The following is a 71,848-nucleotide window of genomic DNA, read 5'->3' as shown; positions in this document are numbered from 1 at the left end:
TATATATATAGTTAGAATATCGTAATTCAATCTCAATGAATATTGCTCATCATGTTTAAGCCATGCATGGCAGATATATGGAAGACCGGGGCCTTGCTATCCCCCACCAAACATGAACTAGTACTTGTCCCATCACCCAATTCAAGTTCAATATTATTACGTTTTAGATCATTAATCGAGCATGGAAACATGGTAAATTTTATCTCAATATTAAAGGCAAACATGACCTAATTCCATGCCATATATTGGTCATTGTTGCGTGCTCTGCAATATGATGTTATATTTCTATAAATAAATAGATAAAGGATTTTGGATTTCTTAGAATTTTTACTCAAACGCTAAGATCAATAACGAATTGACTGCCGGTAGCTATATATATAAAGGAGACATAGTGGAAGTTTATACGGTTATAGACAAGTAGGGCTACCTAGCCTACCTAATTTGTAATATATCATGATATGATCTAAGCAAAGGAGATATCTCCTGATCCTGTTTGGGCTTTTGTGCTTGGAACTTATATACAAGTACGTACAATGCATGATACCATTAAAGCCCTAACTTTAAAAGGGGAAAATGTTTATCATGTATTTATTGTTTGCGGATGGGAATCTTTTCCCATCAATTGGGTCGATCTTTGATTTTTCTGAAGCACATTTTTATGCATTCTCTGGACCTTTGGTTAAATCTCAGCCACAAACGACACCGTATCATGTGCCCCAACTATAGGCGCGCGTTCAGGTCTCTGGATATGCCATGCACAATATTAATGCACCTTGTCATCCATTTTGACCTAATGACTAAGCAGTTGCGCCATCTGCATCTGGCTCTACATTTCGTGTCCCAAAATTAGTAGTGTTCTAATATATATATGGTTTGCAGAGCATGAGTTTTTTAATATTACATATATTATAATCATTGAGCCCCAAGAAGAGACTAATGATCCTACCAACTCTCGAACTCCACAAGGTCACATTTTCAAAACTTAGTTTCCTTTTTAAGTTACCAACATATATCAGACATTCCATATCTCATTCTCAGACATTGATCGGGATTTTCAATGTAGATCCCAAATCGATCACTTAAAATTGGTCTCTAATCACGTGGAAACTGAACCTTAAAATATATGGTACACTTAAAGAGAGATTAGCTTGTTACCAAAGCCTGCAACAGAAATGCTAACTCCTATGAAAGAAATTCAAACCCTAGTCTCGGGTAACAGAAAAATGGATTGCAATCGGCAGACAGTACCCCCAATGCATATATAGTGGGGCCTTGGGATGTCAGTGAGAAATTCCCTCTGCGGCCTGTATCGTAATCTTTCACCCTTTTGTAAGTTGTTGAGAGCCAATCCAATAGGAATCAACCCACATGCAGAGCATTATCCACAGACAATAATAATATTATCTATGCGCGCTAGTCCTGAAGGAAGGATCTTGTCCATGTCATAGCTTTTGTCAGGAATAATATTGAACCCCTCCATTGGATTTCCCAAGAGGCCGAGGGAGGGGCCCTCACGAGAGGAATGCATGTTACTTGTTAGAATATAGGTAGCTAAGAATCATCCATGGCTCTCCTTACAAGTAATCTCCTCCTGATCTTTAACTCTATATTTTGCTTGCCAAATATATACAAAATGTCCTTTTGCTTCATCAATGGCGCCTTTAAAGAGAGAGAGAGTACTATATGTGCATGCATTCATATACCGTATAGATGAATTAAAAGTTTCACTTACTGTACGTACAAAGTTACAGGGAGCAAAATAATAATAATAATAATAATAATAATAATAATAATTTGGAATGATTAAAAGGGTCAATATTTTCATGTGTTTGAAAGACTGATTTGAAGTGATGAACAGAACCAGCTGCAAGGGTCTAAGGGTACAGATGCTGATTGCTGACAATCATGTTGTCGTGCAATTCATTTTTTCCCCTTCCTTGAAGTATGCGGGTCAAGATAGGTCACCATATATATTACGTGCATATATAGTTTTCCTGGTATATATTGTCCGGTTCTAGCTATATAAATATAAATATATTCCAGCTCTAAGATTAATGTTTGTTGCAGGGAAATAGGCTTTTCTATTGGCTTTTTAAGTCAGTTTAAGAGGCAAAAACAATTGTCTGGTCTCGCTTGACACCAACCCATAAAAGAAATTAAGACAAATAATTGATCCAAGCAAATGAAAATTAAGCACTTGTAATTGTTGTTATCTTTGATATAATTAATAAATAAAATTAGAGTTAATTTATCAACAAATACAAGTCCCAGTATATTTTTTTGGAACCTTTAAATTAAAATGATCATATTGTTATAAATTTTCATCATGTGCTTAATTAAATCATGGCAAAACTACTCTTCCATAGAAGAACCCATATTTATCTACAATTATGATGATCGATCACCATCATCTTCGTCAGAAGAAAACTATAAATAGAAGAAACTTGTATCGAATTAACTGGATGTGTAGTACCAGACGATGAGGATACCCAGCTAGCTTGTAGTTCTTTCTAATATCAACATTATTTATGCTTGCTTGTTTCTTTTTGTTTTGGTATGATTCTATTCTATTATTTACACTTCATGAGAGAAAGATCAAACAGCTCTCTTTAATTTCTAGTTACGAACAGTTTGATAAAAACCTGAATGGCGACGGGAAAAAACTGATATATTTTGGAAAGGATCAGACAGTTCATGAAGTAGCCAGATATATAGTTACATGGAAAATGACTTCTACCTATCTAGTTAGGATGTTCACAACCAGTACTACCCAAATTATTAGAATGAATTATTGAAAATATTTTAGTAGTAAAAAAAGGAACAAGCTACCTATATATCCAACTTAAAAATCATTAAAAAAATAAAATAAAAGAGGGCCATGCAGAAGGTGAGGAGCCCTAGAAAATCTGTTCTGCCGCATAAGTGGAGACAATAGGAGGGGTCCATAAAGAATATGGGATGCTATCACATCCCCATCTCATGCGCGCATTGTTGTCAATTCACTGTTGAAGGCTGGAAACTACATTGCTGATCAAGAAGCTAATATTAATAGGGTGCCATCGCCCCTGTCCCTGTCCTGTCCTTCTAGGCAGTGTTCGGTAAGGGAAAACTACTCAACCATTATTCAAAGCTATTGACAAAAAGTTCACTGCTATGGATAAATTATTCACTATTTTTTAATTACTATTTATTTATAGATTATATGATATCACTCCAACATTTAAATATAGTCAGATTAATCACTCCCCTATCCCTTTATACAGGCTTGTTGAAATACATGCCAGTACTCCGATCCTTTGTTTTGGGGTGTAATTTCATGCATGTATAGATTATTAATATTGTTCCATCTTGGTTTATAATCTGTAACCCTTTAATTAATTATGTGGATAATTAATACTGCATCTAAGATTTTAGAGGATAAAGTTTTGTTTGTAAAGCTTTTAGTAAGATAATTTCAGAATCACATGCATAGATCTAGCTAGCTAGCATTTTGGTGACTGATATTGTTTACAATTTAAATGTATTTTTAATCCTGAATTTCTTTCATCATTATAGTCTGTTGACACCTTTCACCATACTTAGTAAGTGAAAACTCGGGGATTATATATTCGTGAGGAGGGTACTTTTAAAATGAAAAGGAAAGGTATTATTTTAATTTTTTATGTAAAAAGATCAATTTAGAAATTATCGGACCATATACAGTGAATCACAGAACTTAATTTTAAATATGAAAACATATTTAAAAATTAATTTCATCTAATAATTTACTTAATTTTTTTGTAAAAAATTATAAAACTTCAAATAACCTTAAAAAAAAAAAACATATTCACAACTATTTTTTAAAAAAGTACTTTTTTAAATATGTCTACACCCTTTCATAAAATTGAATATAAAACACATTTGATCAACAAAATTTATAAAAACGACATTTTATTTTACCTACTAATATTTACCATAAAACTCAATACAAATAGGCGTTTAGATTGAGAAAATATCTTATTTATTTGATTTTATCAATACACAATTTTAACTTTTCATATAAAATATAATAAACAATTCAAATTTTTTGAATATCAATTCAACTTTTCCACATCTAAAATTAATAATATGAAAAAATAATATTTTAACAATATTATATTTAAATTTCATTTAAAACTATCTTATCTCGTCTTATTATCGATATAACTCTAAAATATATCTCAATTTTTTTTAACAAATCTAAAAATTAGTAAGAAACATCTTCACTTCCCAAAATTTATGGATTAATGTTACCAACATATATGGAAAATACCTAGCTAGGGTACCGATAGTAATTTTTTTTACATGGAAAAAAGAACACTATTAATTAATGATTAGATGCAACGGTACAATAGCACCTCCAACATATATATCATGCAAGCGTGTCAGGAATTTACCAAGCATACCTAACATATTAACATGCAAGGAGTTTATGGATTTTTATCATAAGAACAATAGAAAAAAGAAAAAAGAAAAAGAAAAGACAGATTTATTACTGAAAAGGCAAAAAAAAAAAAAAAAAGTTGTAAAAGAAAGGAACTCTTTAACTGCATGAACAAAAAATTTTAGAGCTGACATAAACTTGTTTAAAACGGAACGACGAAAGGAAGTATGGGGGAGAGGATCAGAGGATGCAGTAAAGGGTTGGATAAATTTCAGAGAGACTCGGCGCGAATCGAATCTCTTTGTGGGATCCTATAAAAGAGAGAGCAGATGATAGTGACTGATCGCAGAGAGAGAAAGAGAGAGAGAGAGCCCGAGGATCGAGGGGAACCACTGACCTAGCTCCCTACAGACACCTTTGACGGCGACTAGATTATTGTCTGACCACTGTATCTCCTGCCCTATCTGCCCGCGATTTGTATCGGACGTATCATAAGCTCGCGTCGTTTTCTGCTGCCCGTCCCATACTACCAACCACATAAAGTCGGACGGGCAGCTAGAGTTGTTGTTGTCGGTCTTCCCACCCCCACCAGGGTCCTCGCGCTCCGGACGGCACGCGCGGTCAGGTTCCTGTATGGTAGTCAGTCTGTACCATCTCAAGACCGATCCAACATCCCCCCAATAATTCAAAGCAAAGAAAGAGAGAAAAAAGCAGACCCCCAATCAACGTGTTCAAATTTAGACTCCATTTTTGCAAGCTCACAAAACACGGTTTTTGACCATTTTTTTTTAAAAAAAATTCCTGTGGTGCGTTCTTGCTTTTCCTTTTGCATTCATATTTCATTTTCTTTTGGGACTTAAAATGACAGTTTATGTCGGGCTCTCCAAAGATAATGCTGCTCACGAGCTTTCAGTGTAGACAGAAACCTGAGTCTTCTGCAAATTGCAACAATGTTTGCCTAGCTTTTGTCTGAACAGGACTGTACCTAATAGAAACATCCACAAGCTCTTACTCAACTTTGATGGGTTTGCTTCGAAAGAAAAGAACATAATAAGCTAGTTTCCAACGTCTTTAATGACTTGCATCGTGATTCATGCGTCTAGCTAAGCTCTAAGCTCCTTATTAGCTTTCCTTGTTCACACTCAAATCGATCGCGATTTGGTTCGCTCACGTGTCGTCCAATTAAGTTGAGTTTCCTTTGGCTCACTTTTATCTGTTGCATCTTGCCATGGCATGCATGCATATATAGTCTACCTTCTCATGTTAAAAACATTATATGGGGATGTTTTCAGGAAATTAACCAGATTGTTGGGATCGAATTTATCTGGAGCGTTAGAGGATATTAAATTTTATGACTTGAAAGAAATGTGGACTCAACTCCAAGTTGAAGTTCATTACAATCAAGCAAGGGGGGTATATTTTGAAAGCAGCCTTTACTCAATTAGTATTAAAACACTAATTGATGAGGCCCACAAGGCTTATATATAATAGTTTTACAATAATTATACGTTGGTAGCGGTAGATTATCTTGTGACTTAGTGATAAGATTTTCCCCTAATTCTTCGATCATAATCAATAATCTGATCATGAGATCTATCAAGATATTCATTGACGAAAGGTACCACTAATCTGAGACATGTAGACCCCTCCAATCCTGATCTCGCAATCGCCGCTACGTACGTACCCCCATCTATTCTGTACGCGTCATGACTAATTCTAATCATCTTTGTGCATGAATTGATAATCTGCCCTTCTCATTTTCTTTCTTATTTCATACACAAGAAGGTTGAATTTCTTTCAAACTCCAAATACACAGAAGGAATAATTAATTATTTGGTCAAGATTAATACAAATATGCTTAATTATACAGTGGTCTTAGATCAACTAGCTAGAAAATTGATTATCGCTAGGGTTACATCGATCTTATCATTTACGTAAGATTTGTCTTATGTTTCCTTTTTTTAGGTAGAACAGTTATAAATGCTTAGTGACGTGCTACGTCCACGTTGAGAGCTACCTTTAATAGAAAAGTGTGTTTTTTTATTTTTATTTTTTTATTTGTATTTTTTAATATATTTTTTTAAAAAAATTCACAATATCATTTAAAAATATTTTTTTAAATTTATTTTAATTATAAATTAAAATAAAGAGCGGTAGCTCCCAGCCGACGGGCCGGGGCTTTAATTAGCATTTTCCAAATGGTAAATGCCAGACCGAAGCAAGAACACATGAAGAACTTTTTCAGAGTTAAGTCAATGGTCAGAGTCTTCTCCGCGTATGAATCGATTGAGCTTTTTAAATATTAAGGAATAATATTAACTGTTATTAAATGAACTGATCATCGCCGATAATATAACCAGTCAAGTCAATTAGATCAGTACTACGTGTTTTAATATTCTCTCAAATTCCTTCGTGGAGAATACGCTTATTGCACCGAAATCGAATTAATTGGCCGTGATCTCAGTGATTAGATCATCATCTTGTCAATCGATCATATCATTTGCTTAGCAATAGTTATTAGGTACCTACGTGCTTGAAGATCGAAGCAGACTATAGATAATATATGCATGCATACGTGGAATTAATAAATTCACTAACTCTACGTACACTAAACGCCACATCTGATTGGCTTATTGAACTAATATTTTATAAATACTTTAAAAAATAAATATTTATAACGAGTTATTTGCTAAGATATGTAATGAATATTAATTATGATGGGAATAAATTCATTTTAACAAAAAATAATATAAAAAATAATTAACCACAAATAACTAATAATTTTCTTATAATGAATTAAAACAACCATGGAGTATGGTAGCTCAGTGATTCATGAGTTTGACAGTAGGCACTAGATCTTGAGATTGAATCATGAAACAGGAAAGATTCAAGATTATTAGTGACCCATTAATATCATAGACTATTGATGTTGATGTTTTCGTGGAATTAGAGTCAGGCTATGACTTAAGTCCGATATAAGGAAAGTGCATACAATTCTTGCCATCTAGACTTCTCTTATCTGACTCTTCAGCAAGTTGGATGCTAATATAATCCCGTCTTAATGAGGAAGTCATTGCGGTCGCCCCTCCAACATTTTTAATTAAGCCAAAAAAAAAAAAATTAATCAACTAAGATCACGAGGCTGGATATGGATGATGATACGAGTATAACTAGTTTTGTGGCTAAGATGATCACACGCGTAAGTAGTACCGATTGTAATCAATTAATCCATGTGTGGTAGTACGCGTACGTACGTACACGAAGGTATTTGTAGGTTTGGTTATTTGGTCCAAAAATCAAGCAATAAGTTTCGGGCGCGCAGTGGCTTTGGTTGGTGTAGGGACATATTAGCTTTTACACGTACTTCCACGTGATTAGTCCTGTCCTTTGTACCCGTAATGATGGTTCTTGAACAGCATCTTTCAGCAAGGGAATTGAACACATGAGAGCTTCCCCACAACAAAGATTATTCTTTTAGAAAACTCTTGATTACCATTATCATTATATATATTCCCTGCCCTACTTCCCCACTTGCAGCAAACATCCCCTGACAACACCCAAGGGATAATAATACAACTGATCATTAGGGAGTACCTTAATTGTTTTATGAAGCATGCATTATTAATCTCCCACACATCAGATTAATATAGTTTCCTTTGCTTTCATTTGGATACTTCTATATATATATTAGAAAAGAAAAAAAAAAAAAAATAGTTTGTGGAGATGACATTGACACCATGAAGAATGAATAGAAGAATGGGTTTGTACCAGACTTTTTCATTTTTAATTATATGTTATGATAATATGAGAATATTATGTATTAATATATTTATAAGCCAAGTACTGGTACGTACTAAAAAATACATTATATTAATTATTCAGACGAGAAAATAACAAAAGAGTACTTCTACGCACACAAATAATTCGATCCGTTATTATACTTGTGGCAATAATTTTGGGTTGGGGAGACCAACATTATATAGGATATGAAAGAAAAGATGCAAGGCACACCTCTTAACTACGTACCAATTCGTTAACGTTTCTTGTAATTCCGACTGTTATCGGAATCATTAAGGTAATAATGGGGTCTTGTCGAATTAGATTTTCATAGGAGTGGCTCATGTATGATTAGAAGGGTAGTGTGGGAATGGACAAAAGACCACTTCCCTCCAAAACCCACTGACAAGCAATTTCCAAAATCCAGAAAAGCAACTTGTTGATTAAAATAGTCTAAAGTTTTGTGCTTTCTTTCACATTGCATATTATATGTTTCTTCTGTATATGTGTGTGTATATATATATATATTAATGCTTTCCCATCTCAATCCCCTACTATTCTTTTACACCCACAAAAGACTACTGGCCAACAACAAAGCCATATAACTGATCAATTTACAAAGGCAAGTTATGTAGTTCCATATGATCCATTCCCCCCCTCCTTCTCTCTCTTATACATATTACATATAGATGATCATATACATGCACTCTTATACACAACAAAACCTACTTTCTTAATTAGCTTTTCCACTCACTCAAAAAGACTAACCCTTCTATATTCTGCTTTTCTAGCTTGTTTTTGGATTGTTGTAGATCTACAAGGAAGAGATTAAAGATGATCCAAGAACTGTTGGGAGGTGCAAGCCTTATAGCAGGAGAGAGGAAAATCTCAACTAATGGGGGAGTTTTACAAGCCATACCTACTTCTTCATCTCCTGCAGTAATACCGTCTTCTTCTTCCTCCTCAACAACGAGCACTACTACTGTTACGACCACTACAACAACCTCGAATTCAGATAACCAAAACTTGAGGTGTCCACGATGTGATTCATCCAACACAAAGTTCTGTTACTATAACAACTACAACCTCACTCAGCCTCGCCACTTTTGCAAGACATGTCGCCGGTATTGGACAAAAGGAGGTGCACTCAGGAATGTTCCAATTGGAGGTGGATGCCGAAAGAGCAAGTCCCCTACTATCTCAACATCTGTTGGAAAATCAAGCTCTGGCAGGATGAAGAGCATATCTTCTGAGATTGGAAGGCCAGGCCTGGGATGTGGGTTTGATCCTGAGCTCTCAACGGGCCCAATTCTGTGGGGTTCGCCTCAGAATTCTCATCTCTTGGCCTTACTGAGATCTACTCAAAACCCTAACCCTAGTCCCTTTTTTAGTTCTGTTAATGTGAAGGAGGAGGCCGGAAATATGATTGGATCACACATGATGACTGAACCAGCAGTCACAGCAGGTGGATTAAATGCTCGAACCTTGGGCGTGGATCATCTTGGCCAGGTCCCTTCTCTTGGTCTATGTGGCTCTTTCTGGAGAAATAATCAACATCAAGCTCAACAGCAAAATGGCGTAGTGATTGGTGACGTTCAAAACAGTGGGATCCAAGAACTGTATCAGAGGCTCAGATCATCAACTAATTACTATGCTGATCACTCATCAGTAGTCCTGGGCAACGTGGCTTCTTCATCTAATTCATCTTCCTCATCCATTTTGGAGTCAGCTTCGCTTGCTGGGGGTGAATTGGGGTACTGGAATCCTGCCTTTTCTTGGTCTGATCTCCCAACAACAAATGGTGCATATCCTTGAAAATCTTTCCTAGCTTTTTCTCTCTTTTTTACTTCTTCTTCTTCTTCTTCTTCTTCTTTTCTTTTTTTTCCCCTTCATATGCTAGGACTGGCTGTTGCCTCTGGTGCACCTGTGCTTGTTTGGATTGTGGAATATTAAAGTACGTGACTGTAGCATCAATCTTTATCTTTATCAGTTTTTTTTTTTTCGTGTGTGTGCTTTTAGTTGTGTTTAACTTATGAGACTGTACCAATGACCAAGAAGATCAATATGGAAAATATTAGGTGTTTCGCAATACTTGATCTTGATGTTGCAAATACAATATATATATATATATATATATAGAAAAATTAATGTCACATGAAATATCATGATTTTTTCTTGAATTAGTGCCTAATGCAAAGGGCTTGCGCTTTAAAGTTTAATGATCGATCTAGTACTATATATAAGTTTTGGTATTGTGGGTTAATCTTATAAGGCAGATGAATAAAGAATTGTAAGGAATTAGTTAAAATACCTTACGAGTCAGTATATGGATGTGTATTTGTGTGGAAGAACAAACAATAATCGTAGAAAAGATGCATGAGAGGTTTTCTTCTGATATATATATCAAGTGTGGGTAGTACTGCTAGTGAGATGCATGGGTGCCATACGAAGATCATCCTTTTATTGTTTTGTTACGAGAAAGTGATGCTAAAGTAACCATGCATATTCATATCTGGGGAAGAGTTTCCTTTGACTGCAATTTGATCTTACTGTCGGTAAGGAATTCCATTTGCAGCTTTATTTGTCCCTGCCCAGCTTTCCTCCTCTAATATCGGCTTAATTCCTTCCAGCACTGAATAGTCTCTCTCTCTCTCTCTCTCTCTCTCTCTCTCTCTCTCTCTCTCTCTCTCTCTCTCTCTCTCTCACACACACACACGCACATTTTGGCAGCTTATTTACTACAGTAGCTAATTTTCCTAAATGTTACTAGGCCGCTGGAGTTTCATTTAATCGATCGGTAGTTTCCAATGATTAGATAGTACAAGCATCAAGAAATCTAGAGTCCACAAGGTTAATAATTAATTAGGTTCTTGGAAGATACAATCAAATCAATATTCGTACTCATTAAGTAGCTAGCTAGGAGTCGAGAAGGCCGTCCATCGCAATGGTTTGTGATCTCTCGGTTACCAACATACACTACTACTGTAATGGAGCTAATTCCAAGAAACCATGAGGACTTGGACTAGGTTGTCATAATGTCGCTCATAATTGAATGCTTACATCAAATTTTGGGAAAGTAATTAATTCACATAGAATTATTAGTAAACGGGGAATTGATCAGGTTCTCCACATGCATGCATGCATGAGTTCATATCATGTGGAGGAGACCGATCACATATCAGCCCTTTTTTTTAGTGTAAGATCAAATAGCTTTGAACAAATTCTATTCGAATATATAGAAAAATGATAATTTCATAACTATTTTGTAACTTATTTTTACAACCAACAGTGTATTAATATTGTCACTTCATTATTAAAAGTATTAAAAATTATTCTTAAATAATGATATGCATACACAATATGAATAGGAAGTTATAATCTAAGATACAGAGAATTGAAAACTTCTCCTAATCGACAGTCACACCCTCGTAACTGAAATTTAAAACTAAAAGAATAAAGTTCGAAAAAAGATCGATGTTTTAGAAAATAATCTTCCTATTAGTGCTTGTGCTTAGCGAGGCCACAAAGCAATGCATTCGCAGGGATGCCTGTCTCAGTGAACAGACTCTGTTCGTTGCTCCAAACTCTAACGTACAATTGCTGTCCTAAATATCTCCTCGACCAAATTGCAGACCTCAAGTTCCACATACCTTTGTTGTCCAAAGACACCATAACTGCACTCCAGGATGTCGGATATACCTATCATTTGCATCCCAATGTGTATGAATCAGCATTGGAAATACACAGATCATCACATCTAAGGAATGATATTAACGTTGAAATCTTCATGCAGTTCTTTAATTGAGAGTCTTCCACTTACCTGAACAGTGTGTCTGGGAATGCCATCGACCAAATTGTATCGTTTTCTCATGTCAGGTGTCCATGAACCAGAACCATATCTGAAAATTAGCAGTATATACAAAAGAAAATCAATATCATATTAATGAGCATGGAGATTTCTCTATTATTAACTAATGATATATAGGTTATTGGAAATTTTCCAGGCAAGCACGTTAAATGTTGTATTTTTAGTTGGCACTTAATGATCATAAAAGATTGGAAATTAACTTTTACGATAAACGTCTAGAGGCCTACCCGACAACGTAGAAGCTGTATCCGTCCAAATGCCAAGATTGTATCTTAGTTTCAGTGTTTTGGAAAACGATTTCAATAAAGTCATGGAAGGTGGTTCCAATGACAGGGGTGCCAAGGGTTGGGAGGCCAGAAGTTTGCCCGTACTTGATTGTGTTCAAGCTGAAGACCCCAGAAATGTTAAACCAGTCCGCAAGCTTCAAAGGGGTGGCTGGATCGAGGTAGGAGATTCCGTTAACGGCATATCGTAGCTTGCCATTTATCTTGGCTTGTGTATTAACTAAAACAATCGACCTTGAAATTTTTATGGTCCCATAATGGAATGACCCTTGTGGGTTGGGCCTGGCTGCATTGGCTGTCAAGTTCAACCTTCCCGCACAAAAAATGGAACGGTGTACATGAGCAACAAAGAATAGCACTAAAAATTGGGGGAAAAAAAAAAAAATCAAAACTTGGTTGGTAAAAAGTGTCATATAGTATTTGACGTCGCTCAGATATATTTACCTGATGGTCCTGGCTTGCTTCATAGACCAGTGAATGTGATAAGTTGGGCCGGTAGGTAAGGGCCCTGAGGCTTGGGCTGTGGAACCAGCATAGCGAAGATATGCGGTTGTTGTAAGAATAGGCTTTGTGAAACGGGTTGAAGCAACAATGAAATAGTCCTTGGATGGTCCATTATTTAGGGTAACCAAAACAGCCACAGATTGACCCACATGAACGTCAAGGGACTGATATGTGTCCTGCAGAGTATGAGATCCCTCTACTTCAATAAGCTTTAATGCATGCCCTTGAATCCTAAAGTTGATTGAAGTTTCTATCCCCACATTTGTCACCCTGAATTTGTAGCTTTTCCCTGAAAGAACCCAACCCAACCAAACCTCACTTTATACATATTTGACCACTTTCCATGAATGGAAAATTTTAGTTCATTAAGATGACACACTAATGAGGGAATCAAATGCCAAAAGATCATATATCCAATTGGTAATGATAATAGCGTACCTGGTTCACCGGTGAAGACAGAGCCGTTAGAAATCCCATTTATGAGGAGACCATCGGGTAAAGGAAGAGAAGTATTACCGAGGTCCAACATTCGCCGCAAGACCTGTAAATATGAGTTGATCATGTATTAGACCAATCTTTCCATCTCAGATACAAGCTACAACTTTATAATCTAAACATGATATTATATATATGCCACCTAAACAGGACATCTACAAGCATTTTGGATGAAGTAATTTAAGGTTTCAATCATTAATTACTTAGATTCGCGGAAGATAGACGCAGATCGAAGTTATTATATTTTACGGAACCTTGTGGTCAGTCTTGTACCAATCGCCAACAAGCAATGTAAATTCTCCATCAGGTTTAGGATATGGGATTGATATGACGGATCTCTGTGCAATATTGAAACCTCCAAAACCCCCAGCAGCTCTGTGCAATTTAGTTGAAGGGAAGTAGGAGAAAGTTCCAATCTGATCCTTGGCTTGAAACTTGTATGTCCAGTTTGTGTTTGGAGGGATGGGACAATTGGTTCCAAGCAAACCATCTTGCCATGATGTTCTCCTCTGTTTTATTCCATTCCTGGTTTCCCACCAAAACAAAACAAAGAAAGAAACCATTTGGGTTTTAGATTTTCGCTATCTGACATATCAGCAGGTGGAAAGACTGTTATATAATTGAACAGTGAAAGCTCAGAAAAGGGAAGAAAATACAAACCATGTGATGAGGAAAGGTTCATCCAGCTTATTAATGACATTAACGACTATGTTTTCGTTAGTCACACATTCAATTGTAGGGCCCGGGAATTGCCCATTGATAAGAATTCCCTACAAAATTATGCAGCAAATGAGCATGCAAAAACAGAAATAGATAAGCCTGTGAAATTAAGCAAATTAACATGCTAGCTAGCTACAAATGGCAACACCTATGCATGCATGATGTAGAGGCAGCGAGAAACCAACCTGTTGAGGAACACCAAGAGGATAAATTGTTCCATTTGTAACTGTCCATGTATAATATCTATATGCATCTTCTGCTTTCACCGAGAAAACGCTCAAGCAAATTATAACCAATATCGTTCCAAGAAAAAATTGCCGGTCAGAACCGGCTGCCTCGGTCTGCCTCATCGTTTCAGATATATTCCTTCAAATTTCAAATATCTGTCCGATCGAAAGAAACAGACAACCAAAATCAGTTGCTATACATGGATCTTTCACTCAACTTAAATCTGTTTAAAAATTCTAAAAGTTTTTGGTAAACCACAATTAATGATCAAGTACGTACTTTAGCTATGATCAGTTCATGTATATATATTAATTTGCTTTTAAATTTAGCTATGATCAAGTACTCCATTTAGAAAAATGCAGGGCCATCTGGCATCAAGTTATCAGCCTCTTGGCACCAACAAAGGTAATTAAGTTGCTTTTAAAAAGTAAAAAAAAATATATATATGACGTAAATGATCAAAACAGACACAATTTAGTCACATAAGTGAGACAATAGTATTTAGTTGCATATGAACCAATTAACAGAGCGCAGAAGCTTTACCTTATCTCAAATTTCCCGAACGGATTATGTTGAGGGAACAGATGGAAGTAGTGGAATTACTTGGAGTAGTGCAGCTACATAACATGAATTACCACTTGTATATATACAATAAGAGAGGTGCGCATGAAGAATGAGCTGAAAATCGTGACGGTGCCTGCAGCGTTGACCGGTCTATCAAACACTCGTGATCATGGGACTCCCATGCATGGCTCATTTAATTTGCGGCGCAATTCAAGCTAGCTTAACCTACGTAACACCAACACCTAATAAATGATATATATATATACACACACACACACTCTTTCACAACTCATTACAGCTCAAAATTAATTAATATTAAAGCCCGGCCAGTTGCAGTTGCAGTTGCAGTTTTGACCGGAGTTTGTATATTGGCTATCTTCAAATATATATAACTTTATCTGCATTCTTCTTCGTTTCTCGTTTCCTTGCTAGGTTTCTTTAAGGTGAAAATATGAAGCTGGCATATTAATTTTGGAATTTAATTAGAACTTGGACGTGGATAAGTCGGTGGGAAAGAAGAAAGAAAGAAAGAAAAGAAGGAAGGATCTTAGAAAGCTAGCGCCACCGTGAGTAGCGCAGCCTGGAACGGATCGTAGATATTAATATAGAATAAATTGATCAGAAAACGCGTTAATTAGGAGTTGAAAGTGACGGCCAATTGATTACGGTAACATGATGCATGGAGCATTCAGTGGCTAGGCACTTGGAGGAGGAATATGCTTGCATGCATGGCCTGGATCTGACGGCCTAGCTGTCTTCCATTTTTTATGGATTTCTAGCTAGCCGATCGAGGAGCCTGCATTACAACGTTGTCACATAAGTCGTGTTGTCCTGATCATGATGATCATATATATAAGTATGTAACTCTGTTTTGACTTTTTGAATTTGTTTTGTGCTCTCACTGCTCTGAACAAAAACAAAAACAAAAAACTGGACATATATATATATATATATTATATGCAATATATATAATAGTAATTATCGGTCTTCTGGCAGCTTGTTTCTTCTTCTAGTACTCGTTCCTTTTCTTAAGGGTGTCAAATCGTGCTAACGGATCGTGTTTGTGTCGTGTCAAAGCATGTATATTATATTATATAGATAAACCCTAACCCAACCCGTTAAGCTTATCGTATCAAAATCTCAAACCCTAACCCAACCCGTTAACATAACGTGTCGTGTCGTGTCAACCCGTTTTGATCTATTAGTGAATATTACTAAATAAGTTGACATGAAACAATATGACCTGTTTTAAACTGTTTATGTAAATGGATTGAATATGCCTGAAATTAACCATTTTGACTTGATTAAATTTAACATAATTTTCTATAAATGTTAAAATCACAATATCTATAAAAATTATAAAACTAACTACAAGTCCAAAATTACAATCTAAATAATAAAAATATCGAAATTAAAATTCTAACAATTTTACTTTTGGGTAGAAGGGTATAATTGTAATTTTAACTTTCTTAACGTGTCATAACGGGTTATAACATGTCAAAATGGGTTGACCCGTTATCAACCTGTTAAGTAATCGTGTCATAACGGGTCAACCCGTTTTGACTCAAACCCGTTAAGACTAAACCCTAACCCACTATTATCGTGTCGTGTTTATGTTGGGTTAACGGGTCGTGTAACATATTGTCACCCCTACTTTTCTTCCTTCGCTAGGCTCCAGGCCTTCCACCAATATTAACATTGTAATATCGCAAATTTATCTGAGTGAGTATATATTTTGGACGTTTCACGAAAGTTGTAGCTAGAATATGGATTAAGTACGTACGTGCTAGTATTTTGCTACGATCGAGATTTATTTATTTATTTATTTTGCAACGATCGAATTAATTTTTATCATCAAAGCTTTTAATTTTAATCATCGAATTATTATTACTATTATTATTATTATTGTTATCATCATCATCATCATCATCATCATCATCAAAGCTTTTGATCATTTTTGGGGATATTAGTGTTATCAGAATTAATTTTGTCACGTTAAATATTAATCAAGATCTTTTTTTATTAATGTAACACTTGTATTATATATATATATAATGTTTATCGGGACTACTTTTTATTAATATATTGAAAATTAACACACCTAGCTTGTCACGTAACCAGAAAGAGTACCGTTAAGAAATAATTTGGTGGATTAATTCTTACTTGTATTTCATTGATCTTGTATACAAATATATAACCATGAGGTCTGGTTTATACATGGAATGATAGACAAATTAGCTATACAAATATGGTGTAACTGTTAAATGACTAAATTGATGGGATTGCTGAAATTAGGGGATTTTGTTGCTGTAATACTCCCTTCAAGTTGGCGCATGAAGATCCATAATGCCCAACTTGCGAAGTAAATGATGGAAGAGATCTGAACCCAAGGATTTGGTAAAGATATCAACGATCTGCTCGAAAGATGGAAGATGAACGATGGTGAAGAGACCAGAACAAAGTTTATCATGGACAATGTGGCAGTCTTTTGCCAACGGATTCATAGTGGTCTCGTTTTCTATTGTCGAAGTATGGTAGAGGGCAACATGTGTCTCAGTTGGAGGCGGGCAAGACAAGCTCTAGAATTTGGAAATCCATTGTGTCCATTGTTCTTGATGTTTGTGCGACATAAAAAGCGAGAGTGAAGGAAGGTTTGGCATCCTTTTGGTTTTGATTGATGGTTTTCGAATGGACCTTTGTCTCACATGGTCGATGTGGTTATGACACCGTCTTTGATAGTCAAGGATGTGTGGGCTGGTGATAGTTGGAACTGTGAGATGCTGGAACAGTTACTTGGTGCTGAATTAATAAAGGAAGTGATTAGAAAGGTTTGTGCTAGCAGGTCTGGGCAAGATGTGTTAGTGTGGAAACCAGCTTAAGACAATAGTTTCACTACAGCATCTACCTGGGAGTTTATTCGAGTGAGAGGAGACCATTTTACGTGGATGGACTGGATCTGGAACAACCTTTTGCCGAAGAAGATATTAGTTTGCATGTGGCATGCTCGGTTTAACTGCTTATCTGTTGATGACAAGGTACAATTTCGTGGAATTGAGATGGCTTCCAAATGTGGTTGTTGCTCTTCAACAAAAAAGGAAACGTTGGATCATGTGCTTATAACAAGTCAGATTGCAAAGCAAGTATGGCATCTTGCATCTTTGGCGCTAGGAGGTTCTTGCGTGCATTCTAGTAGTTGGTGGCACCGAGTGGAGGTTTGGCTGAATTGTGCAAAGGAAGGCACCAAATGACATCTGTTGATTGGTATTCTACCTAGCATTCTAACATGGTGTTTGTGGAAACGATGCTGAAAAAGCTCGGATGGAAGAAGTTTAGGAAACTTCAATAAGTGTTTGGAGGTCCATTCAGTTTTGGCTAGGCAACCTGGTAAATGACATGGATGATATAAAGCTGTCTCAGTTTGATTACCAAGTTTTGAGTGCATTGGATATTCGGACTCATATTCGTTTAGTGCAAAAATTTCAAAAGGTTACTTGGTTGAAACCTCCTTGTGGCTGGTGGAAACTAAATGTGGATGGTAGTTTTCATGAGAACCCAGACAACTATGGTGGGGGTGGAGTGTTACTTGATCATAGGGGCCACATCAAGACAGGTTTTTCTGCGCAATACGGCTTTAGAACCAACAATAAGGCAAAGTTACGAGCGTTGTTGCAAGGGGTTAGATTGTGTAAATCTATGACCTGTACACACGTTAGACTAGAATGTGACTCTAAGATCGTGGTGGATTGGTTGAACAAGAGATGATGTAGTTTATGGCATCTTTAGGACTACAGGGATGATCTTATTCAGGAGTTGGATGGATTGCAATATCAAGTGGTTCATCAGTTCAGAGAAGGTAATCAAGCAACTAACTACTTAGCACGACGAGGTGAAGAGGGGACTACTTGGAGTTTTGGCCAGGATGTTTGTCTCCCAAGAGAGTTGAGGGGTATTATTAGACTAGATGCATTGGGTTTCCCATCCATTAGAAGGTACGCAGGTTGATAGCAGGAGCTTGTGCAAGCTGGGGAGCTATTTTTTAGGTTTTTAATGTTTTCATGTGAAGAGATTGAAGGACACTTATGGCGTTTTCCGGGGGGTTGCAGCTTTTCATTTTTTTGATTGTATTTGGATCACTTATGGCGTACGTTGTTTACACAAAAAGTTGTGGTTTACTTGGTTTTGGTTTATAAATAGGCATGTTTAGATTGGTTTTTTATTGATTTATTTATTGAGTTTAATGTATAGGTTGTTTTATTTTACTGGTTTGTCTGATGCCTAGGTTGGTTTTTCTTGAATATTTGTAAATCCCATGTGTCTTGCTTGTTACTACGGTATTCCACTGCCATAAGTGAGGGTAATCAATAAAATTGGAGTACTGTTTTTTTTTTTTTAAATGTAGCGCGCAATCTCAATATGTTTGGTGTGCTCATGAAAAAATTAGATTTTTGAGCAATGTAGAGGGCAAACTGATTGTCACAATAGAGGGTCATGGGAGCTTTGTGTGAGATGTCGAGGTCATGAAGGAGCTATTGTAACCAAACTAGTTCACATGTAGTGACAGTCATGTCGCGGTATTCAGCTTCATTAGAGGAACGTGCGACTATGGTCTGCTTTTTAGTGCTCCAGGAGATAGGGTTAAAACCAAGAGTGATGAAAAAACTAGTAATAAAGTGCCGAGTAGTGGGACAACTGGCCCAATCAAAATCAGTGTAAGCACAAACATGAAGGTCATTTGAGGAAGGAAAAAAATGCCTTAACCTGGAGTGCCTTTAATGTAGCAAAGAACACGTGTGGCAGAGGTAAGGTGAGGAGTTTGGGGAGCATGCATGAATTGGCTAATGATATTTACTGCAAAAATAATATTAGGTTTGGTGATGGTGAGATAAATGAGAACGCCCAACTAATCGTTGGTAAGGGTTGACATCAGGAAGAAGGTCACCATTAACGTCATTGAGCTTTAGGTTATGTTCCGTAGAAAAGGGAGTAAGGCGAGAGCCAAGTTGGCCGCTATCGACAAGGATATCTAGGGCATATTTTCGCTGATTGAGAAAAATGCTTGAAGGGGATCGAGCAACTTTAAGTCCAAGGAAATATTTGAGGGGTCCAAGATCCCTGATTTTGAAATGAGTGGAAATAACAGACTTGAAGTAGGTGACCTAAGAAAGATCATTGCTGACAACCAAGATGTCTTCAACATAAACAAGAACAATGATGAGACTGGTAGCAGTGATCAAGGTAAATAGAGAATGATCGGCCTGAGATTGAACAAAACCTTACAGTAAGAAGAATATATGTTAGTTTAAAGATAAATACTCTAGCTACAAAGGGATTACACAAAAATAATTTCACAAACTGATGTGGCTTAATGTGGGTCGTCAGATTGTAAAGTTACTTTTATTGTAAAGCAGATTTAACAGATTAGATGAAGCCACATCAGTTTATAAGATTATTTTTGTGTGATTCTTTTGTGGATGTAGCAATACTCTAGTTTAAAATACCAATTCTAAGAGGTCTGCTAGAGGCCGTAGAGTGATTTCCGCAGGCAGCAAACACGTGTCTCCCCCTTAAGACAATAATGGGGTGGGGGTTTCATGTAAAATTTCTCATCAAGTTTGCTATGCAAGAATGCATTATACACATCCATTTGGTGAATAATCCAATGTTTTGTGGCAGCAATAGCTAGAACACAGCAGATTGTGTTCATTTTTGCGACTAACGCAAAAGTTTCATGATAGTTTATCACTTCAACTTGAGTGTAACCTTTTGCCATGAGCCGGGCCTTGTGGCACTCAACAGTATCATTTGCTCGGAGTTTGGTCTTGAAGAGCCACTTGCAACCGATGAGTTTCTTACCAGGAGGAAGAGGTTCTAGTGTCCAAGTGGAGTTTTCCTCAAGAGCACGGAGTTCAGAAGTCATAGCTTCACGCCAATGAGAGTGTCTAATGGCTTCTGAGTAACAAGTAGAATCAACAGAGGCAATAAGGGTAGTTAAGAATAAATAATGAGTAGGAAAAAAATGAGAGTATGAGAGAAAAGTAGATAAGGGATGAGAAGTACCTAAAGATTGTGCAGCGATTGAAGAAGCAATGGAGTCCATGGGTATGGTAGGACAAATATAATCAAGAAAATATGTCTTACGAGTAATGTTGTGGCAGGGATGAGAAGTGAGTGTAGGATCGGGAGGTATGGTCAGGGATGGGGTGGTAGAAGGAGTAGAGTTTTCTAGAATAAGTAAAGGAAGAATGATGGAATTGGGTGTTTGTAGAGGCACGGGATGTTGGAAAGGAAATGGATTTTCATGAATGGTGACATCACGCAAGTAGAAAATGGTGTCTCTGTCAAGTTTATATAAGTTATAAGCTTTTCGGTTGCTAAGGTAACCGAAAAGGACACAACGAGATGCTCTAGGTGAAAATCTATTGCGATGAGCTATAAGAGTCTGAGCATAGCAAAGGCAACCAAACACCCAAAGATGAGTATAGGCAGGTGGAGTGTTGAGAAGAAGTTGAAAATGAGTTTGATTTTGAAGAGAGCGACTAGGAGTCCTATTGATGAGGTATGCAACAGTAAGAATACAGTCGCCCCAAAATTTAAGGGGTAAATTGGCCTGAAAGCGAAGACTGCGAGCAACGTTTAGAAGGTGAATGTTTACGCTCTGTAACACCATTTTGTTAAGAAATTTCAACACAAGTACACTCATAAATGATGTCGTGATCATGAAAATAGGTTTGGAGATTATGAGAAAGAAATTATTGGCCATTGTTGGTGCGAATAATTTTAACCGTTGAATTAAATTAATTTTGAACAAGGGCGAAGAAATGCATTAAATGACTAAATGTTTCTAATTTAAAATATATTAAATAAATCCTGGTGGTGCATGAAAAATCATCAATAATAGTCAAAAAATAATGTGCACCATAAAGAGAGGCGGTAGGATATCCACCCCAAATATCACAATAAAGGTGATTAAAAGGAATTGTACTTTTATTAGCATAAATTTGAAAAGGTAAGCAAGTGTGCTTAGAATGAGCACAAATATCACAATGAGAAAGAGTACATGGACTATAAAAAATATTAGGAATAGTAAAGTTGGAAGGATGACCTAGACGTTGATGCCAAAAGGTCTTATTATCAAGATTGTGGACTGAGAAAGCAGCGAACTTTTGGGGCAGAAAGATATAAAGCCCATTGCAAGCTTCACCTACTCCAATCAGTCTCTTCAACTGAAGGTCCTGGAAAAAACAAGTAGAAGATGAGAAAATGGCTGCACAAGATAAATTACTAGTGAGTTGAGGGATAGAAAGGAGATTATAGCATAAGGGAGGGACATAAAGGACATTTGAGAGGGTGAGGGTTTCGGATAATTGAATGGAACCGATGCCTTCAACAGGAACAAGTTCTCTCGTGGGTAGTTGAATGGTGCGAGCCAAGGGTGGCTGTCGGAGGCTCAAAGAAGATGATTGGCAATGGCTCATGTGGTCACTAGTACCACTGTCAATTATCCAATCCGTCTGTGAGTCAAAAAAAGAGGAGATTGTTGAGGAGTTACCAACAAAGTTAGCTGCCGGAGAAGAGGGCTACAGGAGGTTCATAAGTTGCTGATAGCTTTCTGGCAAAAGATCTGGGATAGGGCTTGAAGTGGATCTAGCGAGATGGGCTGCTGCAATAGGAGGTTTCTTGAGCAATGATGGTTTTCGGTGGTTGCGGGGTTCACTCCCAGGTGGTATCCAATAATGAACCAACATCGATTCCATAGGTGTCCATCTTTCCCACATTTTGTGCACTCGAGTAGTGGGCATTTGTTGTGCAAACTGCGAGCAGCGAGTGTGAGATTATCCGATGGTATGCATGGAACTTGGAGAAGCCGTTGCTATTCCTCTTGAAAGAGAATTGAAAAAAATTTGTTCAAAGGTAGAAGAGGGTTGGTGGCGAGGATTTGGGTCTGAAGGGCAGCAAAGGAATCGTTGAGTCCCAATAGAAACTGGAACACGTGTTTGTCCTCGGCTCTCTTCTCCAAAGTGCTAGCATCGGTGAGAGGTTGGAGATTGCCCAATTCATCCCAGAGTTTTTGGATGCTATTATAGTAGTTAGGTGTGGATAGTTGGTTTTGATAAAGGTTGGAAATTTCTTGTTTGAGATGGAAGAGTCGGGTGTTGTTGCCATGACAAAAACGAGACTCATGGTCAAGCCATACATCTCGGTGGTCATCATGGTAGTCTAGAGAATTAGCTAGGCAAGGGGTTATGGTGTTAAGGATCCAAGTGAGAACCATATCCTTGGTCCTACTTCACTAGGCATAATTTGGTGAAGTAGTGTTTGGGGCTTTGAGTGTGCCATTTACAAAACAGAGTTTATTCTTGGCATTGAGGGCTCGACGAAGTGCACGTTGCCATTTGGAAAAATTATCTCCGGTGAGATGGTTGGAGATAAGGACAAGGTTGGGAGAATCAGAAGGATGGAGAAGATATGGAGAGGAAGGCCGAGAAGAGGAAGCCATGAGAAGAGACGAAGGTATGTTAGGAATGAGTTTTGGCTTATACCATGTTAAGAAATAATTTAGTGGAATAATTCTTACTTGTATTTCATTGATCTTGTATACAAATATGTAAACATGAGGTTTGGTTTATACATGGAAAGATAGACAAATTAGCTATACAATTATTGTGTAACTATTAAATGACTAAATTGGTGGGATTGCTCAAATTAGGGGATTTTGTTGATGTAATAAGCACTGCTACATCCACAAAGGAATTCTATAATCTCATGCAAGCTGATATGGTTTCATTTAATCTATTAGATCTACTTTATAATTAAAGTAACTTTATAATCTGACGAATCATATCAAATCACTTCAGTTTGTAGAATTATTTTTGTGTAATCTCTTTGTGGATAGAGTATTTTCCAATTAGAAAAGAGAATGAACATCAGACTATTTTTATTTGTATGCACACAGTGCAATATATAATTTAGGAAGAAGATCAGAGTTACATCATTCACTACTATGCACGTACGTACGACATGTTATGAAATGAAATGAAAAATCATTAATTATATATAATCAAGTTAGTTTCAAGTTATTATTAATTAAGTTAGTAATCTTTTAGTTTTCCTAAAGCGTGTATTTTTTTAGTTTATGATCAACACATCCATGCATTTTTTTTTAATTATTTCGTAATTACCAGTATTCATAAATGTTAATGAATTTAATATTATAAGGAAGTCAAAGGGTTATTTGGACTCATAAATAATGTTGGCTTGTCTTTCCATTCAAACAACTAATACTACGACAATTAATTGAAGAGAGGCTCCATTTATTTATTGGTTGGAAAGTCAACTAGTCCGCATAAATAAAATTGCAAATGCATGCTACAAAACCGGTAGAACATGCAACAACTACACATGTGAAATTAATTAATTCTTATCATCTACGTGTTTATAAGGAAAAAAGAAAAAGAAAGCAAACTCAATTATACGACATACAATATTTATGTAATTCAGCAACATATTTAGAACTGCAGAAGATCATTTTATTCATATGATAATCAAATACAATACGACAATCGAAAAAAATATAAAATAATATATGGTAAACTCGATACATAGAGGCCCAACAGTACTAGCCTATATATATTGTAAACTCGATACATAGATGTTGCCTCTGAGAGGTAAATCTCGTCCTCTCGTATCTTTACAACTTGATGATGAGCTTAAAAGAAAAAGAAACAAAAGGTAGAAAATCATATCACTTATATAAATATATATATATATAGCTGCTTCTAAGATCGTTTATTAGAGATAAGCAGCCATCCTATTATCATCAGCCACGTCAGAAAAAATACAAAAAAGGGAATAGGTACAACCACACTAGATAGAAAGCTAGGTCGCCCTTGCCATTCTAATCACACCCCGTGCCTTTCGAAACACATCTAACTAAGAATGTTTTCAGAGTTACTCAAAAACTTTATCGGCGTAATGAGAATGTTTATGATCCTAACATAGTCTCAATCGGTCCCTCACCGTGGCACTAAAAGACTAGCTCCCATGGAGAAAATAAAAATGTGATTGCCAATTTGCTAACCTATCCGAGGTCTCTCCGGCGCTTGCTCTCACTAGGTAACTTTCCTACAAAACTGATGTGTCTCTGGGTATTACCAAAGACAAAAACACGCACACAATTGCCCCAAGCCAAATCACCAGACGTCAAATTCGATTATGCAAATATCCAACTCCGACTCTTCAATCCCAGGACAAATTCAAAGAGCACTAATGGTACATTATAGAGTAATATCATTGGATGTGCATATAAGCAAGGGAAAGAATAATCCAGAATTAAGCTCTGATCTGGGGAAGGGGTAGGGGCATTTTGTATAATGGGACAATAAAGAAAATTAGATTCTGAATATAAAACAAATAAAAGCCATAATTTTTTTATTTTTGTGAAATTGCAGAGATAGAAAAAGAGATTTTGAATGTAAAACTAAATCATGTATTTCACAAAGAGGGGGACGATGATGGACACAAGGATTGATTTTGATGGAGAACCCAATTCCCTGGTTTGTTCTCCATCGTATATTTGAACTAACAACATCTACTAGCGAAAAAGAACCCGATTTTCTAGTCAAACTCGTTCTCAAGTTCTTCGAGACAATGACGTTGATGACAATGCCAGCCGAATACAGATCAAATGGCCTCAGTCAAGCATATTCTTGACTTTTTGCACAATTGATTGCTTTCCACATCCGGGGGTAGAATTCCTTAAAACACAAACTTGAAGCTATTTCTAACGAGAAACGGTGCAACCGAAACTCTGGCAGCCGAATGTATTTTTGTGACAAAGTGGGCCGAGAGGGGTGGGGCCCAAGGTTTAGGTTTCTCTCGTGGGCGGGGAGGGGGTGAAGTGCAGTGCCGAAGTTTAGGTTTCATGCGAGAGGGATTGTATTCAGTGCAGTCACACATGAATTATACTATGAAGCGTACGTGACAATTTATTATTGGAGGGCTGTTTATTAGAGATAATAAGTCCAACCAGTCCAAAGGTTTTCTCATATATATATATATATTATATCCATAAAATGCGGAATCAAGTGAAGATAGAGAGAAAAGAGTTCAAAGATTAATGGCAAGAATTAAACATGAGCAGAGTATATTTGGAGTCTCAGACTTCCAATGCATGCTATGCTAAAATATGAAATAAGAAAATATTGAACCAAAACTTTCAAATATTATTAATTGAAAATAAATATTAAACAAAACTTACAAGCTTGAAATAAAGAAAAAGAAGTGAAGGAAAGTGAATTTGGGCTTGCAAGTAAGCTGGGAAATATAGAAGCAGTTCTTGCTGAAGGTGAGTTCGGCTAGAAAAGTTTTGCTTAATAAATGAAATGAAGCGTCCTTTTATAAATGAAGGAAGCGCTTTTACAAACAGTGAATCCCATGAATTACGGGATGAATAGTGAACAGTGAACAGTGAAAGTGAAATATTCACTTTTCAGAAGCATGCATTCGTTGAAACTAGTTTTGTTTTCTTTCACTGAAAGTGAAATATTCTTTCTGCACAAAAAGCACTAGAAGCAACTCTGTCTTCTTGTGCCGAAAGTAAACTGTAATGAGTAAACCATCTTTCCGCCCCTAAAAAGTTGAGACTCCAGGGATGAAAAGAGGGCAAATGGTCGGGCATGATTCAATCTCCCAGTCGAGTGGGATAGTCTTCTGAGTCATGACCGAAAATATTGTAAGGATCGGAGTCTGATGAAGCCCCCGATTCTTTAGCTGACCCTTCCTTCACTGTCAGAGTTATCCTTGATGGATTTCTTTAACAGTTCGAGTAAATCTTTCTTCTTCAACTTGTCAAAAGGAGATTTTTTCTTTGAAGAAGATGTTGAATCTTGAGAATCTGTAGAACCCTTCTTCTTGGCTGAAGATTTTTTCTTCTGCTTGGACGAAGAACCCTTTGATTATGAAACTGAAGCTTGATCACTTAAACCTGGGATGGTTGGATATGTAATCAAGGCTTGCTTTGAAACAGGGGAAGGAAACTCCTCTTTGTTCTTTAGATTAGGAACTGCAAGAGGAAAATCTGTTGAAACACGAGAAATAATGTCATCTATGTGAGAAAACTTATCCCACCATTTGACGAAATATTGGCAAACTAAGATGTCTTCATTTTTGGTGTATTGCCATCTACAAATCCAAGGGGTTTTGTATTTGGCACAGAAATGGAGTAAGGGAGGAGGTTGGTCTCTCTTCCTTTCATCTTAGGTGCATTTGAAATAGTATAGTGTTTGATAGCTTTCTGAAGACTATCAGGAAACAAATCAGTAATGGGGCCAAAGAAATGCCACCATTTCTGAAACCACAGAGGGAATAAGTGTTTGCACTTCTTGTCAAAATTGAAGAACCAAGAGTGCTGCATATTTGGGGTTTGAAATAAAGGAAACCTTAACCAAGCTTCAATATAATCGTAATAATTATACTGAGTTTTAGTTCCCTTAATGGTTTTGAAAGTAGAATGGTGGGTTTCCCATTCTTCTTCCGTTATAACAGAAATAATGAAACAATTATGAAAGATGATCTTTGAGGGATCAACTTTACAATGAATTGGTTTAATAAAGATGGAACCGGTGTTAACCAAGATCCCAAGGTAAAAGGAGAGGTTTTTATTTAGATCTTCAGGGATCCAATGAAAACCTCGGGGAAAATAATCTGAAGCAATTTGGAAAGGATCTGTTTTTACCGATTTCTCAATGTAAAACAGATTTTGAAACAAAGCTTTTTTGAAATATTCTGCCTTGTTGGCAGAGGAAAATTTAGGTGCCACCGAAGTCAAGGGGTTTGCATACAGATCGTATGGCATGGCCAAGGTGGAAGCAAATGAACTTGGGGGAATAGGTCTAGGAACTTGTCCTAGACTGGTAAATCTGTTGGCCATCTCCAGTGGGGAGGAGGCCAAAGTAGATGCAGATGCTGAAGGCATAAGCATTGGGTAAACAGATGTAGGTAGTAGTGAAGTAACCGGTAGAACAGGTTTCTTCTTCTTACTCATGTTTTCTGCAAGAATTCACGGGTAAGAAAATCAGGAATAGAATTATCAGAACCTTTGATAAATTCAATATCATAATCAAAAACACTTAAAATAGCTTGCCATCGTGCAAAAATCTGTTTTGATGCAATTTTTTTAACATCTTGTTCTAAAACAGTTTTAGTAGTTTTGCAATCAATGCGTAAAAGAAAATGTTGGTTAAGCAAATCACTTTGAAATTTAGAAATGTATAGTACTATAGATAAAATCTCTTTTTTAATAGTACTATAATTATGCTGTACATGATTCCAGGTTTCGGAGTGGAAACGAACAATTTGTTCAGAGGAACCAGGCGAAATAACTTGTTTCAGGATGCCGCCATAGCCTACGTCTGAGGCGTCAGTTTCAACAATCTTGAAGCTGTTTGAAGTAGGAATGTCAAGACACAGAAGAGTTTTGACATGTGTCTTGATTTGTTTAACAATATTAGTGTAAACATCAGTCCACGGAGAAGGATTGAAACGCAATCTCGCAAAGAGAGGGCGACATTGTTTTCTCATATCCTTGTAGAAATTTGAAATATAATTCAAAGAACCAAGAAATATTTGAAGCTAATTTTTGTCAAGGATGACATCAGGAAATTTGTTAGCAAATTCAATAGCTCGTTGAATGGGCCTGATTTTGCCTTCAAAGATGTCATAACCAAGGAATCTGATCTTGGTTTGAAATAGTTTAATCTTCTTTGCAGAAATAGCATGTCCATTTCTTTTGATGATCTCAAGAAACATTTTAAGATGTTTCCAGTGTTCATCAATAGATTTGGAGCATACAAGAACATCATCTATGTAGACGATGGTGAAATCAGTGAATGATAGGAAGATATCATTCATAATATTTTGAAATTCACTAGGAGCGTTCTTCAGCCCAAATGGCATGATGTTCCACTCATAGTGACCAAATGGAGTAGTGAAAGCAGTCTTGTACCTGTCTGACTCTCTAATTTGGATCTGCCAAAATCCAGACTTAAGGTCAAACTTGGAGAAAATAACTGCATCACTCAACCTATGAACCAAGTCATTCTTGTTAGGGATGAGATACCGAATCCACTTTAACATCTTGTTCAATGGTTTGTAATTAATGACTAAACGGGGTGTACCTCGCTCAATCTCAGCATTTTTTTGAACATAAAAAGCAGCACAAGACCAGGGTGACCTACTATGCCTGATAATATTCTTAGCAAGAAGATCCTGGATCTCATTTTTGCAAAACTCAAAAGTTTCTCTATTCATTTGAATAGGTCTTGCTTTGGTTGGAATTAAGTTTTCAGAAAAATCTTTAACATAAGGTAAAGAAACAACATGTTTCTTCCTATGCCAGAAAGCATTAGGAAGTTCCAAGCAGACTTCATAAATCAAAATTTTTTGGAAATCTTCAATTTTTTATCTAACCAAGGAATCATGTAAATTATCAAAAACACGTTTGAACTTGATTTCTTGTTTAAGAAAATCTAAATGTTTTCTTTTTGCAGAAAGTAAAAACATAGATCTTCTAGCAGTATCGCGTTCAAACTTAGAAGCAAACTTAAACTTAACTTTTTGCCCAAAGGGGTCAGTAGTGATCCCATCGGCCTCAGAAAGGAATGGATAAATCATGTTAAGAAAAGGCATGCCAAAAATAACATCATGGGTCAAATTCTTAACAAGCACAGAAGGAATTTTAAAACAAACATTGTCCTAGCAAACATGAGCTGTGTTCAACTCATAACGAATCTTCATGTTAGATCTGTTTGCTGAGAATAAATTCTTTTCGGATTTTTTGAAATAGGAGGTAGGAACTAAGCCTTCTCGGATACAATTAAGATCCGCTCCTGAATCGATCAAAGCAATAGTAGAGAATTTGTATTCATGATTAACAATAATCTCTACCAAACAAAACCATTTCTGTGGAACAGAACGGTGAATCAGGCAAATATCCTTAATTGGACTAGAGGGTTCAGCATGGTCTAACTGGTTTGAATCTTCACCAGAAGGACTATCATGATCAAATTCTTTATTCAACTTTAAACATGCTAAATCTTGTTTAAAAGAAGCATTCTCAGATTTGAGAGTCTTGATCTCTTCTCTAAGTTCAGTAATCTCTTTTTTAACAAGAGATACTTTATGTTGTAAATCTTTTAATGAAATATCTTTGGGTTTTTGTTTTTGAAAGCGTCTCAAAGTTTCCTCAAAAGAAATCTTCCCTTTAGAGGACGATGGCTCTTTATGAGTCACTGTCTCCTTGAGCTTCTTGAGATATTTCTCTTTTAGCTCAGGATCTTAAATTTGTGAGATGATAGAGAGGAGCATGTTTTCATGTTCTTGCTCTTTACTCAAAACAGGTTCTTGTTTTCTTTCACAGTTTAAAACATTGACTGTTTTGACTTTAGAAATACAACAAGAATCATTACAACCAAGCTTAATATTTGGTGAGTTAGAATGATCAGAGTCCGAGTGGTAATCAGAGCTACTGGAACTATATTCATCCTCATCCGAAGATGTAGGAGATCTATGTTCGAGTAAACGAAACAGATCTTCTTGATCTACGGCATTGATATTTGACTCATTAAACTTTTTCTTAAAACCTTGTGACTTCTTTGTACACTTATTCGCATAGTGTCCAGGTTGGCCACAATTAAAACATGTTCCCTTTGCAGGGGGTTTTGAAACCTTTTTCTGAAATGGTTTTTTTCTTGAAACCGATTTTGAATCAGGTTTTTTGTAAAACTCATCATGGGATCTGTTATAGTTCCTGCAAGGTTTTGAAATCTTTTTAAAACTCTTTTTATGCTGCACGGATGGAGCAATAGGAGGAAGGCCAAATTGTTCGCAAAAGTTTCCCATCTCGTATTTGGCTTTCTTTCTATCCTTCATCTGTTGAGCAATCATCTTTTGATCATTGCATATACTAATACCAAGTTTCTGAATAATACTTACAATGTCACCATAAATATAATTATCATAATTCAGATAACCCGAGATATCAGTAAGTGAGTCCTTTACCTTAATGGCGAACAAACGAGGCAATCCATCAATGAATTTCTCTTTCCAGTAAGGTTTTTGGGAATCATCTCTAAGCATAACACGGGATATAAAAACATCTTTATACCAACAATAATCAGACATTTTATTGCATCTCAAATTATTCAGATAATCAGAAATTCTATTTGTGATGTTGGAAGGGGTTCCAACAAAATGTTTAACTATGATATAAATCAGGGTATTGACACCATCAGGGGACCCGTGGGTTCCTTCCCTTCAGTTCCCTTCAGCATCTAAAACGGGTAAACCTTCTTCATCCCTTTTGATGGCTGAACGAATGGTTTCCCTTGCTTCTGTAGTGAGATGTTTATCCCACCAAGCACGAAGCATCCCTGAAAATCCACTAGTCAGGATATCAACAATATCAGTCTGGCTGAGTGTGTTGTTGTGATAAGCAGTAGCAACCATAGACATACGATTTAGAGAATTGAGGATTTCTTGCTCAGAGAATCCATCAATATTCCATTCATACATTTGGTCAGCAGATACGGAGAATTGAGATTGAAAACCTCTTTCTTCGTACTGTAAATCAAGGGGAGTGGGTCTAGAATACCAGTTTTTCGTGAGACCTATTGGTTTAATGTCTCTCGAATATATCCTGGCAAGTTCTGGTTTTTCAACTTGAAGACCCTGAAATTCTTTTTCAAGTAAATCAATTTTCTGAATTAAGGAATTATCAGACAAAGAAACATCATCATCAGAATCATTCCAAGTACGCATAGAAAAAGAATCATCGAAATTAACCCTTGGGCTGTTTCTGTCTATAGTTGAAACAGAGGGTTTTTCTTGCTTAACTTCAGCAAGCATTTGATCAATTTTAGCCATAATACTGGTCTCTCCAAAATGGATCTTTGACCTGTTTTCTGGTAAAATAATCAAAGGTTTTTCAACCGTTTTCAAACTTTTTGAAGCAGGTTTTTCAACTTTATCCTCTATACGGTCGAGTTGTTGACCTATTGTATGGAGGGTCTGGTTGACAAAATTGTTTTGTTCAATAATCTTTTTTGTTTCAGCTAAAACATTTTCATTCGGACCTGGATCCGTGATTTTTAAAGGTGAAGCTTTCACTTCTTTTCCTTTGACTGAAACAAGGATGGTTTCTAAAGGAGGGTGGCTGGTTTTTATAACACTCCTGCCTTCTTCTTTAGTAAAACTTGATTTTAAAACATTTAAATACTGTTTTGAATCATCCTTCTTTGAAGCATAATGATTTTCAAGAAAATCAAAGAATAAGATGTGCTTGTTATCCTTGTACATCTTTTTCTTCCATTCTTTTCGAATCTTCTATTTCTCAGGAACTGAGTAAATCCTATGATAAGTTTTTCTCTTATCATGGTTTTCTTTAGACATAAAGTCTGCATGTAAATTAATCATATCAATGACAAATAGTTCAGAATCTAAATCATTAGATGCTTTATCCAATACCATTAGACTGGAATGGATAGGAGCAACCATATCATAAGCTGTAGGAGATGTTGACTCGGCATCATCTTCTACTTGTATTTCTTCCTTTACGGATTTACCTTTGGATTTAAGATCATCTTTGATTGAGTAATAAGCAGAAGTAACCTGGAACTTAGTTGAAATTCCTTCCAACTTTATGTCTTGGTCTGAGAGTCATTCTTTTGAGTGAAGTTCCCTAATTATGATTGGATGAACAGGATTATCACAATCCTTTAAGTATCTTTCGAGATTTTTATCTCGTAGATCTTGGTCCGAGCTAAATGACGACCTAGAACCAGCAAAAAAATTTCTTCTTTCTTTGATCAAAGGTTGGTCAAAAGCAATTTTTACAGTACCATCAAGATACTGGTGAATATACTTAAGGTTTGAGTCTTGGGCTGGAACTTTCATGGGAGGAAGTTCCTGCTTGAGTACCCATTCATCCGGAAGACTTACATCTTTCCAGAATAGCATCTTGGGTGTTGTGATGTTAGAGTTCGAAGTTGAACTGTACATTAGAACGGTCTCATTTTTTGGAGATAAGTCTTAGCCTTTGGCTCAAGGCTAGTGCTTAAGACTCTGTAATAGATGCGGTAAACTAAAGACATTGGTCTGCTTCCTTCAACCATATCAAAACCAGAGGTTTGGACATTCAAATTTAAAGTAGACAAAACATTTTTATCAAATAAATCAACAGTTAAATCAGGATAGCAGTTAAAATGAACATGTCCATCAATCAGAGAAGTTTGAACTAACCCTAGAACACTCATTAAATTGCTTAAATCTGCTATCGCGTAAACATAGAAGAACACAAGTATTAATACCTTTTCTGACTAAAGGTACAATAGCTACTTGAACAGAAGCAATATGCATAAATTTAAAACCTTTTTCTTGAAAAGATTTTATCATTTTCTTTTGAAATAGAACACATTGTTCTTGTGTTCTGGAAATAGGAAAAGTTTGTTCTATGGTTTTTACCTGAAACAAGCTTTTCATTTTTGATTGAATCCAAGTGCGATTATAAAGAGAATCAATTTTGATCTTTGGCATGTGCCATTGATCAGAAGTATTTGAATCATTTTCTGAAATCTCACAATCTTCTTTATTAATAATATCAGGAGGCAAACCTGACCTGGAACTAACAGATGAGCTAGATCTAAACATCTTGTTCACCTTGGTAACTACTGAAACAAAATTCTTTGGTACATCCTAGACCTAGGTCTTTTCCCTTTCCTAGTTGCAAGACTCACACATACCAGAGGGCCACAATATCAAAGCATCAGCTCTATATCCCTTCAACGTCCTTCACACGCCTACCCGGCTAACACGGACAACACAGGACTCCGGAGACTTACGAATGATGTATTCGACTGTGGTGGTGTATAACAGGAAAACCGAGAAAATAGCTAGGAAACTTTCAAGGAGAACCAGAATGTTTACAGAAGTTATCAAGACATGGAAGTAGTCAAGATAAAGAAAAGCTGTTAGCAACCAGAACCAGAAGATGGCTCTGATACCATCTTCAATATATATAACAAGTAGAAATGCCATTTTCAATGGTCACTAAAAGATGTATCGATATATATATCTCAAAAAGTTAAGGATTTTGTCAAAGTGCACCATAACTGATTCATGTAGAAAGTCATAGCTATGAGCTAGCCAAAGCCACCCACGGAATTAAAACTCTCCGTAGCTCTTTAATATTTGAAAAAAAATGCTTATACACTTTGCATCTCCAGCAAGCCCATCGATAGACCCCGAAAGCTCTTTGCTTTACAGCACTTGCAGATCGTCCCGGCGACGAGAAATGGATCATGATAGCCAAGATATTTGAGTGAAACAGCTAAGTTAATTGACATTTTTATTTTCAGGATCATAAATATATAGAACTACAAACTTCCACTAAAAAATGGATCCAAATTAAGATGAACAATCGACACAATCATTCAAGCAAATTAAAGGGAAATTCAACTAAGAAGATCATTGTGAGAGATACATATAACGAAGCTCCCGAATGTATAACTACACCCTCTTTGCTAGCACTCCCCTAATTATATTTTTACAGGCAGTCAAACCCTCATGACTGGGGAAAAGAATAAACAGGAAAGAAAATGAAAATGAAAAGGACTTCAAATAAACGTCGGTCAGTCATACTAAGGGTGCAGTCCTACAGCTTTGCCACATAATAAAACATTAGAAGGAATGTCATATTCATTAGCAAGGTTGTGGAGCGCATTCCAGACCCTGAGATAGAACTGTTGCCCAAGATACCGCCTTTCCCATATTGCAGACCTCATGTTCCACATGCCTTGGTTGTCCAAAGAAACCAATATGGTGGTCCAAGAATTTGGATACACCTGCAACAAAATTTTAAATTAAATAAAAGAATGTACAAAAAATTATAGATCTATAGTCCCATGAATTATCTCTTTATGGTTAAGATGTAAGTTACATAGATAACGTAAGGAAGACAATCTTCTGATCGATTAAATTCTGCATGCTCTGCCATCCATAATACGCAAATGGTGAATTCACGACAAATTCAAATGAGAAAGGCTTGATCACATCTTGATCTTTCTACAACGCCCTCATCCCTTGTGATAACAATCCTTTCCCTTGAAAGAGTATTCGGCCCGCTAAGAACCATCCGAGAGCTGTGTTTTTTGCCATGACAGTCTCTCTATGAAAGATTTTCACCTTGGATAATTTAAGGCAAAGATATATTGTGGTGATTGATTAGAGTTGTGTGTGCAAAAGTAGCTGGGGGTTCCATTGACCATTTTTTACTTCATTGCAAGGCGGCTAGTGATTTGTGGAATGATTTCTTCTGAGAAGTTGGTTTAGCTTGAGTCGTGTTAAGAAAAGTACTGGTGGACCTTTTGAATTCCTAGAGAGGTTGGGAGGAAGCTCACAAATTGCATCAATGTGAAAGATGATGGTTCATACTTGCCTCGTATAGTGTATTTGGAGGAAAGTGAATGACATGAATTTTGAGAACTGTGAACAGGTGTTAGAGCTAAGAACTTTATTTTATAATGCTTTATTCGTTTGGAGTTTGGACAACCTCTAGACTTTAATGGGCTAACTTTTTATAATTTTCTTGTATCCTTTTCTTTTTCTAGATAGGTTACTTTATTATGTACCTGGATGCACCCTTACACTTTCTCAAAGAGTTTTTATAAGCTACAAATAAAAGGATTCTTAAAGCAGCAAATAATAAGCAAGGCATTCCCAAGATGATCTAGAAAAATATCAAGTGACAATTCATCAATATTGTAAATTACCTGAGCAGTATGTCTAGTCAGAGCATCAACTAGATTATAGCTACTTCTACTAGCTGGTGTCCACTGTCCAGAACCATAACTACAGTGTTGAAATAAAAAATATTAGAATATACTTAACTCAAGAAAATTAAGACAGACAAAAAAATTTGCCTTACCCAACAACCCAGAAATCATAGCCATCAAGATGCCAAGATTGAATGGTGCTTTCATTGTTTTGGAGAACAACTTCAATAAAATCATGGAGGGATGCTGGCATAACAGAGGTAGCTATGAATGTAGGACCACTAGAGGGAATCACTTGGATGGTATCTACACTGAAGACTTTAGGGATGTTAAAATGATCGGCAAGTTTCAGAGGGGTGTCAGGATTGATGTAGGAGACTCTGTTAACAGCATAACGCTGCTTTCCATTTATTAAAGGTGCAGAATTGACCAACACAATCGTCTTTGATGGCGTTATCTTCCCATAATGGAATGAGCCCTGAGGATTAGGCCTTGCTGCACTTGCTGTCAAATTCCACCTTTAAGAAGAAGTTCGCAAGGATCAAGATCAAAGCATTGGACGATAAAATTATCTCCAATCACTCTTAAAATTTATTTGGGTCAAAGCTTGTTTTTGTATACCTGTAGGTTCTGGCTTGCTCGATAGACCACTGTATTTGGTCAGTAGGACCAACGGGCAAGGGTCCAGAGACAGGGGTGTGAGAGTTTGTGTAGTGTAAAACTGCAGTTGCTGTAAGAACATGTTTGGTGAATCGTGTGGATGCAACAATGTAGTAGTCCTTCGGTGGCTGGTTCAAGGTTACTAAGACAGCCACAGATTGGCCAACATGCACATCAAGAGAGTCATAAATGTTTTGAAGAGTATGAGATCCTTCAACCTCAACTAACTTCAATTTGTGGCCTTGAATCCTGAAGTTCAATGAGGTTGAGAAGCCCACATTTGAGATCCTGAACATGTAGGTTTTTCCTGAAAGATTAACGGGCAGATAGATGTTGGTAAAGCATTCACCATAAGAACATAAATAGGATTTAGTTAGAGAACTCAAAACCGGCCATCGGGAACATATTCACTAAGTATTGAGAATGACCTTGGTCACCACTGAAGGTATTCTGAGCCTGGCCATTTATAAGGACACCATCGGGAAAGGAAAGAGATCTCCCTGAGTCCAATGATTGCTGCAATATCTGCAAACATCATGATAACTTATGAGGGAAGGTCCAGATAAGACAAGACAAGACAGGTATCACTAGGAACATTACAAAATGTAAACGTTAACACAATCAATTTTGTTGAGATAGCATGTAGCATGAAAGCAATCTTTACTAGAAAGATAAGGCAGCCATCCTTCTCAATAAAATCATTCCCAGTCATTTAACAATCTAAACATCCAGCTAGACTCAGAAAATTCTCATCTTACCTTCTTTGATCGTTCAGATATAAGAGGAAAATGGAAAAATGGGAACTGGGAAATTTAAACAAACTTCATCCCAAACCTATTTCTATAGGAATAGCAATGCTTGGTAAAATATGAATTTGTGAAGTGTGAACAAAGACAGAACATTATATCTTGCTGACCTTATGGTTGGTTTTGTACCAATCACCAATAAGTAAAGTGAAATCTCCGTCAGGATTCGGAAAAGGGATTGGTATCCTAGGTCTCTCATATACATTGAGTCCTCCAAACCCTCCAGCAGCTTTGTGCAGTAGAGTTGAGGGGAAATATGTGTAGGAACCAATCTGGTCCTTGGTTTGAAACTTGTAAGTGTAGTTCGAGTTTGGAGGGACAGGGCAGTTGGTACCCAATACTCCATCTTGCCATGAATTCTTCCTTTGTTTAATACCATTCCTAGTTGTCACAAAATAACTTATCAGTAAAACATGTTATTGATTACAATGCCAAAATCAAATAACAGGCAAAGAAATTGCAAATGCTGATTTGAGATCATGCTAGTACAAGTCCTTCATACAAACCCACAGCATTAAACACGTCAAGTAGTGTATTTCTCGACTCAATCTTACACAGTTGTGCAGCAAGAAGGCATAGACCAAGTAGGAAAAGAAAAGGGGTCAAGATTTTGAAATGATCAGATTCAATTTCCATTTGAGTTCTATCTTCAGTACTCATCCGTACAATATCCAGGGAACAACACCCATTAAGAGTATGATAACATCTTCCTCTTTATAATTGCGCCTAGTGGATTTTCAATTAACTTGAATCCAATAAAATTTTAGCATTGGAAATATCAAAGGTCACTAGACTTTGGTATGGTATACTGAACAAGCATTGCGAATTTTGAAGGAAGCCAGATGCTTCTAACTAAGACCAATGTTATCCCTGCTTTCAATGATTATCCTTTCTCAATTTTCACAATCAAATTATCCATAAAACAGAAAAAAGTACAAAATATATCTCAAGAATTGTCAAAATAGAAAGGTACTCAAAGAAGAAACACCATCAATCTCACCACTCTTCCAAATTAACAGATTACTAAATTTAACATAATAGTGAAACATAGACAAGGCATGTGAGGCTGTAAGCAGCAGGCGGGGAATGACATCCTTAAGCCAAGATGAAATGCATAATAAAAACAGGTTATAGAACAGAAAAAGCTCACCATGTTAGTAGAAACGGCTGGTCTATCTTGTTAATGAGGTTGAGGATGATGTTGTCATTAGTCACCACATCAAGTCTAGGACCAGGAAACTGACCATTGATAAGGATTACCTTAAAAAATCAAAGACCAAATCTTTTAGATACCCAAATTCTCATTTCTTAGCCAGTGATCCAATGCTGGATCTAAGAGCATAACAACGGTTAGGATCACCAACCTGTTGAGGGACACCCAGAGGAGAAAGAGTCCCATAAGTAACAGTCCAGGTATAGTACCTATACGGATCGTCTGCTTTGACATGAGCAACAACCAAAACAGCCAAAACCCCACAAATCACATGGAGCAAGACTGCTTTTTCCATTGAATCTGCAAACGCACACTGAACAAAGCCACCATTAGTCACACATTGCCAAATCTAGGTTGTTGCTACAACGAACTGAAACTTCACCGCAAAACTTACTGATCAACAAACAAATGGGAACTTACCAGATTGTTGGGGGGTATTCTTTTGGGCCACAGTGGCAGAGAAGCTGTCAGTGACAGCCTTAAATAAGAACAGCGCGGGAAAAAAGCTTCACCAGATATGTGTGGAATTTTCCTATTTTTGATTAATTGCTCTTTTTTGTTGTTAACCCAAAAAATACCTGCTTTTGAGGTTTCCACCGTGCCGGGATTCGGCGCATTTCACGCGTTTCCGCGTGATAATAATAATTTTGCTTCAAACAAAAGCTGTATAGATTCCACTCGAACTCCATTCATGAGTGGTGTAAATGCACGAGTCATAGTTGCCCTTTAACTCCGCCCTTGATTACTGCTCCCATTAATTTTTAAAGTCTGAAGTTTTCTTTCACTCATCTTCGTTTTATATTATAAAGTTGGGATTTTTTATTATTTCCTTCTTCTTATTTTATGACTGAGAGAAATTCTGAAACGATAATTGTGGAGCTAAACGTGTCACACTGACCACAAAAATATAGTTATAGAAAGCCAGTGCTACTTCTAAATAATGTCATTCTGATTTCTTCCATTTGATTTGCCAAAGTTCTCAGCTTTTAAATTACAGAATTGGTAGCTAGCAAATGCTATATTTGCAAGGGAGCCTAAGGCTAAAGATAATGCCGTCCCCCTCTCTCATCGACATTTCTATCAATGGTTAGGCTACATCAGTAATCAACAAGAACAGAAAGAACCTCATAGGGTCAATACATTAAAAAAAATGCCCCAAAACCTAGCTAGAATCGACGTACTTGTGATTGAGAATATTATAAGACCACCATCAAACACAAAAAAAACAGAATAATTATAATGAAGTCAACCACGTACTCAGTTTGGCAGAAGAAACACCCAAAGATGAATATTCTCTGTTTTTGTTTTCTGCGGGCCAATTATTCTAAAAATATTTGCCTACATTGTCGGAAATGATGCACATTTAAACATATATTTCAAAATAATTAATCAATATTCAGTTAAAACTTAAAACTCTTTAAAATCGTTATAATAATGGGCCACAAGGGATTAGTTTGGTAATTTTCATCATCCTTAAGAATAGAATAATAATTAGCATTAACTCCAGCGAGAAACAGGGAGACAAAGGGGAGGGTGGGATCTGGAAATGAAGGGTAGCCACGTGAACTGCCGCTAATATGTGGATGCCAGGAGGATTGACAATTTAACACCGCGTATGACGCGTTGTTCGGTGTTCAATGACTTCGAAAAAAGAAGACCCGTGGCCTTGAACATAAGCGATGGATAGAGAAAAAGCTTGCACTTTTCTTTGCTTACGAACCGATGCAGATTCATGGGGATATTGGTTAGTGTAATTATAATGCAGGCCATACCTGGTGCATGCCTCTTGTCGTTGTCGCTGCCAACTCATTCAAAGGAGGGATGAATCCCGAGAAAATAACACCGACAAATGATTGTGTAAAAATTATTTTAAATAGTTACATATAAGTCTTTATAAAAAAAATGGTTCACACCATAAAAATTATAAAAAAACATTATTCTTCAAAAGCACTCTAGGAGAACACTCTCATTAAATTATCCATATCTAAAACTAAAGCCTATTTTTACTTATTAGACATAAAAACTACTTATAATGAATTATTTATAATCAAATTTTTTAACTTTTAGTTACAATACATGTAAAGATAAAATAAAATTTGATAATTACTATTTCACAAGTAAATCTTTATTTTATTATTTTTTTAAATCTTTCTCTCCTTTGATAGTTACTATTTTTAAAATCTTTATTATTTTTTAATCTATAATTAGAATATAATTACTAATTAACATATAATAGGTAAGATAGTAAAATATGATAAAATAAAATAAAATAATAATTAAAAAATTAAATATTTTTTAATTTATTAATTATTTATTACTATATAATAAATAAATAGATAATCTAATTTAAAATTTTGATATAAATAGTTAAAGTTAAATTCATCTTATATTATTTTATTATTATATAATAAAAAAATGACTATTCTAATACGAAAATTTATGTAAATGAAAGAATTAATATATAAATTTATCTTATATTCATAAAAAAAATATCATTTATATATAGATAATCCAATGAGAGTGTTATAAGAATTAAGCAACTCCCGCTCTTGTAAAATAGAGTTTTCAGTAAAATATAAAAAAAAAAAAAAAATTGGTCAAAAGTCTAGATGTAGAGAATTCTATTCACACTTTTAAAATAGTTTTAATTATTTTCTCTCTTTTGGACTTTTCCCGCTACTCTCTCTCTCCTAGAAAGTTGATGGCAATGGGCATTCCAGAAAGTCTTCGGCCCTAGTGCATACAAGTTACTGTTGAAAATTTTTATAATTTTGAATTACCTCTAACATTCTCTATTTCGCCTCTTCAAATTAAAAATGGATTAATCTTGAAATACGATATGAGTATATAATATTTTATATTAAGAGATATTGTAAATATTAAAAGATACGAATATTATAAATTTAATGATAATTAGAGAAAATATTTAAAGCACAAGTGATGAGAATCAGAGTTGGTCTACTGAACGACCAGAGTCAATGCGCTCCAACTCGGAAACTTCGAGGTAGATGGGAAGAAATTTACATGCTTTCTCAATTCCAAAATAGTAATAATAATTAAAAAATAATCGATTTCTTCTGCCTTTCCTTCCCTTCCAATTCTTTTCCACGAGCTGACCCATGTTCTTCTTTATTTATCTCAAATAGCTTTACTTTTGAGTTTCTGCTTTGTTTCCTCATCGGAACAAAGAAGCTGCGAGGAAATTTAAGGAGTTTGATAAAAAAGAGTTGGTTTCGGCTTTTGAGAAGTGCATGTGTCTTTATTTTCTTGGGTATCGGAGTGTTTGTGTACAAACTCCTTTTGTTTCTTTGATTTCTTTCCAATTTGTAGTTTTGGATTTTATTGCGCGGCAAAGTTATGGCAATTGTTGAAAGCGCCGCTCTGGGTGCAGCATTTGGAAGGATATTTTCGTCGTTGTATGATGCAATTACGGATGCGATAACGAAAATCCGCATGTACGAATCCATTCTCCAACGGCTCAAAGACACGCTAGATGTTATGCGCCCTCTGGTTGAGAAGATGGTATTGTCAAACAGGGAACAGGATCTCCCAGAAGAGCGAACAAAGCGCTTGATCGAACGAATGGAGAAGGGCGAGAAGCGCGTTAGGAAGTACTCGCAGCTCCCATGGTGGAAATACCTCATGCGGATCCATTATGCGAACAAACTTCTGGAGTTGGAAAAGGATCTTGGCAGGTTCTTTAAGGTTGAGATATCGGCTAGCACTGCGATGAATACGTGGGAGTCTGTGAAGGGTGTAAACGATATTCGTGAGCGACTGGGCTTGACCCGGCAGAATAGTGTTGCGTCGTGCGCGGTTCCTCGATTGTGGGAACATGTATTTGGGTTGGATGTGCCTTTGCAGGAGTTGAAAATGCAGCTGCTGAAGGAGGAAGTGTCAATGCTTGTCTTGACTGCTCCCGGAGGATGCGGGAAGACCACTTTGGCGAAAAAGCTTGGAGATGATGACGACATTAAAGGTTATTCATCTCATTTTCTTTTTGAGTAGCTTTTAAGACTAGCTTGTGGATCTTTTATGGTATGTTTGGCTTTTAAACTTGAATGAAATGAATGGAAATACATTCTAGCTTTTATCATTCAAATTTCTGCAACTGTATTTGAAGCATTGATAGAAACAAATGTCTGTCGAAATTTCTTTTCGGTGGCAGTTTTCTGATTACATTTTATTGGAAATTTGAATAGGCAAATTTGAGGAGAATATTTTCTTTGTCCCCGTCTCAAAAACTCCAAACCTGAAGGTCATTATACAAAAACTACTCGGTAAGGATGATCGGTCTCCTGCGTTTCAAAGTGATGAGGATGCAATCCACCAGCTAGAGCAAATGCTGCTAGTTCTAGTTAAGCAAAACAAACGTATATTGCTGATCCTGGATGATGTCTGGTCTGGATCGGAATATCTTCTAGAGAAATTTGCGTTTCCTTTGACTAATTACAAGATTCTGGTGACTTCAAGAACTGCCTTTCCAGGAATTCGCTCATATAAGTTAAAACCATTAAATGATGGTGATGCAATGAAACTCTTTCGTCATTCAGCAGGCCTGCAAGATGGGAGCTCCTCTTACATTCCAGATGCCTCTTACATTCCAGATGGAGAAATGGTTAAAAAGGTACCGTGCCTATCTGCGATATTATTAGGAATTGTGCATTTGTGGGGAGGTATGCTTATGAGTGAAGAAAACCATGATAGGTTTATCAAGTGATGTTTGCACTCTTAATAAAATCATGTTTGTTTTAACTTTTGTTAACAATTGATGTCTTCAAAATAAACCTTAATAACAATTGATGTTTGCACTCTTAATAAAAGGTACCCTACCTACCTACCTACCAAAATCATGTTTGCACTCTTGCGCTTGTTTGTTTTATTTTTGATACACCAATTGTTAACAAAAGTTAAGTATATAAAGAAAAACTAGACATACAACCATCTTTTCATATTTCATGTCGATTAACATGGTTTAGATAAATGAATGTTGACCAATATTAGCCCCTTCAACCTTCAGTTAATAACTGATCCTTGAATTACAGATAGTGAAAGGCTGTGGGGGGTTTCCACTGGCCCTTAAAGTGGTTGGAAAATCACTCCGTGGGAAGTCTGTGGCGGCCTGGCTCCTTAGAGTGGCAAAATGGTCAGATGGTTGTTCTATCCTTGATACTGATATTGACAGTGAACTGCTTAAGTGTCTTCAAAGCAGTCTAGATTTCAAAGATCATGAGATGATCCTGAGGGAGTGTTTCATGGACTTGGGTTCGTTTCCTGAGGACCGAAGGATCCGTGTTTCTGGCCTCATTGATATGTGGTCCGAACTATATGAACTAGTTGCAGATGGCATTCATGCAATTGCCAACCTACATGAACTCAACAACTTGAATCTAGTTAATCTAGTGGCCACAAGGTAGGCTTTTTTTTTTTTTTTTTTTTTTTTGGGTATAATTTGACTAATCTTCTTTTCATTGGATGGTCGTGGAACTTATATTCTATTGTGCAGAGATCGGGGAACTTTAAGCCCTATTTGGTTTCACAAATCATTTCATTTCATCTCATCTCAACATTTAGACCCCATCCAAACGTGCACACACACACATGACACATAGTAATCAAGCACACACACACGACACAGAATTTAACATGATTTGGCCACATGCTTACGTCCACAGAGTTGCATGAGATTTTATTCCAGAGGAGATTACAATCACACAGTGAGTTACAAGTGCACCTCTCTACTTACACAATCTCAACTCTCTCTCTAGGGCTTTTCTCTCTCTCAATATGCTGTCACACTTTCTCTCATTACAATCACACACTTGGTTCTTCACTCGAGCGGCGTGTCGTGCGCACCTCGAGTGAACAACCAGTTAAACATTGACTTGAGCACTCTGTCTAGTGCTGCTCGAGCGAACACTAGGGCTAGTGTTTCCCTTAAGCCCACTGTCGCATGAACCTTGAGCGAAAAATTTGTTGGACCTTCATTCGAGCCCACTGTCAAGTGCACCTCGAGTGAACTCACGGGTTGAGTTTCGCTCGAGCCAAGGTCGAGTGACAATCGAGCAAACTCTTTGTTTGCGCTTTTTTTGCTCACAAACTAGGTTCCACATGCAACCCAACATTCACAACTACCTTACTACTATTCACAGATTTATCATCGTATCTCATTTTATTTCATCTCATATGTGTAACCAAATGAGGCCTTAATCTCTTATGAGCATTTTTTTTTTCACTCATTATTTCCCAGGCAGGACGCAAGTGAGGTTGGCAGCTACTGCAGTGAAGACTTCGTCTTACAACATGATCTTCTTAGAGAGCTAGCTATCCATCAGTGTAGCCAGGAGCCAATAGAAAAGAGGAAAAAATTGATTTTGGACATCAATGGAAACAATCTTCCCAAGTGGTGGACTGAACAGAAGCAGCAACATATCAGCTCCCACCTATTGTCTATCTCAACTGGTCAGTTCATTTTTCTCACTCTTAAACGCTCCCACACACACGAACACAGTCTTGTTTGGCAGAATCTTGTATTTTTTCTTTATTTTGCAGAGCATTTTTTGTTCCCTATCACAACATATAGAATGTTGTTTGCAGATGAAAATTTCTCATCAAGTTGGTGTAAGATTCAACCACCTGAAGTTAAGGTTCTAGTTCTGAATTTTCAAACACAGAATTACACCTTGCCTGAGTTTGTGGAGAAAATGAAGGAACTAAAGGTTCTTATAGCTACCAATTATGGTTCTTTTCCGGTTGAATTAGGCAACTTTCAGCTACTTGGATCTGTACCCAGTCTAAAGAGAATCAGATTGGAGAAGGTTTCACTTCCTTCCATTTGCAAGACTCTATCAGCATCAAGGAGTTTGGAGAAGATATCCCTATTTATGTGTCATATTGGTCATGCATTTAGGAATTGCAGTATCCAGATCTCAGATGCACTGCCAAATCTAAGGGAGATAAACATTGACTACTGCATTAATCTGGTGGAATTGCCTGCTGGGATCTTTAATATTATCAGCCTTAAGAATCTCAACATCACCAATTGTCATAAGCTGTCTAGATTGCCGGATGGGTTAGGAAAGCTGAAGAATTTAGAAGTGCTAAGGGTTAGGTCATGTACTGTGTTGTTGGAGTTACCAGAGTCAACTGGAAGCCTCCATAACTTGGTCGTTCTTGACATCTCCGGCTGCCTAAGAATTAGCAAGTTGCCAAAGCACATTGGCAAGTTGTGTAATATGAAAGAGTTCCATATGAAAGGGTGCTCGGCATTGCATAATCAGTTGCCACCATCAATTATGGATCTTGAGCACTTGAAACTTGTGGTATGTGACAAAGGGATGGCCAAACAATGGGAGTCTATTATCAAGGAGTTTCCCGCGCACCACTCCAGTCCACAGATAAAAGTGGTGGAAAATGATATCAACTTGAAATGGCTTCATAATCATTTCTGAGAATGGTTTCCGAGCAAGCCAGAGTTTCAATCCTGCTAGGCTAGGCTAGGCTGTGTGGAGCATTCTCATTGGAATAGCCTTATATAAATAAAATGCTTCGAATGGCTATTAGGGACAAAAAATGGACTGCAATGAGTTAGCCAAAGTGGAATATGGTACCTAGAGGAGTTTCGGGAAGAAATACAGAGGCACCTATCCATTATGCCAGTGGCGGTAAGGCATGTGTATAGGGATTGTAACGCTGAAGCAGATCTCTTAGCCCGTTAACCGACTGGTCTGAGTCCAAGGAAGTGGATGCAGTTCAAGGACCTTCCTCACCTTCTCAAGGGAATACTCAAGCTAGACAGATTAGGCCTTCCTCTGCTGCATTTTTAATTTTGCTTTCAAAGTCCGTGTACATGGGTTTCCTCCCCTTTACCGAGGCTTTGAATCAGAGACTATAAGTATGGTATTTATATAAAAAAAAAGAGTTTGCCAAAGTGTGTCTACAGTTAATTTTAGCTACAGTATATCTAAAATAAAAGTCATATTTGATTGATACTTTTTCTACATGAAATCTATATTTAATTGTTTTTCAAGTGGAGATTTATGTCCACTGTTTTCAGTAGTGCAGATTTATGCAGAATTTTTTTAGCAGTGCAGAATTATGCAGTACGTGTAGTTTAGTAGCAAGTGCAGATTTATTTTTCAAGTGGAGATTTATGCACAATAAAAATAGGTGATAGAACAGAAAAAGCTCACCATGTAAGTAGAAATGGCTGGTCTATCTTAATAAGGTTGAGGATGATGTTGTCATTAGTCACCACATCAAGTCTAGGACCAGGAAACTCATCATTGATAAGGATTACCTTAAAAAATCAAAGACCAAATCTTTTAGATACCCAAATTCTCATTTCTTAGCCAGTGATCCAATGCTGGATCTAAGAGCATAACAACGGTTAGAATCACCAACCTGTTGAGGGACACCCAGAGGAGACAGAGTCCCATAAGTAACAGTCCAGGTATAGTACCCATACAGAACAACCAAAACAGCCAAAACCCCACAAATCACATGGAGCAAGACTGCTTTGTCCATTGAATCTGCAAACGATCACTGAACAAAGCCACCGTTAGTCGCACATTGCGAAATATCTAGGTTGTTGCTACAACGAACTGAAACTTCACCGCAAAACTTACCGATCAACAAACAAATGGTAATTTACCAGATTGTTGGGGTGTATTCTTTTGGACCACAGTGGCAGAGAAGCTGTCAGTGACAACCTTAAATAAGAACAGCGCGGGAAAAAAGCTTCACCAGATATGTGTGGAATTTTCCTACTAGTAGTGCAACTTTCTTTTTGATTAGTTGTTCTTTTTTGTTGTTAACCCAAAAAATACCTGCTTTTGAGGTTTCCACCGTGCCGGGATTCGGCGCATTTCACGCGTTTCTGCGTGATAATAATAATTTTGCTTCAAACAAAAGCCATATAGATTCCACTTGAACTCCATTAATGAGTGGTGTAAATGCACAAGTCATAGTTGCCCTTTAACTTCGCCCCCGATTTCTGCTCCCATTAATTTTTAAAGTTTAAAGTTTTCTTTCACTCATCTTCGTTTTATATTATAAAGTTGGGATTTTTTATTATTTCCTTCTTCTTATTTTATGACTGAGAGAAATTCTGAAACGATAATTGTGGAGCTAAACGTGTCACACTGACGACAAAAATATAGTTATAGAAAGCCAGTGCTACTTCTAAATAATGTCATTCTGTTTTCTTCCATTTGATTTGCCAAAGTTCTCAGCTTTATAAATTACAGAATTGGTAGCGTGCAAATGCTATATATTTGCAAGGGAGCCTAAGGCTAAAGATAATGCCGTCCCCCTCTCTCATCGACATTTCTATCGATGGTTAGGCTCCATCAGTAATCAACAAGAACAGAAAGAACCTCATAGGTTTGGTCAATACATTTAAAAAATGTCCCAAAACCTAGCTAGAATCGACGTACTTGTGATTGAGAATATTATAAGACTCCCATCAAACACAAAAAAAAAAACATAATAATTATAATGAAGTCAACCACGTACTCAGTTTGGCAGAAGAAACATACAAAGATGAATATTCTCTGTTTTTGTTTTCTACCGGCAATTATTCTAAAAATATTTGCCTACATGGTCGGAAATGATGCACATTTAAACATATATTTCAAAATAATTAATCAATATTCAGTTAAAACTCTTTAAAATCGTTATAATAATGGGCCACAAGGGATTAGTTTGGTAATTTTCATCATCCTTAAGACTAGAATAATAATTAGCATTAACTCCAGCGAGAAACAGGGAGACAAAGGAGGGGTGGGATCTGGAAATGAAGGGCAGCCACGTGAACTGCCGCTAATATGTGGATGCCAGGAGGATTGACAATTTGACATGACGCGTTTCGGTGTTCAATGACTTCGAGAAAAGAAGACCCGTGGCCTTTTTTTTTTTTTTTTTTCAGAAATAAAAACTGATCTCATTACTCAATTTAACAACATTTCAGAGATTACAATAGAAGCAATGCACTCAGGACATTCTTCAATGTTAATCCTCTGATAACAACACAGCAGACTTTGCTAGAACATGAGCTGCAGAGTTCGCCTCCCTCTGGACATGACAGGCCCTCCAGTGAGCTATGCTTGTCAACACATGTCTTGATTCTTCAACAAACCACCCTCCCATGCTACCATCAACCTCTTGACCAAGCAGTTGGGTAACTACCTGTCTCGAGTCTCCCTCCAAAACAACTCGGTTAAGCCCCAGTTCCCTGCAGAAAGTTACTGCTACAAAAAGACCACAGGCTTCTGCTTCATATGCTCCTCCATTGAGAGGTTTGGGTGCCCTTAAAGTACCAACAACAAATCCTTGATGGTCACGGATTATGACTCCCAAGCCAATCCTGCCCAAATTCTGCCTTATTGCAACATCCCAATTAACCTTGAACATACCTTCATTTGGCTTAGACCATGTTTGTAGGGACCTTTCTGATCTCAACTGGGGATTTTCTCCTACCAGATTTGCTTCAATGAATGCAATGGCTTCTAACTTGGCTCCCTGGTACAAACTGGAAGGGTGTTTAAAATCTTTGCCATGAATTAGATCATTTCTTCGAGACCATATACCTCTCAGTGTAACTGCAGCTTCCTCCAACTCACTGACCTCTAGTCTTTGGACTAACATTGCCCAAACTTTGAAGAACTGGTCACTATGGAAGGACATTTTCTGAATTTTTACACAGGCTTGATTCCACACGTCCCTTGCAGCAGGACATCCCCAGAGAACATGGCTTGAGGTCTCAGGTTTTGATTTGCACACAATACAGCTTCTGTCCTCCACTACTCTCCTCTTCTTTAAGTTTGCTAGGGTAGGAATGGCCTCATTACACGCTTTCCAGATAAAAAGTTTTACTGCAGGGGCCACTTTCAGCTGTCAAATTTTCTTCCACACTATAGATTCTAGCTGCCTGTTTGAGTGTTCCCCTTCTACCTCAGCCTCCACTTGCCTCTGATGGTGATATCCACTCTTGACAGTGTACATCCCATTTGCAGTAAAACTCCAGAACATTTTGTCCTCCCTACCTCCCAGGCTGATGGGGATCGAAGTGATGCCTTGAATCTCAGGCTCTGAAAACATTTCCTGTAGCAACTCTTTTTTCCTGCTTCTTTGACTTGGGTTAATAAGGTCACTCACCATTTCACACCAACAATCAATTTCTCTTGGAGATGCCACTGAACCCGAGGGAAGAGAGGGTATCCACTTGTCAGTCCATATGTTGATACTTTTGCCATTACCAACTCTCCATCTAAGCCCAGGTTTGAGAATAGATAAACCAGCCATAACACTCCTCCACACATAGGAAGGGCCTGTTCCTAACCTTGCATTCAGTAATTCCCCTGAGTTGAAATATTTCTGTTTTAAAACACGTGCTGCAAGAGAGGTAGGTTCTTGCAATATTCTCCAGCTTTGCTTGGCTAGCAAGGCTAAATTGAACATTCTGAAGTCCCTGAATCCAAGACCACCTATCTCCTTAGCTGAACTTAGTTGGTCCCACGAGACCCATTGAATCTTTGAAGCCTCTTCACTGAATCCCCACCAGAATTTCCTCAGGAGTTTGTTTAATTTTTGAGTAATGGAGTATGGCAGCAGGAACAAACCCATTGAGTACGTTGGTATAGCTTGAAGAACTGCCTTTAGGAGGATCTCTTTTCCTGCTGCAGATAAGTGGTTGGTTTTCCAGTTCACTACCCTAGACCATGTCCTATCTACAAGGGAGTGGAAAGCTGCTACTTTAGCTCTTCCTAAGACTGCAGGGAGGCCCAGATATTTTTCAAAAGTACCAGTTGCCTTTATACCTGCTAGCTGTAGGATCAAATTCTGCACCTCCTTCATCGTGTTCCTACTGAAATAAACTGAGGACTTGTCCTTGTTGAGCACCTGACCCGAGGCTTGTTCATACACATCCAAGATCTCAAGCATTTTGGTAAGCTCCTTTGGTGAAGCTTGGCAAAACAGCAGGCTGTCATCTGCAAAAAATAAATGGCTCACTTTGGTGGGACCTTTTCCTATGGGGGCACTAGTTATTTCCCCCATCACTTCAGCCTTTTGCAGGAGGGCTGAAAGGGCTTCTGCACATAGTATGAAGAGGTAGGGTGAGATGGAATCTCCCTGACGAATGCCTCTTGATGGGGTAAAAAACTGTTGAGGTTCCCCATTCACAAGAATTGAGTAGGACACTGAATTAATACATCTCTGAACCAAGTCCACCCACTGGGGAGGGAAACCAACCTTGGTCATTATAGCTTCTACAAAGGCCCATTCCACCCTGTCATAGGCCTTACTTATGTCCAATTTGAGAGCCATGAACCCTTTCTTGCCTTTCATCCTCGTTGCCATTGAATGAAGAATTTCATAAGCAACTAAAGTGTTGTCTGAAATAAGTCTTCCAGGTACAAATGCACTTTGGTTTGCTGAGATGATCCTAGGCAAGATGAGTTTCATCCTGTTTGCCATTGTTTTTGAAACCACTTTGTATAGGACATTGCATAGACTAATAGGTCTGAATTCCGTTACTTTCTTTGGCCTTTTAACCTTTGGAATGAGGGCTATATAAGTATCATTGACCTTTTTAAGAGAACCCCCTTTGTTTAGGACACCCAGAGCATAATCACTCACCTCTTTTCCAACCAATTTCCAATGTTTTTGGTAAAAGTGGGCTGGGAATCCATCAGGTCCAGGAGATCCTAATGGATTCATTTGGAAAATGGCATTCCTGACCTCCTCTGCAGTAAAGGGTGCAACTAAAACCTCCTTCATTGTTTGACTGATTTTTGGCTTGAGAGCATTGAGGCATACATCGATATTAAATGGCAAAGAAGAACTAAAGAGGTTAGAGAAGAAACCTGTGAAGATGCCACCTATCTCTCCCTGTTCAGAGGTAGTTCTGCCCGTGTCATCATCTATGGATGTGATAGCATTTGTCTTTTTTCTTTGGTTCGCTTGCATATGGAAATATGTTGTATTTCTATCCCCCTTTCTCAGCCAATGTTGTTTAGCTCTCTGCCTCCATTTCATGTTAGTTTCGGCCAGGGACTTTTCAGCCTTCTCTTGCATTTGTCTCATAGCATCAATATGTTCCCCATCTCCATTATCTTGTAAATGACTAATCTTAGCCCACATTCGAGAATTCTTTTGCAGTTCAGCTCTGCTGTGATTTTTCTCCCATTTGGTTAGGCCTTTTTGACAGATTTCCAGCTTAGTTCTCAGATCTTCAGCTAAATCCCCTCCCACTCCCATTTTAGACCATGCTTGTTCTACAACATGACCACAGCCTTCTCTGATGTCCCAAGCAGCCTCGTATTTAAAAACTTTTTTTTTCCTACTTCCCCTTCCACCATTATGAAGAATTGAGGTACTTAGTGGTGAGTGATCAGACTTGATAGCTGCCATCACATTACATACTGCAGAAGGAAAAAGATCAAACCACTCTCTGTTGGCCATTACTCTATCTATCCTTTCTTTTGTAAAGCCCCTACCCCTTCTGTTATTAGACCACGTGAACTTTTGACCAATATAAGTAATGTCTCTAATACCACAGTGTACTAGTGCCTGTCTAAAGTCCTCTATCTGTTTGTAGGGTCGGCCCGGCCCTCCTACTTTCTCTCTTTGGTGGAGGATCTCATTAAAATCACCTGCACACACCCAAGGTACCACCGGATCAGGTTTTAGCAGTTGTAGTAACTCCCAACTCCCTTTCCTTTTGCCTACTTCAGGATGCCCATAGAAACCAGTAAATTGCCATGGCCTGCTGTCCTTTTCACTAATGATACTGGCACTTATATGCCACCTAGTGTAACTAATAATTCTGACTTGCCACCCCTCCTTCCAGAGTAATGCTAAGCCCCCACTCAGGCCCACACTGTCAACAACAAAACACCCATCCAGCTTTAGGGACTGTCTAACCATTTCCATTCTATTCTTATTAGACTTAGTTTCCACAAGGAACACTAAGCTGGGACACTTATCCTTAGTAAGATTTCTAAGGATTCGAATTGTTCGAGGGTTCCCAAGCCCCCGACAATTCCACGATAGGAGACTCATTTGGGGTGGCAGTGCTGGGAGCCAGCCACTGCCTTATCATTTTGATTCTCTTTGCCTCCTCCATTGTACCTGGTCTTTTTAACAGGATAGACCCCCTCCTTTTCACCACCCATCCCCCTTTTCTTTTGGCCATTTTCCTGATGGTTGCTGATGATCTCACTCAACGTGCTCTGGATATCCAATTTGCTCCTGGCCTTCCTTTTCCACCTCCCCTTGCTACTCATGGTATTTGTGTGAGGATTAGTCTGGGCTGGCTCCACATCAGTGGAATTGTCCCTCTATGGCAGTGTATGACCTTGGGCTTCAGAAAAGTTAGGTTTGACTTCTAGATGTAGTCCCTTCTCCCTTTGACTGGTGGCTTGGATTATTGTTGGACTTAGTTCCATGTACTGGAAGGTTTGGTTATTGCTCATATCCGTATCTTGGTCAAGGTCCATCAAACACCTTAAGCCAATAGGATCGGGGAAGGCTTCCACCTGATCAGGAGTACTTCTATCCTGATTGTACCTTTCTTTACTTCCATGTACGTTATGCTCTCTAGTCTTTTTGTAAAAGGTACCAGGCTGTTCCTCAGGTTCATGGGAATTGTTTCTAGTAGGATTTTGTTGGCAAGGCATTACTCTAATGCCTCCCTCGAGTCCAGTAGGATCTAAATCCCTCTCTTCCTCAGCCACGACCTCAGGTATGTTTTTTTTTTTCAATACTCTCCTGCTGATCTGGTTTTTCACCCCCTACATCCATTTTCCTTGTAGTTTTATGATCACTCTGTTCCTCTTTATCAGGTTTACCCCCATATTTACGTTTATCAAAGATCGAAGTGTTCATTGGCTGGGCCCTGAGCCACGGACCATACTGCAGTTTTTGTTTTTCTTCACCTTGTGCTTCAAAAAATGGCCTTCCACAGACTCTTCCCTTATGAAATAAAACCCCACAGTGGAAACAAAGATTCTGCAGGCGTTCATATTTAAAAGAAATCCACAGTTTCTGGTTTTCGAAGACTAACCATATACCTCGTAGGAGAGGTTTATGAAGGTCAATAGCCACCCGGACTCGAAGGCAGCGGCCCCACGCTGATCCATTTGAATCAGCATCTACTTGTATCACTCGACCAATGCTTTCCCCAATCTGTATCCCCATCTCTTCGCTCATAGCAGCCAGAGGTACATTATAACATTGGACCCAGAAAGGTTCATATTGGAAGTTAACGGCATTAATAGACATCGATTCATCCACCTCTTGTATGGTTAGGAGGTTTCTGTCGAAGCACCACGGCCTCCCACTCAAGACCTTGTCTTTATCCTTTTTACTTTGGAATTCTATGAGGAAGCACTGCTCATTCAGATCCTTGAAACGAACCCAACCATCTAGCCTCCATATCTGTGACATAGTAGATCTGAAAGCCTCGTTATTTACTCCTCTTTCAGAGAGAACTCTACCAATGATGCAAAGTTTTCCTCTTATAGAACTGTTTGTGTTTCCCACCTCAGTCTTGAAATGCACTACAGTTGTTTCTTCCCGTGACAAATGTAGGTTTTCCCATTGCTTTGTTAAGTCATTATCGGCCATATCTCCTTTTCCACTGACTACGAAGACGAGATCTCAACCAGTGAGCTGAAGCCGACTGTCGAAGAACAGCGGCACTAAACCCTACTCACGCTCGAGAGAGAAGAGAGAGAGAGGGACCGATTTTTCCTCGACTGTTCTCAGAAGACTCGTGGCCTTGAACATAATGCGATGATGGATAGAGAAAAAGCTTGCACTTTTCTTTGCTTACGAACCGATGCAGATTCATGGGGATATTGGGTTGTGTAATTATAATGCAGGCCATATCTGGTGCATGCCTCTTGTCGTTGTCGCTGCCAACTCATTCAAAGGAGGGATGAATCCCGAAAAAATAACACCGACAAATGACTTGCACAAGCTTTTAAATAGACGTAGAGATTTCACGCATTTATAAAAAGAAAAATACTTTATATAAAGATAACATAAAAATAAATTTTATAATTAATATGAATTAATATGATATCTTAGATTATAAAATTATTTTTATTGTTAAATATATCTATTGTATTGTATGAAATTATATGAGTTTGTTACTTAATTTTTATAAAAAAAAATTTATACTCATAATAAATTCCATAAAAATAGTGTGTTGATACACCGAACTTGCATGTATTGAAAACTCATTAATGAGCCTATAAGAAAAATTAAATCATGCCGTTCCAAGTTATAAAGGTGACATAATTGCTTGGGACACGGGGTCTATTTACACCGACACACGTGAAATGCGAACATTAAATGTACTATTTATGTGAAAGTTCGTTGATACAAGTCATCAGGAGGTTTAGGTGGTGAATTCAGGTAAAAATTAAAAATTAAATGAAATATTATTATTATTATTTTATAATTAAAAAAAGTTGAATTGTTTAATATTTTATATAAAAAATTAAAAAAATTATTATAATAAAATGAGATAAATTAAAATGAATTTTGTAGATTTGTGAAGTAAGAAAAGAGAAAGAAACCAGGCCCACTTTACATAAAGTTAAGGTCCGTACTCCGTAGTCTACAAACTCTTGGGCTGGCCTTCCAAGTTAACAAATGACTTTAAAGTTCATGGCCCTCCTTTCTTTGTTTTTTGTTTTTTATATTATTGATGCATTAAAGACAAACTATTTTCTACTCTATCACCTCGAAGTAAATAAATGAAAAGTTCTCCATAGTAATTGTCAAAAACACACCAAAAATATATATAAATATATATATATATTTGGATTTAATCTCGTCGATCTCAATACTATTTTCTCTCTGGCTTTGACGTTAGGTTTTGGAGTGCAATTTCGCCCATGGCTGCTGCCGTGGCTCCACCGGGGCCATCGGTGATGTCTGGGCGGCAGAGAACCTTCGCTGATCTGGTGGCTCAGACCCCCCAACCTCTGCCGGAGGTGGACATTCCTTTTCGTCCGGCGAAATTAATTGATGGGGAATATTGTGTGATGTTTTCAAAGGAGGAGATTGACCGATCGGCTGCCCCTTTTCGTTTCTCTATGGTTCTGAAATTCCTAAAGCAGAGACCCTCTCTAGATGTGATTCGGGCTTTCATACGGAGTAGATGGGGGTTGGATGCTCAACCAGTTGTTTCAGCAATGAGAAGGGCCCGTAATGTTTTCGTCCGATTCTCTAACGAAGGGGATTTTGTGAAGGCTTTGTCCAGGGAAGCCACTGATATTGAAGGAGTGCCCTACCGTGGATTTCGTTGGAAACCGGATTTTGAAGAGAATTCAGAACCTGCATCAGTACCGGTCTGGGTATTTTTACCTGGTTTGCCCCCTAATTTTTACCATGAATCTTGTTTGAGAAATATTGTTGCTCCAGTTGGTCGGTTCCTACGCCGAGATAATGCTACCCGATGTGCTACAAAAACTGATGGAGCTAGAGTGTGTTTGGAAATTGATGCTGGAAAACCACCAATTCACGGCATCTGGATAGGCACTCCGCAGCAAGAATGCAGTTGGTATATTGACATTGAGTATGAGACTTTGCCCGCTTACTGTAATAGATGTAAAATGCAGGGACACAATTTGAAGCTATGTAAATGGAAGGATGGGTCAAGTCTGGACCGAAAGATTGGTGAAAAAATGATTAAAGTGTGGAAGCCTTTGAAACCAGAAGGGAAAGGAAAGCAACACGTAGAGATAGGTATGAATGCTGTGTTGACAAATATTGAGGATACAGGGGAGGCTGGGCAAAGTAGTTTGCCGGTGGAGATTAATTTAGAGGAAAATGGCAAAGCAGTGGTTTCGGTTGGTGAGACGCAAACAGCAGGGGACTTAGCTGAAAAACAGAACACTGAAATTGTTACAGGGATACAGGATATTATGAAGTTGCCTAGTGAGCAGAGGAATACGGAAACTCAGTCTACTGATTTCGAAAAGGCAGTAGGGGATACTCACGTGTCTGGAAATGTAGGGGCTAGTCTTGGGATATTAGGGACTGTTGGGAGTAATGTAAAGGGGCAGATTGGTAGTATAGATATGATGATGTCGAGGCAAGAACAGGTGGAGATTGAGAATATTTCAGGAAAAAATCTGAATGGTGGTTCTGTGGATATTGAAAATGTTGAGATTAATCTGATTGGGTTGGAAAGGTCTACGCTGGAGGTTAGTAATGAACCTAGTGATCAACCCGTGAGGAATTCAAAATTTGATGCTGTGGTGATTGAGGACTGGAATGAAGAGGAGGAAGAGGATAATGGGTTAGTAGAGAAGTTCCAGGAGAATCAGAATTTTGGGAATTCGGTAAATGAGGAGTTGGAATCTTTGGATATGAATGGTAAAGATGTTTGTGGGTCTGAGCCAGAGAAAGAGTATGGGGAGCATCTTGGAAAAAATAAAATCTACCTATCGGATAATGATACAAAAAAAAATGGGAAGATCTTGGCTAAAGGGCGACGTTTGCTTCGAAGTTCGACACGGGTTCCTAGCAAACCCATTCGCATGAATTTATGATTTGCAACCCTATGTTCTGGAATATCCGGGGACTCAAATCGTCTCGGAGGAGGTTGTGTAAATTGGTAAGGAAGTTGAACTTGAATTTTCTTATGTTAGCTGAGCCGTTTGCTGATGATCAAAGAATGGTTGCATTGAAACATTTTTTGAAATTTGATTGCTGTTTTTCTAATTTATGCGTTGGTGGTAAACTCTGGTTATTATGGAAAGAAGATTTGCATATATCGGTTGTTAGTTATAGTGCCCAGCATGTGACTATCTCTATGTGTATGGATAATCGGAATTTTGTTGTTTCTGTGGTGTATGCCAAGTGTAATCATGTAGAAAGAAGAGAACTCTGGAGAGTGCTACAATTAGACGCGGTCCAAGATGAACCTTGGTTATGCCTAGGTGATTTTAATACTATTCGAGGGGAGGAGGAACACTGTGGTGGTAGACCAAGACTGAGAACTGCAATTGATGAGTTTAATGAGTTTATTGAGAATTATGGTTTCATTGAAATGAAAACGGTTGGTAGTAAATTCTCTTGGTGTAATGGCCAGAGGGGTTTAGCTCGGAGTTGGTCGAAATTAGACAGATGCTTAATGAATGTTGTGGCTGCGGATGTTTTTCCTAATGCGTGCTGTAAATATATGGCTCGCTCAACTTCTGATCATACACCTCTGTCTTTTGTGTTTAAGAATTTGGGTACTCGTTATGGGCCTTCTTCCTTTAAATTTCAACAAATGTGGGTGTCTCATAGCAACTTTTTGAATGTGGTTAAGGAAAATTGGTCCACAGCGGGTGATACTATGGGGCTTATCGGTCTTGCTAAAAAGTTGAAGAAGTTGAAAATAATTTTGAAGGATTGGAATCTACATATCTTTGGGCATACTGAGACGAATATACAAGCTTTGGAAAATAAAATTGAACAGCTAGAAACTAATCTTCAGGTGGGTTTTTCAGAAAATGTAGAGCGGGATCTTCTAGTGGCCAAGGAAGATCTTGAGATGTGGATGCAAAGAGAAGAAACTAGGCTCTCACAACAGGTGAAGCTTAGGTGGATGGAAAAAGGTGAGGCTTCAGCTCAGTTTTTTAAAACCTTTGCTTCTTTAAAAAAGCCCATAGTGCAGGAAATGAGGTGTCCTGATGGGACGTGTTTGGAATCCCCTGAAAATATTCATTCAGGGGCTGTGGATTATTTTAATTTGTTTCTACAGGCTCGGGCTCGGAGAGAGCTTCCTGATTTATCATATTTGGTACAAAAGTCCATTCTTGAGGAGGAAAATGATAACCTCCTTCAGCTCCCTTCGATCCAAGAAGTAAAAGAGGCTATGTTTTCCATTCCGGTTGACAGTAGTCCGGGTCCAGATGGCTTTGGTTCTGGTTTCTATAGAGCTTGCTGGGATATTGTTGAAGATGATGTAGTGGCAGCGGTTCGGGATTTTTTCATTGGAAATTCTATGCCGAGATTCTATTCAGCGTCTTATATTGCTCTCATTCCGAAAATGCCGAAGCCTACTGGTTTTGATAAGTTCCGTCCTATCAGCTTATGTTCAGTGGTGTACAAAGTGTTTTCCAAAATCCTGGTTTGCAGATTATCCCCTATTCTGAATAAAATTATCTCTCCGGAACAAGGTGCTTTTCTTCCTGGGAGAAGTATCTTTGAAAATATTTTTTTGGCTCAAGAAATGATACACATGCTTAACAAGAAGGTTAGAGGAGGTAATACTGTTATTAAAATAGACATGGCCAAGGCATACGACAGTGTAGATTGGGACTTCTTAATTCATGTTATGGCTTCGTTTGGGTTTTCTGAGCGGTTCTGTAGCTTGGTCAGAACTTGTATTTCAACTCCTTGGTTCTCGGTGGTTATGAATGGTTCGGTTAAGGGTTTTTTCTCTAGTGGGCGTGGATTGCGTCAAGGTGACCCTCTTTCGCCTTATTTGTTTATCCTCGTTGAGGAGGTCCTTTCCAGACTTATAAAGCACAAGTTCATTAATGGGAATATTGTCCCGTTCTCGCATCCCCGAGGTACACCTCTAGTTTCTCATCTTTTATATGCTGATGATATTGTGTTATTTGTGAATGGTGGTAGATCTTCTCTTCAAGAAGTCAGGGATATTTTTGTGACATATGAAGAATGGTCTGGTCAAATGGTGAGCAAGGAAAAATCTTGTATTTTTTTCTCTAAACATGCGACTGTGGCTCGGAAAAGGAGCTCGTTAATGTTGACATCTTTCTCTGAAGGGTTTTTCCCGGTAAAGTATTTGGGTGTTCCTCTTATGGTAGGTCGGATGAAACTTTCGTATTTTGATGATTTCTTGTGTTGCATTAGACAGAAATTGGAAGGATGGCAGAATCGTTTTTTATCCTCGGGAACCCGCCTTCTTTTATTAAGACATGTTCTTGCTAGTATGCCTATTCATTTATTATCTGTTTTGCATGCTCCTAAGGCTGTCATGACAGCCTTAAATCGTATTATGAGTAATTTCTTCTGGGGTTCTTGGAATGGAAAGCAAAAGCGTAAATGGGTGGCTTGGGAAAAGATTTGTTCTCCGATTCGAGAAGGGGGTTTGGGTCTTCGGAAATTAAAGGAAGTTCAAGATTCTTTGTTTATGAAGCTTGCTTGGAATTTGTTGACAGGTGACTCATTATGGGTTAATTTTTTCAAGCAAAAGTATGTAAAGAATCAGCATGTGACGTTGGTAGACCCACGGAAAGGAACCATATTTTGGAAGCACATTTTGGGTATGGTTCCAAAGGTTTTGGGTAATTCTTGGTGGCGAGTTCGAAATGGTGATGTGTCTTTTTGGAGAGATCCTTGGCTAAAATCGGGAGCTCTATTTCATTCTTGTGCGATTATTGAATATCCCTTGCTAAGAGTAAGGGAATGTAGGATTCAACATGGATGGGATGTGGAGTTGTTATATCATTTGGTGGGGGAAGTCAAAATGGAAGAAATTCTAAATTGCCTAGGGGAACAAAAAGAGGGTGGGGATTTATTGATTTGGAAGCCAAATCTGAATGGGGTTTTTTCATCGAAGTCGGCTTGGGATTGTGTTCGTGTTCGTGCACCGAAATCTGAATGGGCTTCTTGGATTTGGCACTCAGCGCTTCCAAAAAAATATTCAGTTACTATTTGGAAGGCTTTTAATTCTAGCCTTTCTGTTGATAGTAGAATTAGCTCTTTGGGCATCCCTTTGGTTTCTAAGTGTGAATGTTGTACACAGGGGTGTGTGGAAGATCAGGATCATGTTCTTGCAACTGGGAAGATTGCTGGCACTATATGGAGGTATGCCTCTCTACAGCTGGGGATTCCATATGACCCTCAGAGATCATGGAGAGCAACTGTGGAAGTATGGTTTCGGCGTGCGACTCAGTCGACTCAAAAAGGTACTTTAATTGCTCTTATTCCTATTATTGTGACTTGGTCTCTTTGGGTGTGGAGATGTAAAGCACGTATGGAAGGTAAAAGAGTTGCTGTGAGTTCCCTCTGGAGTTCTATCAAGGCGGCAGTTGCATGGGTGGGAGTACGCCTACGTGCTAGTAGAAAGATGAATGATGGAGATGAAAAAGTGTTAAATTTTTTTTCTATTCCTTTGAAACCCGGGAAGAGAAAGGAAATTCAGTTTGTGCGATGGGTGAAACCGGCTGTGGGTTGGTTCAAATTAAATGTGGATGGGAGCTCGTTGGGAAATCCAGGACGTATGGGTGCAGGGGGTACTATTCGAGATGAGAAGGGGAATCTTAATTGGGCCTTCGCAAAATATCTGGGTCATGGCTCTAATAATGAAGCTGAGCTTATTGCCCTTTTTTATGGTCTCCAATACTGTAAGGAACTATTCATTCGAAGAGTGGAGGTTGAACTAGATTCGTTGCTGGTGGTTCATTGGTTAGAAAAAGGGAGGTGTGGTATATGGTATCTTGAAGATTACTGGGAAAAGATTCAGTCGATGATTGCTACTTTGGAGTTTAAGGTAAAACATACTTATCGAGAAGGCAATGCAGGAGCTGATTTTTTGGCTCGTATGGCTTCGGATCAGAAAAATGGTACGTGGAATTCGTATCATGAAGTGCCTCATTTGCTCAAAGGGATCCTGAAAGTTGATAAACTTGGCATCCCAGCGATTCGTCTATAGGTTTTAATAAGGAGTTTTGTTTATTAGTGCACCAGGTTTTTTCTTATGTTGGTTTTTTGCAGGTTTGTTTTGTTTTTTGTTTTAGGTTTGTTGGTTTTTTTTCGGTTGGTTTGTTTTTTTTCAACACTTGGTTTTGGGTTTGGTTAATGCTATCTTGTATACCCCCAAGTGTTTTATTGTTACCACGGTATTCCTCCGCCATAAGTGAGGCTATTATTAATAAACTTGGGACAGGGCTGCTATGTGGGTGGCTACTGGCTCTTCGGTAAAAAAAAAAAAAAAAAAAAAAAAAAGAATCGTTATTTTGAAAAATAAGAGATATTAATTTTAAGTTATCGTTAGGTAACACAAATCATTTCATTTTATCTAATTATTATAATTTTTTTAAATTCTTACACAAAATACAATAAACAATTCAACTTTTCTAAATCTTAAAATAAAAATAATATTCTAATAATATTTTATTCAACTTTCAACTTTTATTTCATATCATCTCATCTATATAACTAAACAGAAGTTGTCTAACTTGGGGTTGTTATCAAGGCATCCTAAGCTTTTTAAAAATTAAAAAAACATAAAAATATCATGAGTAAATTTATTTGAGTCGTGCTACGTACAGTTCCCTTCGGGGCTTGCGTGCGCACGAAAAGGGTGTATAGGTCATTTCTCTACAATTTGGTTCAAATATCAAAAATAGCCCTGACTTCATCTTCCCCTTTCTTACGGGCGATAATTTCTGCAATTCAGTTTTTGCCCAAACAGACTATGCTCTCTGCCATTCAGGTTCCCAGTGTATTTCTGTCCACACGTCAACTTGCTCAGCTCCTGCATAACAATCGGTCTATGAAGCTCCTCCTCCACCACCACCGTCAACTTGTGTAGCTCCCTGTGCAAAGCTTTGCAGCAACCAAGTTCCACCTAGCCTGCACCACCAAAATCTCCCTCTGCCAGTCGAGTTCCTCTGCGGCGCTCCACCGTCACTGTTGGCCTTTGCAGTTCCTTGTGCAAAGTTGTGTTGTTGTTTTAGTCGGCATGTGCAGCCCGCACCATCAAAATACATTTTGTTAATCTCACTCTTGGCGTTCAAATTTCTATTTATGAGCCCAATAAAAACATTTGTAAATTTCATTATTGTCCCAGTTCACAAAATTCTTTTATGATAATGTGAAATTGATGTTGTAGGCATGGGAGAGTGTGGAAAAAGCTCTTATAAGACTAGGAAAGTGCTTCAAGAGTTGCATGTATCAAGTGTGGGTTCTGGATTTGGTTATCTAAAAGCGGCTTGTTCTGACCTTGAGAAAATAATGAAGCTAAAAAAAATAGAGGTTGAATTTTTTTAGGCATCCCTCAGAGCGAAAGCAGCTTCTCTTCAGCAAATTTTCTTCTTGTTACACTATAAGAAAAATGATTTTTTGTCACTTAAATTGAATGCGAAAAACATAAAATGGTTGCCAAAGTTTTTTTTTACAACTATTTTGCATTTTTTGCATTCAATTTAAGTGACACAAAAACTATTTTTCTTGTAGTGTTATCTGATATTTGTTCAAGAATAACTGAGACTAGTGACTCCCACTTGACTTTCTCACTGTTTTGAATCTTCGTTTGAGAAGGGAAATAATGGCAATGAAGATGACCATAAGAAAGAACAAAGAGCGAGAAATTTGTGGGAGTTTTGAATATAGTCTGCAAACCCAAGAGAGAAAGAGACTAAGGAAGGGGACGATGGTTTCATTCAATACGCACCGTTCCTATACATGAGAATTTTTAACTTAAATCAAACGAACCGTTTGATTTCTATATTTCCATGTTAGTCGTGCACGAGCAATCCTCAACAGGGGACTGCATAAAGAATTATTTAATTTATTTATTAACACATCAAACACATTATCACTATAAATATCTATCGCATTAACTCTCGATAATTTATTTATATAATTATTATAATAAATTTCAATAATAAATAGTATATATTCATTTTAAGTTATATATAAATAGGGAAAACTTATGTAAGCTATATACCGTCCATGACAGTGTTGTACGTACGTAGCCTGCTTAAGTTGCCACAAGCTGTAGCTGCATGGTTTCCACGTCGTTTTTTTATTCCCCACGTGTAAGCCTTTAAGCACTCTGGATCACTTTGGCCACCCTTCCACCGAATTAAAAACAAATTCAAGAAAATTTCCCAAAATTTAAAACCTAATCATCAAGATCAGTAACACGCGTTTGCTTCCCGTCAACTCCATTCTCGATCTGCTTGATCATTTCCATCTTCAGACATGTCTACTGCATCACAATCTTCTTCCTTGCCCACATCAGGTGATTGCTTAAACTCCTTAAGATCAGTAGTAGACGTTCTAATTAATTAGTTAGTTTTTACTCATCTCTGTACTTGTAATAATTCTGCTATGGCACAGACACTCTGAAGGATATATTCCTTTGGAGAAGAAAGAAGCTGAGTGTGGCGGTTCTTTCTGTAGCAACAGTAATATGGGTGCTTATGGAAGTGTATCAATTCAATTTCATCACTGTTATTTCATGGACAGCCATGTTCGTTGTTGTTGCACTTTTCCTCTGGGTCAATATTCTCAGGCTTCTTGGCAAGTAAGCCAGCTCTGATCTCCCACAGTCAATCAAAACCCTTCCTGTATAATTCTTTTGAATGGGATATTTGCGTGCGTGCTGCTATTATAAGATAGTATTCGATGATCTTTTTGAATTTTAGAGAGCCGCCAAACATGTCGGGTTTGGAAATTCCAAAGGAATCGGCTATTGAAACGGCGAATTGCGTTCGAGCATGGATTGAAGAAGGCATCCGGTGGGTGTTCCGAGTGAGTGCAGAGAGAGACTGGTTTGCCTTTGCCGGAACTGTCTCTGGTTTGTGGTTACTTTCCTACGTGGGAAAGTTCTTCGATCTTCTAACATTTCTCTACATAGGTACGTACAATCCCTTTAAAGAGAATTCCCTCCACTCTCTCTCTCACTCTTTCAAGTGGGATTAATAATCTGTGATCAACTTGCAGGTATTATAATGGGCATGACTGTTCCTGCATTATATATCAAGTACGAGGAGCAGATAAAGAGGATATGGGAGAGGGTGAAGGTGCAATGCAGAAGATTATACGACATGGTTGACGAGAAAGTGGTTAAGAACTTGAAGAACAGGGTCCTCAAAATGAAGGAGGTGGAAAAGGAGAAGAAGGCCTAATAGATAGTACTTCCTTCACTGGGAAAAGGCCGGCCGTGTATGTATATGATCATCATCTTCATGATTGCTTTGTTGGGAGGCATTTGGGTAATTGGAGTGCTTACTAATTCCTCGCGTAATTTAAACTTCGTTTTGTATAAATCAGTAAGGCTATGATTAATTATATATGTGATAAAAAATAATTAAGGTGGTTTGTAAGCTGATCATTGTATATATATACACGTATATATTATATTGTTTTTCCATCTTTTTCATCATTATCATTTAGGGCCATTAAAAAGAAAATTATTTACAAATTAGGGTGAAAATTTAAATTAATTTTTTTTTTTCATTGATGTAGACTATATAAATAGAAATTTATGTGTAGAATAAATTTTATGTGCAGTCACTTTTACGTATTCGCTAGAATACATACTTCAGGTTGCATTACTTTTTTTTAATATAAAATAATTATTTTAACTAATTTAATTAATTATTTCAGTGGATTACATAAAGAGGATGTAAAAGTGATTTTTAATTTACAAAATTAAAAAATAAAAAATAAAAAATAAATAAATAAAGAGGAAGAGAATGACGCAAGAGAGAGATTGCTTGAAAGAAGGACGGAGCGGTTTTCAGCTTTTAAATTTGATTAAGGATAATTATAATGAGTAAACATAATTATTCAACTGGATCCGTGGCGCAATGGTAGCGCGTCTGACTCCAGATCAGAAGGTTGCGTGTTCGATTCACGTCGGGTTCAGAACTTCAAATCCCCTTTTATTTTTACCCTACTTTCCTTTGATTCGCTGCAACAGGGTGGGTAGATCGAATTGGGGAAAGAACAGTTTCCCAATTTTTTATTTTATTTATTTATTGATTATTATTATTATATATTTTTTTTCCAAAAGCCAATTCGCTTGATATTGCCGGTGAACATGGACCCTACGAATAATCGAAGAAGCTTCATGCCATGAAACCAGCCAAATTGTTTTTCTTTTTTTAATAAAAATAAAAAGGAGATGAGGTTTTGGAAAAGATCCAGCTGTAGCAATATCGGCAGAATGTACTCTTATTTTCCCTAAAAAATAAAAATAGTAGTATTGAGGATGGAAAACAGAGAGGAAAGTTTTTATCCAAAGGACCAAAAGTTACCTACGTTGAGAAAAAGTAAGATAAAAGATTAAATAAAATACTTTAATCACAAAGAGATTATTTAAAAATAATTTTATAAATTGATATAATTTAATTTAGTTAGTTAGATTGTAAAATTATTTGTATTATAAAATAAATCTAACTGATTAGATAAAATTACGTTAATTTACAAGATTGTTTCGAATAATTCTATTGTAGATGTGACAGAACTCAAAAATAAAATATGATTACTGGATCAAAGAAGCACGTGATTTTATTCTGACAAAGATAGTGTACATGAGATTAATACATGAGAGAGATTTGTATAAAATTTAAATATAAAGCGTTATACGTTGGTTTTTTTTTAAAAAAAAAAAAAGAAAAAAGAAAAAAGCATTTTACTATGAATATATATATATAAAAAATTAATTTATTTTGATGGAATTTACATTTTTATAAAAAGATATGCTTTAACCATAAAAAAATTTATAAGAATAAATTCATAAAATGACATAATTTAATGTGATACATTGTATTATAGAACTGTTTTTATTATAAAATAAATTAATACTGAGATATGTTAATTTATAAATTTATTTTATAAAATCTTTTTATAATTATAGAGTTTCTCTTGTGTAAAAGATGACGTCTCAAGTATGCCGCGGGGAATATACTAATATTACTATCATAGAATGGCACTGGCGCATGCCTAGTCGTGGTCGTCGGCGTGTCGTGGCCAACTCATTCAACGAATTAAAGTTTGGAATACGAATCGGAAGTCTTCTAGAAAAGAGGTGGTTAATGTTGCTGCCAATTCTTTCAGAAAAATCGTCGCTTTGCTGCTACGCAATCAATCTTATATATACAAATGAACGAGTCAACTCGCTTTGTGCGTTTCACTACCAACTATATGAATATTTGCAACCAACGAAATGGGAGGACGGTGTGGGAGTGCTCGATAAAATTTCAATGATTAAGAAGCTGCGTGCTATGAAACCAACTAAATTGTCTTTTTATTTTTATTTTTTTATTTTTTTATTTTTAAATAAAAAGGAGATGAGGTTCATGTTGGAGAAGATCCAGCTGTAGCAATGGCAGCAGAATGTATTTGTTTTCCTTAAAAATAAAAATAGTATTAACGAAGAAAAAAATGGAAAATGTTACTTAAAACAATAAAAACAATAGATAAAAATGACCGATTGAATTATTTATTTATTTATTTATTACTTAATAATCAAGAAAGTGAATATAAATGAATTGATATTTTTTTATTTTTTAAAAGTATTTAAAATTGTGTAAAAAATGATTAAAATAGAAGAAGGAAAAAAAATTACTTTTGCACTTAGGGCATCCTTATTGGCTTGGCCAAACGAGATGCTTGGCTAAATTTTACATAATTTGGTTCAAAAATCCTTCAAATTGGATTAGGCAAATCTAAAATAATTTAGACTTTTGCTACAGTGGTTGGCTAGAGATGGAACACCACTATTCATTCATCAAATATTAAAATATTAATTTCTTATTCTAAAAAAATAAATTAAATTAATTAGAATATAATTGACATTTAACATTTATAATATAATTATTATTAACATTTAATAATATTTTTTAATATTAATTGAATATAATATAATTATTATTAACATTTAACAATACTTTTTTTAATAATAATTTAATTAGAATATAATTACTATTAACATTTAATAATACTTCTTTGTAATATTAATTTAATATAATATAATTATTATTATTAACATTTAATAATACTTTTTTAATATTAATTTAATTAGAATATAATTATTATTAACATTTAATAATACTTTTTTAAATATTAATTTAATTAGAATATAATTACTATTAACATTTAATAATACTTTTTTAATATTAATTTAATTAGAATATAATTACTATTAACATTTAATAATATTTATAGTCGACAACTGATTTGATTTATATATTTCAAACCATATGAAGAAAGGTATATTAATTTTTATGCTTTCTAAATATTCATAGTATTTTATTTGGATATAATCTCTTTCTAATCGTGAGAAAGTAGAGAAAAACAAAAGTCTTTTCTGCTTATTTTCTTCTTTCATATAATCTTGTTTAAGATATTCTTTATTGATTTTGAATTCTTCTTTACTCAGGGCAAATATTTGGGAATCATCTCCAACTACCTGTGAATAGGTTGGAGAAGAAGGTTCAGGTTCTTTATTCTGATGAGGATTAGAAGAGGATGCTGAATCAGGATGATTAACTGAATATACAGGTGTATCAATAATATTTCCAGGAATAACTCCCCGGACTTGTGTATCTAGATTTTGTATTTTATTTCTAGAGACTGAAGTCATTGCAGATCTATTATCAAAATTTTGAGATCTATTCCTACTAATTGTAGATCGTGCTGTATGGTAACTGGAGGATGCTGGAGAAGAACAATGAGAAAATGATCTCCTAAAAGGTTGGAAGGCAATTTGGACTGTTCCGTCCTGGTTTTGATCTATATAATCTAAATCATCTTTAGAATTATTTTCTACATTCGGTAATGGAATAATATTTTCTAATTGCCATTCATTAGGAAGAGTAACCTGATTCCAATGAATTTGTTTAGGAATTTGTATACTAGAATTTGGTGTACTAGATTGTAATAATAATGTATAGCCCTTTGGACTAGTAATGAGAGCCTGTGGCTCTAATGTTGTTTTCATTAATTTATAATGGATTCTATATACTACAGTTAAAGGATGTGATCCTTTCATCATATGATAGCCATTTGTTTTAATATTTAATGTTAAGGCATGTAGAATATTAGAGTCAAATAATGAGAGTGAATAATTAGGATAACAGTTAAAATATACTGGGCCTTGGAATAAACTAGATTCAACCATGCCAAGTAATGAATCATGGAAATTATAATGTCTTCCATCTCTTAAACAGAGTAATACTGAAGCATTTAGTCCATTTCTGGTAAGTGGTTTTACAGCCACTTGTACTAATCCAATGTGTATAAATGAATATTTCTGTTCCTTATGGTGTTTAATGGCTTCTTTTGTTAATAGTTGTAATGATTCATAATCATTATTTAGGCTAATAGTCTTTTCTACTGTTTTAATTGTATAATTTGTGAGGAATGATAATTTTGAAGAAAAAGTTGAATATTTATATATTTGGTTTTTAGGTACATTAGGAATTGTCCAATCTTGTAAATTTCTTTCTATGTCTATAATGCTATAATCTTCTTGATTTACATTTTCAGTTTCTAAAAGTGTGTTAACCGTAGTTGGTATCAGAGCCAACGGTTATTATATATATAGTTATTATTATATCTATTTTATTTTATTGTTGTTTCATTCTGTTTATGTTTAATTTCATGATGAATTATTACGCACATAATGTTGGTTTCCGTGATCGCTATGAATTAAATTGTTTAGAATATAATTTGAGACTTGAATTAAATAATTTACAAGAAAGGATAAAACATCTTAAAGAAAAACAATTATTAATGAAACTAGATTATTGCTCAATGATGGAAAGATATCACGTATATAGAAGTAGGCAAGCTGCAATAGAAGAATTAGAAGATCACTGTAACTTCTTAAGATCTGAAATTAAAAGTTTAAAAAATCACCTAAGTATTCTTGCTTTATAAAAAAAAAAAAAAAAAAAGAGTAAATTCCTGGAAATATTATTGATACACCTGTATATTCAGTCAATTACCCTGATTCAGCATCCTCTTCTAATCCTCATCAGAATAAAGAACCTGAACCTTCTTCTCCAACCTATTCACAGGTAGTTGGAGATGATTTCCAAATATTTACCCTGAGTAAAGAAGAATTCAAAATCAATAAAGAATATCTTAAACAAGATTATATGAAAGAAGAAAATAAGCAGAAAAGACTTTTATTTTTCTCTACTTTCTCACAATTAGAAAGAGATTATATCTAAATAAAATACTATGATGTTTTGTTAATATAAATATTAGTGTATTAACAGCATCTTCTATGGGTTGACCATCTTCTGTCTTAATCTCCTGCAGATTTTCATCATGCTTATAGGCACTTAATATTCTTATTCTTTGTTCTTGTGTAAGATAATGATCCCACCAGCCTTTTAATTGGCCAGTGAATCCTGTAACTAGAACATGTGCTACTTGATGATCTGATCTTCTACTGGTTTTATAAACATTAGCTACCATAATCATTTCTTGAAAATGATTTAATATTTCATATTCAGATAATCCATCTATATTCCATTCATATAATGCATCTGATGCAAAAGCAGATCTCACTATATGTTCTCTTTCCTCGAATTGTATATCCGGAGGGGTAGGCCTTGGATACCAATTTCGAGTAGTAAAAGTATGCGTTGCTGATTCCCTAGGATAAAATTGCCCACTATGATTTCCTTTAATTTTGTTTATCTGTAATTCTTTAAATTGATTTTCAAGATTATTAATTTCAGAATCAGATAGATCAAGTGAATCTGTCTTACTTAATACATTAATATGAGATTGTCTTGAAGTAGATGCATTATTATCAATATTTAATTTTTCTAATTTGCTAGAGATCTGTTCTAGTAAATCTTCTTTAGTCTTGGAAAAACTAGATTTTAAGTGAGCAGGTATTTCATGGGGAATAAACAAAGGAATTTCTTTAGCTTCTTTAACAGGAGTTTTAATAGGAGATATTAAGTTTTCAATTCTTTCTAATTGTTTACTCATGGTTTTTAAATATAAATTAGTATAATTATTTTGTTGGATTATATTATCAGTATTTTTAGTTTCTGGAGAAGTTAATCTCTTTATTGGTGATGCTAATATTTGTGTATTTCTTTGATTATATTTAATAGCCTCAAAAGGAGGGTATTCTTCATAAATAATTTGATTATTTTCTACTTTAACCCATTGATTAGTAGTCCTATTTATAGTCGACAACTGATTTGATTTATATATTTCAAACCATATGAAGAAAGGTATATTAATTTTTATGCTTTCTAAATATTCATAGTATTTTATTTGGATATAATCTCTTTCTAATTGTGAGAAAGTAGAGAAAAACAAAAGTCTTTTCTGCTTATTTTCTTCTTTCATATAATCTTGTTTAAGATATTCTTTATTGATTTTGAATTCTTCTTTACTCAGGGTAAATATTTGGGAATCATCTCTAACTATCTGTGAATAGGTTGGAGAAGAAGGTTCAGGTTCTTTATTCTGATGAGGATTAGAAGAGGATGCTGAATCAGGGTGATTGACTGAATATACAAGTGTATCAATAATATTTCCAGGAATAACTCCCCGGACTTGTGTATCTAGATTTTGTATTTTATTTCTAGAGACTGAAGTCATTGCAGATCTATTATCAAAATTTTGAGATCTATTCCTACTAATTGTAGATCGTGGTGTATGGTAACTGGAGGATGCTAGAGAAGAATAATGAGAAAATGATCTCCTAAAAGGTTGGAAGGCAATTTGGACTGTTCCGTCCTGGTTTAGGGCCATAGAATTTGCTAATAAATTCCCTGATGAAATAAGAGATAAGCAACAACTACAAAGATTTCTAGGAAGTTTAAATTATGTTGCTGATTTTTATCAAGCACTTAGACCTTTATGTGAACCATTATTCAAGAGATTAAAAAAGAATCCACCTCCATGGACAGAGGAACATACAAATATTATAAAACAAATAAAGGCACATGTTAAGAAATTACCTATACCAGGATATATATATATATATATAGTATATATATAATAGCTAATATAATAGATATATTAACAGATAATAGAATATATAATAATAAACAAATAAATGAAGTGCAGGAAATAAAGGCATGAATAAAAGTAAAGATCAAAATAAGATAAACTCAACTTTATTGAAAACATAATACTTACAAGGAGATTAATTCTCAAAAGTTTGAAAGGCAGGAGACATGGAAAGGAGTTTACAAGAGAGAAGTTTTGAGAGTGACGAGGGACTAAGATTGGCTTCAGATGAGAATTTCTGAATGCCTTTCCTCACTTACAAACTGCCTATTTATAGACTCCAAAACAGTACCTTACAATAATATTACTGACATGTACAGTGACTCATACACAGTAAATAGGCGGCTACATTTATTAAACATGGGCAGCTAAACAGTAACTAGACAGCTGGATGATTCTTGACTGACGGGCATCTTGAACAGTGACGAGCATCTTAAACAGTGTTCTGATAATGGAAGAAAAGGACGATAATCTTTTGGAATTACATAATCTGAGGGTCATAATTTGCCAGTTCCAATTCATACGGATCTTGAGAATCCATCATCTGTGAGGGATAATATGGTGAGTTGTCATGAGAATGAGAGGCCTGTTGGGATGGAGAGGCCTGCTGTAGTGGCGATGATGTTGTCTGCTGTGCTGGAGATAATCTGACTTGATGGTCTTCTTCTTCATCACTGTCTGATACTTGTGACATTGCTTCTGCTAATTTTTTCAAGTCTTTTTTATTGGTAAT

General features: G+C 36.6%; 5 protein-coding genes and 1 non-coding gene across 6 annotated transcripts; 4 read left to right on the top strand and 2 right to left on the bottom strand.

The window, feature by feature from the left end:
• Window positions 1-8,653: 8,653 nt before the first annotated feature.
• On the top strand, window positions 8,654-10,268 carry LOC122306352 (dof zinc finger protein DOF5.3-like). Its single transcript, XM_043118783.1, has 2 exons — window positions 8,654-8,801; window positions 8,971-10,268. Exon 2 carries the CDS (start codon window positions 9,014-9,016, stop codon window positions 9,992-9,994), a length of 981 nt encoding a protein of 326 aa, XP_042974717.1. The 5' UTR covers window positions 8,654-8,801; window positions 8,971-9,013; the 3' UTR covers window positions 9,995-10,268.
• A 1,210-nt stretch (window positions 10,269-11,478) lies between these two features.
• Window positions 11,479-15,226, bottom strand: LOC122301531 (L-ascorbate oxidase homolog). Its single transcript, XM_043112930.1, has 9 exons — window positions 14,822-15,226; window positions 14,236-14,433; window positions 13,991-14,100; window positions 13,585-13,855; window positions 13,274-13,376; window positions 12,776-13,124; window positions 12,275-12,640; window positions 12,000-12,078; window positions 11,479-11,878 (listed from the first exon to the last, which is right to left on the bottom strand). The coding sequence occupies exons 2-9, from the start codon at window positions 14,398-14,400 to the stop codon at window positions 11,678-11,680; spliced, it is 1,644 nt and encodes a 547-aa protein (XP_042968864.1). The 5' UTR covers window positions 14,401-14,433; window positions 14,822-15,226; the 3' UTR covers window positions 11,479-11,677.
• Window positions 15,227-34,325: 19,099 nt separating this feature from the next.
• On the bottom strand, window positions 34,326-39,106 carry LOC122306348 (L-ascorbate oxidase homolog). The gene is made up of 9 exons (XM_043118778.1): window positions 38,767-39,106; window positions 38,498-38,659; window positions 38,284-38,393; window positions 37,244-37,514; window positions 36,756-36,852; window positions 36,289-36,634; window positions 35,820-36,185; window positions 35,665-35,743; window positions 34,326-34,737 (listed from the first exon to the last, which is right to left on the bottom strand). The coding sequence occupies exons 2-9, from the start codon at window positions 38,639-38,641 to the stop codon at window positions 34,534-34,536; spliced, it is 1,617 nt and encodes a 538-aa protein (XP_042974712.1). The 5' UTR covers window positions 38,642-38,659; window positions 38,767-39,106; the 3' UTR covers window positions 34,326-34,533.
• A 2,200-nt stretch (window positions 39,107-41,306) lies between these two features.
• Window positions 41,307-46,346, top strand: LOC122306345 (probable disease resistance protein At5g66900). The gene is made up of 5 exons (XM_043118775.1): window positions 41,307-42,325; window positions 42,549-42,973; window positions 43,392-43,759; window positions 44,597-44,808; window positions 44,944-46,346. The coding sequence occupies exons 1-5, from the start codon at window positions 41,704-41,706 to the stop codon at window positions 45,795-45,797; spliced, it is 2,481 nt and encodes an 826-aa protein (XP_042974709.1). The 5' UTR covers window positions 41,307-41,703; the 3' UTR covers window positions 45,798-46,346.
• A 16,847-nt stretch (window positions 46,347-63,193) lies between these two features.
• Window positions 63,194-64,489, top strand: LOC122306340 (reticulon-like protein B13). Its single transcript, XM_043118771.1, has 4 exons — window positions 63,194-63,355; window positions 63,454-63,640; window positions 63,762-63,973; window positions 64,060-64,489. The coding sequence occupies exons 1-4, from the start codon at window positions 63,316-63,318 to the stop codon at window positions 64,242-64,244; spliced, it is 624 nt and encodes a 207-aa protein (XP_042974705.1). The 5' UTR covers window positions 63,194-63,315; the 3' UTR covers window positions 64,245-64,489.
• A 425-nt stretch (window positions 64,490-64,914) lies between these two features.
• On the top strand, window positions 64,915-64,986 carry TRNAW-CCA. The gene has a single exon. It is a non-coding gene; the product is annotated as a tRNA-Trp (tRNA).
• Window positions 64,987-71,848: the final 6,862 nt, after the last annotated feature.

The sequence above is a fragment of the Carya illinoinensis genome, chromosome 1 (assembly GCF_018687715.1).
Source record: "Carya illinoinensis cultivar Pawnee chromosome 1, C.illinoinensisPawnee_v1, whole genome shotgun sequence".
Taxonomy (NCBI): Eukaryota; Viridiplantae; Streptophyta; class Magnoliopsida; order Fagales; family Juglandaceae; genus Carya; species Carya illinoinensis.
Note: the sequence above shows the minus strand (reverse complement) of the source record. Positions and strands in the feature narration are given on the sequence as shown.

Bases quoted from the DNA above. Each gene is read 5' to 3' on its own strand.
- LOC122306352 (XM_043118783.1), top strand. From the start codon at position 9,014: ATGATCCAAGAACTGTTGGGAGGTGCAAGCCTTATAGCAGGAGAGAGG.
- LOC122306348 (XM_043118778.1), bottom strand. From the start codon at position 38,641: ATGGAAAAAGCAGTCTTGCTCCATGTGATTTGTGGGGTTTTGGCTGTT. The intron at 36,635-36,755 runs GTCATTCTCAAT...TTAATCTTTCAG, and splicing joins TACCTTCAGTGGTGACCAAG to GAAAAACCTACATGTTCAGG. The intron at 34,738-35,664 runs GTAATTTACAAT...ATTTTGTTGCAG, and splicing joins TGACTAGACATACTGCTCAG to GTGTATCCAAATTCTTGGAC.
- LOC122306340 (XM_043118771.1), top strand. From the start codon at position 63,316: ATGTCTACTGCATCACAATCTTCTTCCTTGCCCACATCAG. The intron at 63,641-63,761 runs GTAAGCCAGCTC...TTTGAATTTTAG, and splicing joins ATTCTCAGGCTTCTTGGCAA to AGAGCCGCCAAACATGTCGG. The intron at 63,974-64,059 runs GTACGTACAATC...ATCAACTTGCAG, and splicing joins TCTAACATTTCTCTACATAG to GTATTATAATGGGCATGACT.
- LOC122301531 (XM_043112930.1), bottom strand. From the start codon at position 14,400: ATGAGGCAGACCGAGGCAGCCGGTTCTGACCGGCAATTTTTTCTTGGA. The intron at 14,101-14,235 runs GTTGGTTTCTCG...ATAATTTTGTAG, and splicing joins CTCTTGGTGTTCCTCAACAG to GGAATTCTTATCAATGGGCA. The intron at 13,377-13,584 runs GTTCCGTAAAAT...TCATATTTACAG, and splicing joins GGTACAAGACTGACCACAAG to GTCTTGCGGCGAATGTTGGA.
- LOC122306345 (XM_043118775.1), top strand. From the start codon at position 41,704: ATGGCAATTGTTGAAAGCGCCGCTCTGGGTGCAGCATTTGGAAGGATA. The intron at 42,326-42,548 runs GTTATTCATCTC...AAATTTGAATAG, and splicing joins AGATGATGACGACATTAAAG to GCAAATTTGAGGAGAATATT. The intron at 42,974-43,391 runs GTACCGTGCCTA...CTTGAATTACAG, and splicing joins ATGGAGAAATGGTTAAAAAG to ATAGTGAAAGGCTGTGGGGG.